We start from the raw sequence: 66610 nt of genomic DNA on the forward strand, positions 1-66610 counted from the left end.
GTCTCAGCCTATCAAGTATTTACTTATTTATTTGTGGTGCTTTGGATTGAACCTATGGTGTTCTATCTCCAAGGTACACCCCAGCCCAATTTTATTCTTTAGTCTTTTTTTTTTTTTTTTTTTTGCAGTACTGGGGATGAAACCCAAGGTCATTCTACCTCCAGTTGACAACTCCAGCCCTACTTTTTATTCTTTATTTTGAAACAGGGTCTCACCGAGTTCCAAAGGGCCTCAGTAAGTAGCTGGGGCTGTCTGCAAACCAGGATCCTCCTGTCTCCGTCTCCCAAATGCTGGGATTACAACTGTGCACCACCACACCCAGCTTAATTCTTTATTCTGAAACAGGGTCTCACTAAATTGCAGAGGGCCTCACTAAGTAGCTGAGACTGACCGAGAACCTGGGTCCTCCTGTCTCAGCCTTCCAAGTACTGGGATTACAAGTGTGCGCCACCACACCCAGCAACAGATGGACTCTTAAAATGCTTTTTGGTTTTTTTAATTTGTCTTTAATTTTTGTTTTTTGTTTGGTTTGGTGCTGGAGATTGATCCCAGGGGCATTCTATCTCTGAGCTATATCCCCAGCCCTGTTTTTTTGTTCTTTATTTTGAAACAGGGTCTCACTAAATTGGGGAGGGCCTCACTAAGTAGCTGAGGCTGGCCGCAAACCTGTGATCTTCCTGTCTCAGCCTCCCAAGTACTGAGATTATAAGCATGTACCGCCACGCCCGGCTTCTTTTTATATTTTTATTTATTTTATTTATTTATTTATTTATTTTATTTTGGTGGTACTGGGGGTGGAACCCAAAGGCTTTCTACCTCCGGGCTATACTCCCAGACCTTTTTTATATTTTATTTGGAAACAGGATCTCACTAAGTTACTGAGAGCCTCACTAAGTAGCTGAGGCTGGCTTTGAACCTGTGCGATCCTCCTGTCTCAGCCTCCCAAGCGCGGGGATTACAAGCATGCACCACCACGCCCGGCTCTTTTTATATTTTTAATTGTGTCCTGAGTTACTGTCTTTAGATTTGTTTAACATCAAATACAGAATTCACTCTGCTTCTACTGGGCATTTATCCAATTTGGGGGAAATTCCGGCATTAGTGAAGAGCAGGGACACAAATAAATGACACTGCTCTGGCTCAGTTGGCCTCCGGTCAGAGCTGAGTCCCATTTTTAGTCAGTCCTAAACCTCTCTTGAAAAGTCGCCTCCTGCTCTTAGCTAAACCATTAAAGCGCTCTCAGTGTTAACTTACACCGCCCAACTGGGGTTCGCTGCTCTGTGGGCATGGCACACATAGCTTCATGACAGGGATAGGTTCTGGAAAATACATCCTCAGGTGGATTTGTCACTGTGCAAACACCGCAGAGCATACTTACTTAATATATATAAACTGAGAAAGTTATAGTGTCACTAGGCAATAAAGATCTTATGGGACCACTGTCATATTTACATTCCATTTGCCAACTGAAATATTGCTGTGCAGACCTTCGGAGTCTAACTCTTGAAAAATCTTTTTATGAGACTCAGGATTTTCAAGCTGAAACCAAAAGACTCTTTCCGCAGTTCTAGTTTTATCCTTTTTTCCACTGAGTGTTCTCTTGGCTATCTTGAGCTCCTGCCCCTAAATTCTGGGAGGCACTCACATTCCCTGGGAATAAAGGGAAGAGAGACACAGGAATCCTGAGCCCAAAGCAGAGGAAAAAAAAAAGTAGGTGTTTTTGTGGTTCTGCTTCCTTCAAGTCACACACACACACACACACACACACACACACACACACACACCGAGCCTCTGAGCTCTGATCTTGAGAATGGACACAAGCTGTAGGCCATGGCTGTATCAGGACTTTCTGATACAGCTACTGGCAGAACTGCCAGGAATAATGGAGCTGTAGAGAAATGGACCTGAGAACTGGGGAGCGTTATTAAGAACTATGCCAAACACAGGGGGGCAGTGTGTCTCCACCCGCGAGACTGGAATGTCTAGGACCAACAAGTAGAGAGGTTAGTTGAGGACAGCAAATCCCCTCTCCACAACTGCCAGCAGAGAATCTTTCCTTCTACCTAACTCAGATTTCTTGTGCAGAGACGTACAGTCACCACCCGCTTCACACAAGCAGCTCTGTAATATGTATATGTCATATTGTCATACACACACACACACACACACACACACACACACACACACACACGTACACAACTGCAATTTGCTCCCATTTCTCAAGATTACCCTGCTAAGTGTCATCTGCTTTGGTCTTGGCACTGGGGATTGGATCCAGGGTGTTCTGCCTCTGAGCTCCAGCCCCAGCTAGCACGTCATAGGTACAAGCAGATAAGCAGGTGCCACCTCCTTGCCTGCCATGATGCTGATGCTGGCTGTGCTTCTCTACCTCCCCTCCTGTTTCGCTGAGGAGCTAGCTGACCTCAGTGAAGCCAACCAGCCTGTTCCTTTAGCGGCACTTCAGCACTCCTTTCTGCGTGCCCTGAGTTTAGTTATCCAACACCCCTCCTGTAGCTAGTTTTATATTCCTATTGATGGCCCAATACCTCTGTCTGGCTTCTTGGCTTCCCCCCCCCCGCCCCCGTTGGGGATTGAACCCAGGGGCATTCTACCTTTGAGATCCCCAGTCCTATTGTATTGTTGAAGCAAGTTCAGAGGTCTTCACTATGGCTATGAACCTGTGATCCTCTCGTCTCAGCCTCCCAAGTACTGGGAAGTGTGTGCATCACACCTGGTCCTGTCTGGCTTCTAACCCAGATCGGCCATGGGGTGTGTGTGTGTGTGTGTGTGTGTGTGTGTGTGTGTGTGTGTGGTGTAGTGTATGTTTTACTGAGGACTGAACCCAGAGGCATTTAACTTCCAAATTATACCCCCAACCCTATTTTTTATTTTGAAACAGGGTCTCACTAAGTTGCAGAGGGCCTCACTAAATAGCTGAGGCTGGCCACAAACCTGGAATTCTCCTGTCTCAGCCTCCCAAAAACTTGGATTACAAGTGTGGGCCACCACACTAGGCCACAATTTTATTTATTTATTTATTTGATACTGGAAATTGAAACCAGGGGCATCCTACCTCCCAACTATACTGCCGGTCCTTTCTAATTTTTATTTTGAAACAGGGTCTGGCTAAGTTGCTTAGGATCTAAGTTGCTGAGACTGGCCTCAAAACTATGATCCTTCAGTCTCAGCCTCCCAAGTACTGGGATTACAGGTGTGTGCCAGCAGGGCTGGCTTACCACATTTAAAACAGACTCAGGCTGGGGGTTTAGCCAGAGGTAAAACTCTTGTCTAGCGTGTACAAGGCCATGGGTTCAATCCCAAACACTCAAACAAAGGACATACCACGTTCTCACTTGTGTATCACTGTCAGCACTACACGTTTAGTAGTCCTCAGCTCGGTTTCATTGAGGAAATTGTATAATTGCCCAAGAGGTTCCTATAAAGCAAACTTGTAATGACCTTGTAATATTCCACCCAACAATTTAATGAGGCTCTCAGCAATTTGGCCAGACTTTGTTTCAAAATAAAAATAGAGCCAGGCATGGTGGTATACTCCTGTAATTCCAGTACTTGAGAGTCTGAAACGGGAGGCTTGTAATGTTCAAAACCAGCCTCAGCAATTCAATGGGGCTCTCAGAGACTTAAGTTTCCAAATAAAAAATAAAATCAAGCCAGGCGTGGTGGTGCACGCTTGTAATCCCAGCATTCGGGAGACTGAGACCGGAGGAGCACGGTTTGCAGACAGCCTCAGCTACTTAGTGAGGCCCTCCGCAACTCAGTGAGATCCTGTTTCAAAATAAAGAATAAAAAATAGGGCTGGGTGTGTAGCTCTGAGGTAGAATGCCCCTGGGTTCCATCCCCAGTACTGCAAAATAAGTAAGTAAGTAAGTAAGTAAATAAATAAATAAATAAATAAATAAATAAATAAATAAATCTGAGAGTGTAGCTTGGAGGTAGAATACTCCTGTTACTACAAAAATAAAATAAATATAAAAAATAAAATAGGGCTGGGGTGTATCTCAGAAGTAGAATTTCCCTGGGTTCACTCCCCAGTGCCAAAAAAAAAAAAAAAAAGTCTTTAAAGCCAGGCATGGTGGCACACACCTGTAAATCCTAGTACATGGGAGGCTGAGACAGAAGCATCACAGGTTTGAGGCTAGCCTGAGCAATTTTTTTTTTTTTTTTTTTTTTTTTTTTGCGGGTCTGGGGATGGAACCCAAGGGCATTCGACCTCTGAGCTACACCTCCTACCCTATTTTTTAGTCTTTATTTTGAATACCGGGTCTCAGTGAGTTGCAGAGGGCCTCACTAAGTAACTGAGGCTGTCTGCGAACCGCGATCCTCTGGTCTCAGCCTCCCAAATGCTGGGATTATAAGCGTGCGCCACCACGCCCGGCCTAGCCTCAGCAATTTAGCAAGAGTCTCAGCAACTTAACAAGACCCAGTTTCAAAACTTAAAATCAAAAAAAGAAGAATGTGAGGGTGTGGTTCAAAGGTAGAATGTAGATTACCCTGGGTTCAATCTCTAGTACCACACAAGCACAAAGTCGCGAAATGGGCGGCCCAGGCCGTGTGTTAGCTTCACGAGTCCTGTTCTACTGACTGCACTGAAGCATCTAAAATGGACTCCCGGGGGCTCCAGGGAGGATCCTGCAGGGAGGTGCACTGTCACGCTTCCCGGGCATTTCAGTCAGCCTCTTTCACTTCCTTCTCAAAGATCATGACGTTGGTGGCATCTCTGAAATTCTGCGGCTCTTCTCAATGACCCGTAACTGACAAGGAAGTCTCCTGGGATCTAAATGGCTCCTTTATCCTAAACTTAAAAATACTGCATGATGGTGCACGCTTGTAACCTCAGTACTTGGGAGGCTGAGACAGGAGGATTGCAGGTTACAGTCTCAGTGAGTAGTGAGGCTATCATCAACTCAGCGCGACCCTGTTTCAAAACAAAAATAAAACAGAACTGAGGGCGTAGCTCAGAGGTAGAATACCCCTGGGTTCAATCCCCAGTGCTATAAAATAAAACATAAAAAACAAAAGCTGGCTTCCGTGTGGGCCTATCTTATGAAGTGCTTATGCTACACATGTCCTCTCCTGTACCTGAGAGCTGGACAAAGGGCAGGAAAGGGGGATGAGGTAGGCAGTCAGACCAGGGAAACGGTTCTCAGATTTCTCTAGTTTATTGTCACAGCAGGTTGAGGGAGACGGGGCCACCCTCTGTACACAACACAGTGTGCGGTCAGGGCCCAGCGTAGCCCTTCCCGCCCTTTGCCATGCCCAGGCAGCCTGGCGCACACATGGCTCCCACCCCCTAGGCACACACCGACAGCTAAACGTTAGTGCAGCCTAACGGCCCAGGCCCTCGCTCCCACCTTCCCACCACACTCCTTACACCTGGACGTCCTATCTCAGCCTGAGGACCACTAACCCACCAGCAAGCCTTCCCGACGCACATCCACCTAGGCCCATTCCCTTCAGGGGCCTGGAGAGTTCATGAGAAGCCAATCCGCTACGGCGACAGAGCCCCAGCCACACATGCCCTGGCCTTGCAAATACGGGCAAGTAGGGAGAGTCTGACAGAGGAACCCTGACGACCACGGCCTCTTACCCTTGGTCTACAGACGTCTACAGACACCCGGGTCAGATGGGGAGAGGGCACACGCCTTCTCCTCCTTCACCAAAGTGGGAGAGGGGCTGATTTAGGGGTCTGGGTCCCTAAGAGATATTAGGTCATCTCTCCCAGGAGCTGGGGGAATCACAGGTTAAAGGTCAAGGTTAGGGTAGCAATCAAAGATCAAGGTCACCCACCTCCCATGTGATCTGCCCATTTTCCTCGCACACCTCCCAGGTTAGTGCGGTGGGAGGTGTGGGTGGGGTCCCACACCAGGCACTGAGGCGCACTCAGCAGGAGACCTCCATGGTGTGCCCAGGGGGCCCTGAGGGCAGAGTCCCCGACTCGCTGCTCTGGGACAGGGTACGGGAGCGGGACCGGTTGCCATCGAAGGATGCTGCGCTGGTCAGAGAGGCTGTGCGAGACCGGGACAGGCGAGTCATGCATGACGAGGCCACTGTGAAGACAGAAGGATGAGCAGGCAGTCACAGAGGAGTGGGGAAGGGAGGCGGCGACTCCGTTCTAACCGGGCCAGTGAGGCGATAGGCTGATGGGCAGCCGGTGGCCCCAGCCCTCCGTGCCCTCCCTCCCCTGCTCAGGATAGCCTCTCCCATACTCACTGTAGCCCATGCCCTGCAGGAAGTACTTGATGGCCTCAGTCAGCTTGCCTGGCTGTGCGCGTAGGATGGAGGGGAGACAGGAAAGTTACAAGCCTTGGCAGGCGGGAATGGTGGGAGTTCAGAGACACTGACCCCTCTGCCATTTCCCCACCCTGTGACTGCAGGGTGCTCACCTGAGTCAGCTGGGGCTGACCTCCAGAGTCAGCCATCTGCTCGGGAGAGGCCACCCAGAAAAAAGGATATATACAAATCAGATGACCCGTGCCAAGAGGCCTCTCTCCCTAGCTTCCTCTCTCCAGCCCCTTTAGTTTTCTTCATTCACTCCCCTTGCTCCCCTGCAGAAGGGCCATGAAGGCTTACAAGCTGAATTTGTTTATTTTTGGCATTAGGATTGAACCCGGGGACACTTCACTTCTGAGCTACAATCCTCGGCCCTTTTTGTTTTGTTTTATTTTTTTTTAATTTATTATTATTATTTGGTGGTACTGGGGTTCCTGGAAGCCCTTCTACCTCCAGGCTACACTCCCAGACCTATTTTCTTTATATTTTTTATTTGGAAACAGGGTCTCTTAAGCCAGTATGGCTGGCTTCGAACCTGCAAGATACTCCGGTCTCTGCCTCCCAAGCTTGGGGATTACAAGCGTGTGCCACCACGCCCGGCTCTTTGTTTTGTATTTTGAAACAGGGTTTTACTAAGTAACTGAGGGTCTCATCAAATTGCTGAGGCTGGCCGTAATCCTACAAGCCTCTCCTGGGCACTGAGATTACAGGCCTACACCACCACGCCTACCCTAGTTTAGACGCTGAATTTAGAGAGGCTAAGTGACTCCTGATGGGGGACAGAAGCCAGGCTGGCTGTGGAGTAGGGTTACTGACCTTGAGGAAAGAGGTCTGGGTGGGGTCCAGTTTTGAGTTACATTCCACCTGGAGTAAATAGGAGGCTGAATAAATGAGGTTACACTCTCTCTAGCCCCTCCCCTTCAAGGGATCCTGACCTCAGTACCTTTATCAACTCCCTACCCAGTGCATGCGTGTGTGTGTGTGTGTGTGTGTGTGTGTGTGTGTGTGTGTGTGTGTGGTGGGGGGGTAACTGGGGGTGGAACCCAAGGGCTTTCTACCCCCAGGCTACACTCCCAGACCTATTTTATATTTTATTTGGAAACAGGGTCTCACTGAGTTGCTGAGAGCCTCGAACCTGCAGCAATCCTCCTGTCTCAACCTCTCAAGTACTGGGATTACAAGTGTGTAACACCATGGCTGGATTTTTTTTTTTCTTTCAGTATTGGGGATGGAGACTGAACCCAGGGGCATTATACCTCTCAGCTATACTCCCAGCCCTTTTTTTTATTTTTGAATCGCAGTCTTGCTAGGTTGCTGAGAGTCTCACAACTTGTTGAGGCTGACTCAAACCTGCAATCTTCCCGTCTCAGCCTCCCAAGTATTGGAATTACAGGCGTGCACCACCAGGCCTGGCTGCAATCAAATTCTTAATGCCCCAAAGTTAGTCTCCCTGTCCCAAACAGAGTTTGCCCCTGGCCAAGATAAACCTTCTGACCACCGCCCTCAGACCCCAACTCTTCCTCACCACCCCCAAATTCCCTACTCACCACTGCATCTTCATGGGGTGCTTGGTCTCCTACCACCAGCATCACGGGGCACCTAGGGGCACAGTGTTGGGGAGACACTGTGAGCCCAACACGCCTTCACCCGCCTCTTCCTAGAGCCACAGCAGGGAAAGCGTGTGGACCCAGAGAGAAGCAGCCTCTCCTCCCTCCGGCCCCAGGAGGGTGCAAAGGGGAAGACCTGAGGGGAGCCAGCAGCTAGGGGAAGAGGCGACAGGGGAGTATCCTGGCAAATACTCCTCCTTTAAGGGACAGAGCCCCTAGGGAGGACCCAGGGAGGGGCACAGCCTTATCCCTCACGGTCTTACTTCAGGGTGACGTCACCACCACGTTCAAAGTTCAGGTCTCTGCGGCTAGAGAGGGATTCAAAGAATAGGAATTTTAAGCAGGCAGTGCTATCTATCCATCCAGACATAAGCTCCCCCCACCCCGTAAGGAAGCCACCTTCCTCCTTCATGATCAAATACTGATGATTAAAAGTAGAAACTGAAAGAGAAGGTGGCAGGCAGATGCCAAGCAAAACTGCTAGTCATTTGTGCCTGGCATCCCTGGTCAGAGGGTGGCAAGGAGGGAGGCCTGGCAGGCCTGTCCATGTCTCGCATCCCGGAATCCAAAGACCCCAGGGAGGTAAAGAGGAGAAGGGACAGGCCTTGCAGTCCTCCCGTGGGCCTGTCCTGAGCTTCCCGGCTGCGCACAAGCCCTGCCCCCAACCCGCCCGCGCCGTGGGCCTCCCAGGCCTGTCTCCGCTGCGCCCACCCACTTGTTGTAGCTGTTCCAGTACAGTTCGATGTTCTCCAGGTTGGGTGCATGTGTAATGATATTTCTATACTTTTGTATCAACTCAGAATTTCCAGACAGCTCTTCCTGAAGGCAAGAAGGAGATAAATTAGGGTTGGAAAGAGAAGCCCACAACTACTACGTTGAGAAGAGGCAAGTCCTCTTCCCTTCCAGCCAAGGAAGTCACCCCAAGAATTCAAGTGCCCGCAGATCCCCTCTGCTCCCTCCGTCTCCCATGACCACTTACCTGGCTGAAAAGATGTCCGAGGATCATCTCCGGGATGGAAGAGGTGAGGCCTGTTAACTATGAGGAAACGGCGGGTGAGCGGATTCAGGACTGTATGGGAGAAGAGCCAAGGGAACGAACGACACAGCTCACTCTCCTCCCAGGCCCTCTCCCTGGAGAGCCCGTTCAGCCACACTGCCGCTGCCTGACTGGACCCAGCCAGGGGAGGCCCCGCCCCAGACCTCAGGACACAGGCCCTCCAAACCTTGTGGGCTGCCCAATCCATCCAACCCTTGGCGTTGGGATCAATGTTGATGAGAACAAGACCTTCAACTGTGTCCGGGTGGGTGAGCTGAAGGGCAGCGGAATGAAGGAAATCAGGAACAGGACGCGGCCTTAACTCTCCCAGGCAATGCTCTACGCGCTCTGGGGCTCCCACAGGGCTGGATGCCAGGCCCCAGCCCCTCTTCCTGCTAATCAGTTAAAGGCCCTCCTCTGCCCCCAGCTGGAAGTTTGTGTTTCTTACAGCATATCTGGACAGGATGTAGGCTCCAGCTCCAACACCAACTCCAATTATTGTAGAGAAACTGTAAAAGACGAATGTATGTCTCAGGAGCCCTGGGGTTCAAAGCCTGTCACAGTCTGATCTCCTCAAACTCCTCACCCTCCTTCCTCAGGCCACAGGCACAAAGGAGGATCGCAAGAGAATCAGGAAGCTACAGGTGGCACCAGGGCTGGCACTGGAAGCCAGCGCAGATCTGTGAGGCAGCCCAGCCTCCTCATGGAGTGCTAACGTCTTAAAGTGAACCGCCTTCGTCTACCAGCCTACCAACCAGACGCTCTTTCCCTCTGTTCTCAACCCTCAGGTGCTCGTTCAACTTGTTCTGCTTCCTATGCGTAGAGTAAAACTTAAAGTAAAATGTGAAAACAAGCGGAGCATGGTGACGCACATTAGTCATCCCAGTACTCGGAGGCTGAGACAGAAGGCTCACTGGTTCGCAGACAGCCTCAGCTACTTAGTGAAGCCCTCTGCAATTGAGTGAGACCTTGTTTCAAAATAAAGAATAAAAAATAGGGCTAGGGATGTAACTAAGAGGTAGAATGTCCCTGGGCTCAAACCCCAGTATTATAGGGGGAAAAATATAAAAACAGACATAACTTTGGTGGATAACAGGGAGAATGGAGGGAAAAGAGGCAAGGAGGTGCCCAGAGCTGCCAAGAGCAATGGTGTTCAGAAAAACCCAAGCCACGAAGAGAACCCAGCAGTCAGTACCTGCCTTTGCATACTGAGAAGCCAAGTGTGGCCTTCTCCCACTCCTTACACAGAGCTCCCAGCTCACCCAGTGTGTGGAGGAGGGAGGAATGGGAGGGGAAAGACAGGTCTATCTGGTTCTTGGGGGATTAGATCACCCCCACCTCTTCCTCTCCAGCTCCCAGATCTGAGAAGCCCCTCCTCAGCCTGAGGCAGGCCAAGCACAGACCCTTCCTCTCCATTAACTGAGGATCCTCTGCTGACCCTAGTCAAATTCCAAAGCCAGGAAGAGGAAGGATAAACTGAGTCCGGAGACCAAAACGAGCCCAGGAACACAAATGGAAACAGGTGTTCTAAGAGCCCCTAGAGAGAGAGCTTTGATTTGGAGGGATCTCCAGGCCTCTCACTTTAAGTACTGCAGGATGCAAGGAATCATGTCTGCAAGCTGGTCCAGAGATGGGTACTGGTATCTGGGGAAGAGAGGGACATGAAGGAAGATATCGCCCATCTCAGGGTGCCCGCCTTGCCCTCTCCAGAATCCCCGCCGCCTCCCCTTGCTCCACCCTGTCCACTCTTCCCCATGCCTGCCCTGTGTCTTTGCAGTCTGGTGAAGGGGTAAGGGGCAAGTTCTCACCCCAAAGGGAACACAGGAGCCCCCTCTTCCATTCCAGGAGCATCTACGTGAACCCGCACAAAGTTCTGAATGATTTCCTGCATGTCCCCGAACCGAAACAGTGGCTGGAAGCAAGACTTATCTAAAGAGAACCCACATCACCCCAACAACAGAATCAGATGGGAACGTGTCCGCCTCAGAACCCACCTGCTTGCTCTGATGCCCCGAGCAGACCAGAGAGAACTTCTCCTCCACTGGCCACTGGCTTCCTCCTGCCCACACTGACCCTCCCTCCAGCCTCTTCCCACAAAGGGAAGGCACAAAGGTGCTTACAGTTGAGTCCCACGTCGTGGTAGGTGAATATTGCTGGGCGTTTGGGTTTGGGGGTGCCGTAGACAGTAAACGTGACAGAGCCATACGGCGTCTCCACAGAGTGAGTCTGCAGGAACACAGTGGCCATCAGGAGTTAGACAGAGAGGAAAAGGAAATGGAGACGCACAGCATCGGGTTCGGGGGACAGACAGGAACAAGAACAAAGAATTAAAAACAGGATCAGCGAGGATTTAGGACATGACATGACAGCTGAAGACTGGGTTTGAAGGTGGAAAAGAATGAAAAATTGGTGGGCATCAAGGAGCTGTGAGAAGGAAAGGGCAGGGCGAGATGGGGAAGGGAAAGGAAGTAAAAGAGGACCAAGAGCCAGGCAGGGGCCTCTCCATGCTGGGGAAGGAAGTGCCCCTCCTCCGCCCTGGGACTGCACCCTGTTACCTGTCCCTGGTCCAGGAGGATTCGGGCAGCTAACTCAGCCTCCTGGAGAGAGACACACACAGACAAACACACAGCCACAGTCACAGATGGAGAGACAGACAGACAGAAAGGTAGGTAAAATGACAGTGACCAAAAACAGGAAGAGATTGACACACAAAAAAGAAGACAGAGAAGGATGAAGGTTAGTGCAGTGACAAGACGGGGTTCTGGACCCCCAATTACAGTGCATGGGATGACAGGCGGTGGAGGTGGAGGTGGAGAAGGAGGGGTGTGCATAGAATGAGAGCCACGGGCCTGGCAAGCCAGGAGGCAAGGGGGGTGTTCAGAGAGCTGGACTGGGGGAGGGGAGCCAGGGGTCTCCAGCAACCTTGGCCATCTCCGGTGTCTGTCCTGGCAACAGGGGCTTCTCCTCTGTGATCTGCACCTCCTGTAGCTCCGCCATGGTAGCCTGGCAGGGTGAGGGAACAAGGCAGGTGGTTGCCTCCTCAGCCTGGCATCTCCTCCAGCACCTACCTGGCCCCCTCCCAGCACAGGGCAATACAAAGCGCAGAGGGACCGGGGAGTAGAAGGCCACTCCAGCACCTTGGAGGACCCTTCCTGGTCCAGCGGAACTGGACTGGGAGGAGGAAGGCTGCAGAAGAGGAATCAGTACTTTTTTCAGTCTGCCCACCCCACTGCTGCCCCTCAACACCAGCACCTCCGGACCCCCTCCCTCCTCGATCCTGGACGGAAATACCAGTTGAGCAGCAATGTGGTTCTGGTTTCCCCGGCTATATTTAGGGAACACCCCACACTCCCAGTTGGTTAGAGGGTGAAACTCGTGGCTCGGTGACTGGGTACTCTAAAGGTACAAAGGGACAGGGTTATGAGAGTTCACCATTGACTATGTCCTTCAACTAAAGCCCAAGGTCAGCAGCTCAGAGGAAAGGGGCTAAAAATGACCAGAGCAGCGTCTGATTGCAGGGAGGACACATGACAGGAAGACCTGAGTATCCAACCCAACCAATGCCTCCTTGGTCCCAACAGTCAAGACTCTCTTCTCCTGACTACCATTAAATGTGCACACATTCTACATGAGAGGGGCCGCAAGCAAAGCAGGCAGCCCGGGGCGGACCTGCGAGGGAAGGGGCCTGCTGCCTGGGGGTGGGGTCACTTACTGGGCTCCTATTGGCTGGACGCGGTGGGATTAGGGGTCGGGGTTCTCACTCCTCCTGACTCTGGGGTCTGAGAAAACACAGCAGCGAGGTGAACGACATTGAAGATAGATCCTGGGTCTTTCAGGGATAGAAAGCCCCAGCCAAGACTCAGACTCCTAGGGTCACTAACCCTCCCCAATCTCTACCCCTGAGTCCAGAGAACGCGTCCTCTCTAGGCTCCGATCGATAGGGCTGGAGGGGCCTGCGGGCCAGCACAGAGCAGGTATCAGCCCTGGCTGGGCTGGGGGTGGCGAGCGAGAAGTGCTGATGTGGCGGACAGAGTGTCAGAACCTCTGGATTCTAGCTGTAGCTGGACCACTGCCAGGGAGACCCTGGCCCAGTAGGCTACCACTCGGTTTCCTTTCTGCAAATTAAAAGGGGGTCCAGGGGACAGCTTAACCGACAGCTCTCGATTAAGAGGAGGGGAGGAGAGCATGACGGTTCCCTGCAAACACAGAAGCCCCCGGCCTTCCCTCCCCGGTTCCACGGGGCCCGACACAGGGGAGGGGCGCGGCGTTCCCGGAGCCCCCGCCTCCCCGACGGCCGGCGAGGGGCGTGGGGGTTTCTGGACGGCGGGGCCCGCACCGGAGCCTGTCCCGACGCCCGGGCCGCCGTCCGCGCGAGGCCCCAGCCGGGGGTGGGCGCCGAGGCCCGGGGGGGGGGGCTGCAGCCGCAGCACCCCGCGCCGCCCCCACCTGCCGCCGCGCTCGCCGCCACCTCCGCTCGCCCGGGACGCGCCCGCCCGCCCGCGAGCCCCGGGACGGCCGGGGGGCGAGCCCGGGCCCCCCCCCGCGGCCTGGGCGGCGGGCCGGGGGCGTCGAGGCCCGGGCCCCCTACCTCCGCGCCGCCGCTCCCAACGCCGCCGCGGCCGCTCGGGGAGAAGCCGAACAACAAGGCGGGGGCGGGGCGAGCGGGGGCCGCTATAAATAGCGCGCGGCGAGGGGGGGCCGCGGGGCTCCGGGTCAGGGCCCGCCCGGGGGCGCGGGAGGGGCCGGGACCCCCAGCGCGGCCCGGGTAAACAGGCGCGGGGCGGGGCCGCCCTCGGGGGCGGAGTGGGGCTGGGGGAGGACGCGGTGTCCCGGGCTGGGACCCAGGAGACCCTGTGGCTGCGGCACTGACCCCTCCCAGGCCGGCCCAGAAAAGAGGGCGAGACCAGTTCAGACCGGCCGGACCGCGGCGCCGGGAGAGGGTGCCCGGCGGACGGCGGCGCCTCTCCGCGCCCGGAGGGGCTCGTTACCCTAAACTTTCACCACTCGTCACCCTAAACTTTCACTGTGCCCCTCGGAGAAAGGCCCCCTGGAACAGGATAACTGGCGTGGCTGAGACAATTCAAACTTGTCTTAGGCAAAAAGAACCTGATTAAATTTCTCCCCACCTGCCCCCCTTCCACCTCCCCTGCCAGGATCATCCCCACCCCATCCCCCTTCAGCCCGGTTCCTGAGTTGCCATTTCGGGGGCTGGGCACCAGGCCACTTGGGAACAATGGCCAATGGAACTCGAGCTGCCAACTGCAACACCAGCAGACTGCCCCCCCAAGACCCCCAAATTGCCTTCCCCCTCCTGCCTGGGAACCACCCCACCACCACCACCCGCAGCCCCCTCCCATCCAAGGAACATCAATGCCCCTTTCATCCCCACTTGGCAGGTCTATTGGAAAGGAGGAGCGGCCAGGAGGGAGGAGGGGACCCAGAATAGAACTGGTTAGGCTCAAGCCCAGCCTTCAACACCCCCAAATCTAAGGGGCCCCTGTGTCCCTCAGCCTGGAGACCCAAGTTTTCCTCTGCTCCCTTTCCCCATTCCATAACTTTTTCTCTAGGAATTTGCACAGAAGCTGGGCACCCTCACTCCCTGCCTAGACCCTGCATCTCTCCGGATGCTGGTGTAACACACCCCTAGACAAGGCTGAGCCTGCTGGAATTGGGGTCATAGCTATAGATGCAAAGGACAGGGAGAGAGATCCCAGGAGCACTGGTAGAACTTGGGGTGGCGATGGGGGCTAAAGTGAGAACTTTTCCCTGAGGGGTTTCGTGGATTTGTCTAAAGTGGAATTACTTGGAGTGGGGGAGGGAAAGACTTGAAGGTTCCAGTGTCTAAATTCGTCTCTGGGTCAGGATGACTCAGAGGAACATGATAAGGGGCCCGGCCTGGGCAGGGCAGGGGCTTGGGCAGGGCAGAAGGTGGGAAATTTCCACTCAGGCCTGTTTGCTAGGCCTGGGGGTCCCCACAGCCTGCTGCAGACAGAAGTAAGGTAGGTTGGTTCTACCTTAGAATAGGGTTCTTTCCTGTCAGGACAGCTTGGAGACAGAACTGGGTATAAGTGTCCCAACAAGGTTGATCTCTCTCTCTATGTCCTTCCTCTGGGCCAGAAGCAGCTTCAAACTGTACCTTTAACTAAGCAAGAATTTTAAGCACCTGCTGTGCACAAACCCCTGAGTGGATGGAATTAGAAGTGTAAAGTCTGAGACCCAATGTGGGTGGCACATGTCACCAGGGACACTGGGGTCAATCCCTAACACACACACACACACACACACACACACACACACACACACACACACATCCAGTGACCCCTCAGAAATCCTCACCTGGGAGCAGTGTGTGTGTGTGTGTGTGTGTGTGTGTGTGTGTGTGTGTGTAGTACTAGGAATTGAACCCAGGGACATTCTACCTCTGAGCTCCACTCCCAGCTCTTTTTAATTTTTTTCTTTTGAAACACTGGCTAGGTTGCTAAGATCCTGAGTTGCTGAAGCTGGTCTCCAACCTGCAATCCTCCTGTCTTAGCCTCCCATGTACTGGGATTTCAGGCATGCACCACCTTGCCCAGCTCACGCTATTATCTTAGTTTCATTCAGAGGACAGAAAGGGCTTTGTTTCTAGGGTGAACCACCTAGATGAGAAATACAAGCATGGGATATACAAATGGGAGAAGGGGCATCCTATTCTGGCAGAGAAAGCAGGAGGGAGAGGCAGAAACACACAAGTTACTTTGAAGAATTGAAGAGTGGCTCCTGTGTACAAGGCACTTCTCATATGTGGTCTCCGGTGGTGTAAGGATTGTTGTCCCTGCTCACTGAGGCCCAGGGCCACCCAGCTAGTATATGACATACCTAGAGTTTAAAGCCTGTGTAGCAGCCGGGCGCGGTGGCGCACGCTTGTAATCCCCGTGCTTGGGAGGCTGAGACAGGAGGATCGCACAGGTTCGAAACCAGCCTCAGCTACTTAGTGAGGCTCTCAGCAACTCAGTGAGACCCTGTTTCCAAATAAAGTATAAAAAAGGTCTGAGAGTATAGGCTGGAGGTAGAAAAGCCCCTGGGTTCCACTACCAGGACCACAAAAATAAATAAATAAATAAACAAATAAATAAACAAATAAATAAATAAATACTATGTAGCTCAAATGTAGAATGCCCCTGGGTTCTATCCCTAGACCCGCAAAAAAAAAAAAAAAAAAAAAAAAAATTAAAACAATAAAAACCCTCACACAGGCACATTTGACTCCAGGAACTGTGCTCTCTCTCCTTCTAGGAAGCCTCCCAAGTGTGTTTCAGGCCATGTGAGATACACAGTCTCACAATGTGAGAAGTGGATGAGTGTGAATAATGTGAGATGGATGATGCTTGATAAGAGAGATTGGAGACAGAAGCATCCCGGGTTCATGGCCAGCCTCAGGAACTTAGCCGGGCCTCTGCAACTCTGTAAGACCCTGTTTCAAAAATAAAAATTAAAGTAGGACTAGGGGTGTAGCTCAGAGGTAGAATACCCCTGGGTTCAGTCCTTAGTACACAGAGAGAGACAGACAGACAGACAGAGAGAGATATTAGTCAGGGCTAAGTATGCAGGTCCTTGAAATAGTCTTTAAAAGACCTTAAAATAGTCATGAACCATCCCATATTCTTCCCCCCCCCCCCCACTGGGGATTGAACCTAGGAGAATTTACCTCTGAGCTACATTCTCAGCCCTATTTTTGTGTGTGTGTGGGTGGGTGAGTGGGTGGGTGCTGGGGATGGAACCCAGGGCATTCTATCTCTGAGTTACATCTCCAGCTCTATTTTTTATTCTTTATTTTGAAACAGAGTCTCACTAAGTTGCAAAGGGCCTCACTAAATAGCTGAGGCTGTCAGTGAACCAAGATCCTCCTGTTTCAGCCTCCCAAATGCTGGGATTACAAACTTGCACCATCTTACTCTTTTTTTTTTTTTTTTTTTTTTTTTTTTTGGTGGTGGTACTGGGGATGGAACCCTTCTACCTCCGGGCTACACTCCCAGACCTATTTTATATTTTATTTGGAAACAGAGTCTCTTAAACCAGCAAGGCTGGCTTCGAACCTGCACGATCCTCCTGTCTCTTCCTCCCTAGTGCGGGAATTTTAATCATGCACCACCACACCCGGCCTTTATTTTTTTCATTTTTAAAACAGAGTCTCGCTCAGTTGCAGAGACCTCACTGAGGTGCTGAGATGAGACTCACAACAAGCCTGTGATTCTCTTGTCTCAGCCTCCTAAATACTGGGATTACAGGCATATTGCACCACCTCACCCAGTTAGAAAGAGGTCATTTAGAAGTTAGGTTAAACTGGGTGTGGTAGTGCACACTTGTAATCCCAGTACTTGGGAGGCTAAAACAGGAGGATTGCAGGTTTGTGGCCAGCCTCAGCTACTTAGTGAGACCCTTTGAACTTAGTTAGACCTTGTTTCAAAATAAAAGAATAAGCCGGGCATAGTGGCGTACGCTTGTAATCCCAGTACTTGGGAGGCTGAGACAGGAGGATTATGCAGGTTTGAAGGCAGCCTCAGCTACTTATTGAGGCTCTCAGCAACTTAATGAGACCCTGTTTCCAAATAAAATATAAAATAGGTCTGGGAGTATAGCCCTAAGGTAGAAAGCCTCTGGGTTCCATCCCCAGGACCACAAAATAGATAGATAGATAGATAGATAGATAGATAGATAGATAGATAATAGATAAATAGATATAAAAAGACAAAGCCGGGCATGGTGGCACATCCTTATAATCCCAGCATTCGGGAGGCTGAGATCAGAGGATCCCAGTTCGCGGACAGCCTCAGCTACTTAGGGCCTGAATAAGGTGGAAGTAATAGGAATGGATTTCTAGGGGGGAAAAAATGGGTACTGGGGATGGAAGCCAGGGGCATTCTACCTCTGAGCTGTACCCTCAGCCCTATTTTTTATTCTTTATTTTGAAGGAGGGTCTCACTGAGTTGCAAAGGCCTCACTAAATAGCTGAGGCTGTCCTCAAGCTGTGATCCTCCTGAGATCACAAGTGTGCGCCACTACACCCAGCCACCCAGCTCGGATTTATAGAATTTTAAAGACACACATTTATAGGAGTTGGTGGCCAGTTACATGGGAAGGGGAAGGAAGTCAGTCTATTTATTCTGTTTTATTTACTTATTTTGTGGTATTGGGGGTGGAACCCAGGGGCTTTTCTACCTCCAGGCTATACTCCCAGACCTATTTTATACTTTATTTGGAAACAGGGTCTCAATTAGTTGCTGAGAGCCTCACTATGTAGCTGAGGCTGGCTTCAAACCCATGCAATCCTCCTGTCTGAGCGTCCAAAGCGCTGGGATTAAAGCGTGCGCCACCACGCCGCTTATTTATTCTGTTTTAGAATCCCTGAAGATCATTCATCTTATAGAGTTTTGTGCCAGAGAAAAGACCAAAGAGAGAAATCCCTAAGAGACATTTTATACCTATACAGAAACTTATTGGAAGATCACCAGTCTGAAACTCATCCCCCACACATACACTGTGACCCTTTTTTACCCTGACCTGCCCAAATCTGTTACATCCAAACATCTTTCCTTGTTTGGTCCAACATCAGAAGCTTCTCAAAGTTCCAGCTGAGGTGGATCTGCCAAAGCCAGTGGGGTTCTCATGCTGCCTCCTACACCGAGCCTGGAGACCAGAGGGGGCCATGTCAGACCAAAGTCAAACGTCCCAGCTGCTGTGGCCTGATGTTTGTGTTCCCTGAAACTCACGTGGTAAAGAGCTTATCTCCCAAAATGATAATAGGAGGTGGGGCCTCGGGATTCATGGGATTCGTGCCCGTATAACAGACCCAAGGAGCCCTTTTGCCCCTTCACCCCACCATGTGAAGATGCAGGAAGAAGAAACCATCTAAGAAATAGAAAGCAGTCCTTTCCAGCCCTGAATCTGCTGACACCTTGAACTTACACCTCCCAGAAGCCTCCCGAAATAAGTTGCTTTTGTCTGTAAACCCTGGAGTTCATGATATTTTGTTACAGCAGCCAGAACGGACCAAGACATCTTGCCCAGGCTCTCCTCAGCTCTCTTTATGGGACAGAGCAGGAGGCAATATGACCAGGCCCCTCAGGAGTGGGAAAGTGGACTAAAATGGGGAGACTTTGGTCATGAGAAGAGGGTAGACTGGCAACTTGCTCAATTCAGCATTTGAGGTAGAGGAAACGAAGGCCCCTCCTCCAAAGGCTAGGGGCAGCGGAGCCCGAAGTGATGTCACAGGACAGCACTGAGGTCACAGAGGCCTTGCTCCCGAGCCGCTTCCCAGCCAGCCCTCCCTCACACCTGCACACACACACCCCTGGGAAAGGTCAGGGCACCCCCCAGGCACTCCTAGGTACACCAGAGCGAGCGATGGGGAGGGGGCTACTCAGTAGTCAGGGTGCCTAGTGCTGGGAGGGGCAACAGCTGTGGCTGGAGCAGGCGGGTGGGTATGGGGAGGGAGGGAAGAGGGGAGTCGTTCCTGGGGCCAGTGATCTGATCAGCACCCCCTCCTCACTCCCCCTCAGTCCTCTTCCCCTCCCCCCTCCCACACCCCAAGCTCTCTCCCCACCTCCACCTCCCCATGGCATCAGAAGCGGAGAAAACCTTCCAGCGATTTGCTGTCTTCGGAGACTCCTCAAGCAACGGCACCGAAATAAACAACAAGAACTTCTCCAAGCTGTGCAAAGACTGTGGCATCATCGATGGCAAGACGGTCACCTCCACGGACGTAGACATCGTGTTCAGCAAAGTGAAGTAAGAGCCAGAGGTGGGGTGGCGGTCCAGGAGGAAGGGACACCTGCAGTGGGCCTACCCAGCACCTAGCCTGGCCTGTGCTGCAGACAGTCGTAGTAGCCCAGAAGAGGCCAAGGCCGGGTAGGGGCAGGTTGGCCCTGGGAAGGTAATGGGTTCGCACTCCAAAATCTCTGGATTTCGATCTCACTGACCAGGGCCAAGAACGCCCGAACCATCACATTCTCACAGTTCCAAGAAGCAATGAAGGAGCTGGGCCAGAAGCGGTTCAGGGGGAAGAGCCCAGATGAAGCCCTGGAGAGCATTAGCAAACTCATAGAGGGCAAAGACCCAGCCACCGCTGGTGTTACTGTGAGTGACTCCGTCCCTAGCCCTCGACTCTGCTTCCTTAAGTCCCTGCTGCTCGGGTCTCCCCTCTCTTCCTCCAATGTCCCAAACCTGCCAGTGGTACAAGCATAAGAACCTGGGCAGAAATCCTGTGAGGTCCTGCTAGGCCTGGAACAGACCTTAGAGACTACAGAGTCATTTCAGAGGTGAGGAAGCCACGGCCCAGAGCCAGAGAGATAAGCAGCTTGCCTCACATGGCAAGGTCATTTCAACGGTAGAATTAGACTCATTCCTGAGTCTCTAGTACCTGAGCCAGGCATCTAAGGCTCAGTGGCTTTTGGGGAACGTTAACATAGAGGACTTGGTACCTGATCCCTGTCCTCCTGCTCCTATGCAAGGTTTAAGCTCTAACCTCCTATCTGTCACCCACCCTTAATTATCCCCTTTGTGAAAAGCTCTTTCTACTCTGCACATTGGGTCTGAGGCTGAGGTCTCCTGTGGCAGCTGACCAGAATAATGCTTCTCCCCACATGCTGCACACACTCCTGCCTCACAAGGGGCCACAGCTCACGCCCTGCCTGCATCTGGGCCCCAGGAAGCAGCACCGTTTCAGAGGCGGGGCAGTTGCTGAGTGCTCCACCAAGGAGCCAAGGCCACTTGCGGGGAAGGAAGAGGGCTCTCACCCAACCTCTGGCTTGCAGAAAGCAACGACTGTGGGTGGAGTGAGCCGCCTCACAGACACCAGCAAGTACACCGGCACCCACAAGGAGCGCTTCGACGAGAGCGGCAAGGGCAAGGGCATCGCCGGCCGGGAGCAGGTGACCGACAACTCGGGCTACGTGAGCGGCTACAAGGGTGCCGGCACCTACGACAAGAAGGGTTCCAAGTAGAGGGCCTCATGGTGGCCTGCGAGCCCCTGGGTCCCTTCCACACCAGGGGGCCTGAGAAACAATAAACATCAGTGTGTGCAGCAGCTACTGTGTTCGGTGTGATGAGGGGGAGGGACAGACTGGTCCAAGGGAGGGGGGGGGGAGAGGAGGCCTGAGGAGGCGCACACTTTACCCAGCTTAACCTCATGCCTGCCAGCCTTCGGTGAGCAGCCCCCTCAGCGACTGCTGCTGAGGACTGAGGAATAGATCTGGAGATGAGCCAGGTGTGGAGGCTGATATCAGGTGATCAACATCACCGATAGCACTCCTGCCTCACAAAAGGGAGCAGCGATTCCTGATCTGACGTGCCATCACCTGTCACCTGTTTGACCCCTTCTTGCTTCTCTGAGCTTCCTCATCTGTTGCAGTCCAAATCTTGTTGGGAGAAATAGAAGCCAAGTATGGCAGCCTAACTCCTATTACAAATTTGTTCTAGAGCTGGAGGAAGGGAGAATTCATTTTCAGCACCCAGCCCAGAACTGAATTTTACCCACCTCATCTCCATCATAGTACCCATAAAACAGGAGGTCTTTATATATGTATATATTATCTGTTTATTTTTTATGATTCTTGGGATTGAACTCAAGGCCTTGTGCATAATAGAACAGTGCTCTGTCGTTGAGCTACATCCCCAATGAAGCCCCTCCCCCCCCCCCCCCCCCCCCGCAGTACTGACGATTGAGCCCAAAGGCAATCTACCAAGCTGGGTGTGGTGGTATGTGCTTGCAATTCCAGCACTTGGGAGGCTGAGACAGGAGGATCACAGGTTCACAGCCAGCCTCAGCTACTTAGGCCCTCCACAACTTAATGATACCCTGTTTCAAAATTAAAAAAAAATAATAATAATAGAGCTGGCCAGGCGTGGTGGCGCACGCTTGTAATCCCCGCGCTTGGGAGACTGAGACAGGAGGATTGCACAGGTTTGAAGCCAGCCTCAGCTACTTAATGAGGCACTCAGCAACTTAGTGAGACCCTGTTTCCAAATAAAGTATAAAATAGGTCTGGGAGTGTAGCCCGGAGGTGGAAAAGCCCCTGGGTTCCACCCCCAGTAACACACACACACACACACACAAAAAATAGAGCTGGGCATGGTGGCACACGCCTGTAATTTCATTACTTGAGAGGCTAAGACAGGAGGATTGCAGTTGACAGACAGCCTCAGCTAAGTCTTAGGCCCTGTTTCAAAATAAAGAATATAAAAATGGGACTGGGGTTGTAGCTTTGAGGTAGAATGCCCCTGGGTTCCAGTACCGAAAAAAAAAATGGAGCTGGGGGTGGAGTTCAGAGGTAGAATGCCTCTAGGTTCAATTCCCAGTACTGCAAAGAAGAAGAAGGAGAAGATTCTACTTCCGAGCTACACCCCAGCCCTATTTTTTTTTTAAATAGGGTCTAAGTTGCTGAGGCTAGCCTCAAACCTGCAATCCTCCTGTCTCTAGGCTCAAACCTGCAATCCTCCTATCTCAGCCTCCCAAGTAATAGAATTACAGGCATGTGCCACCATCCCAGCTCAGAGGGCCTTTTTGACTGCCAAGAGTAATCCAGGAAGATGGCCAGAGGTGGGTGGCCTCCGGGACACTGAGAGTAGGAAAAAGGAATTAAATCAGAACTGAGTCAGATGTGTTTTTAACTTTTTATTTTGAAGTGATTTTAAAGGATTACAGAATCACAACAAGTTGCAAAACCTAAAACAGAGAGGCCTATGTAATCTTCACCCAGGTTTCCCCAGTGGTTCTAAACTAGAATGCAGTTTTGAGACTTCACACGGCTGGAGCTGGGCTGGAGCTGGGCCGACTCATCTACTTGTCAGCAGCAGAGCCTGGAGTTTGGGCAGTGTCGGGAGGAGCTACTGGGGGCGGGGAGGGAGATGTAGGAGGCTTGGGAAGGATGGGTGAGACGACTTGAAATTCCAGTGGGCCAAGCTAGGCGTGATTGTCCAGGCTTGTAATCCCCGCACTTGGGAGGCTGAGACAGGAAGATTGCACAGGTTCCAAGCCAGCCTCAGCTACTTAGTGAGGTTCTCAGCAACTGAGCGAGACCCTGTTTCCAAGTAAAGTATAAAATAGGTCTGGGAGTATAGCCTAGAGGTAGAAAAGCCCCTGAGTTCCACCCCCAGTACCACACACACACACACACACACACACACACACACACACACATCCAGTGGGCCAAGATGAGGGGAGTGAAGGAAGAGGTTGGTAAGAGAGGTGACTAGCAGGTTGGGAGTGTTGGGGAAATAACCCTGGGCCCCATGGTGGAAGGAGCAAAGAGAGGACAGGCTGGAAATCAAGTGACTTCAGAGAGATGAGCGAGCCGGAGACTGAGTCAGGCTGCCCGAGGTGGCTTCTCCTTCTCTCTCAAACCTGGATCGTGATAGATGTGTAAGGTCAGAGGAACAAGACAGGGTCTCCTGGGTGATGGTTAGGCCATAATGTCAAATCAGGTTGAGGCTAAAGTGTGTCTAAGGGTCTCAGGGAGGTTCTATAGCTGCAGATTCCCACCGTGTGTGGTTGTGATGGAGTTAGAGGGGAAATGGGGAAGACTGAGACAAGAAGCACGGGTCGGGGGAGGCTGGAGCTGAGTGCCCGTTGCCATGGCGTGAGCTGGGACCCTGGGCCTCCATCCAGGAGTCGAGACCTGGCCCAGTGGAGGCGCGGGCACTGCCAGCTGGACACAGTCAGCTTCTTGGGTGGGTTCTACAGTCGCCGGGAGAGGGAGAGTGGTGTGGTGGGGGTGGTGAGGAAGTGGTAAACAAGTTGGAGAGAGCCTAAAGACAGTGCAACTCTGCCTAGGCATCAAAGCTTCAGACATTTTCCTACCTGCCTGGTCTCTTGGGAGGTTGGGAAGGCTTAGTACAGCAGTCAGAGTTGGGGAACAGGAACAAGCTCCCCCGCTGGCCTGGGGACGGAGGGGCGGCTTGAGAATTACCTTCCCTAGTGGACGCCAATGATCCCTATGGGGTAGGCCGCAAACTTGGCGGAGCAGAGCAGGTAGAGCCTCTGGTTGGTCTGGGAGCTCCAGTAGCGGCAGCTGGTGGGCGGCTGCTGGCGGTTCAGTCTGCAGATGGTGAGCGGGAAGGTGCTGTCGGTGAGGGTGCAGTACTCGTTGTAATTCTCACAGAAGCCCTCACTCCGCTGGCACAACTTCCGGATGCTGCGCCAGGGGGCGTGCACCACGTAATGTACACTTGGGCAATACCATTCCTGCATTTTGCCCCGCACATAGGCCATAAGACCGTTACAGTAGCCGAAGAAATGCCTGGGGTAGTCGACCTTGGGATAGTCGATGTTCATGCTGCGGAAGTTCTGGATGGCGATCTGCAGCTTGATGTCCGTGACCAGAGTTGGCCCCAGGATGAGGCGGAGGATCAGGAGCCAGACCACAGCTGGCTTCATTCCTCCTGCTGGCAGAATAAAGGTGGTTGGAGGCAGGGTGGGCCCAAAGTGACTAGATACTCCTTCCCAGAGCCTCCAATATGCCCAACCTTCTGAATGTGCCTTCTCTACCCTTAAAGAGCCGACTCAAAGGACACTCAGCCAACATCCTTGTGACCCAGAGAGAGAAGGCACTCGCCTAAGGCCGCCCGGCTGATGAGCCATCTGCAGCCACCACTGCCCTTCCTCCGGTCCACCATCTCAGTCTTACCTGGTCTGTGAGCTGAGACACTTGCAGAAGAGAGCTCCAGCTGCTCCTTGCTGGGAGATGCTTCCCAGTTCTCCCTGGCCCCAGCACTGCTTCTGGTAAAGAACAAATGTAGGAGGAATAGAAGGAACTGGGAGAAGGGATAGCTGGGCTGGGAGCCTCGCAGCTACAAGGACAGTCAGACACCGAAGACAGCTGGGATGCTGTCTTGCCTGAGGGATGCTTCTTGCCTGAAGCCAAGGACAGCCTAGAGGTGAGAGGAAGCTAAAAGGGTTTCCAGGTAGAGGCCAGACTGGGAGGAGTGTCCCCTGGGTTTGAGGAGTTCCTGTGCTGAGGGGGTTGGATGGGTGGGAGGAACGAGACATTGCTGTCTGGTCGCCTCTTCTCTGCTGTTCTCAGGACACTTAGTTCCAGCCTGCTTGCCAGAAATCTCCAGGTTCTCAGGCTTTCTTTGATATTTGCTCTGCCCCAGGCCCTGCTTTCGCAGCAAGGTGAGAGGGAAAGAGCTGTCTTGTTCCTGAGGCACAAAGTGCTGCTTATTCCTGACCCTCGGAGAACAGAGGGTCCAGTGCAATCTCATCCTGCTCACAGAGGGGCCTCCCAGGGTCAGGCTGAAAATCAAGGACCCCCACAAGGACTCCCTGTGGTCCCCATCACCAGCCAACACCCCACCTGCACCTGTGACTCAGGCCCTGTCTGTCAGGGGGCTCCTGGGAATCTGTACATACTGACTCCAGAGCATCAGACTCGCACATTGGACCCAAGAACATAAGCTGCACCTGGGGACCTGTGGACCCCCAAGTCTAGACTGATCAGATTCCACGACTGGTTGATCTTTGGGTGGTTTGTCATCCTGGGAAAGGAGCCAGGTGCCCAATTCTCTCTTTCACCAAATGTCTGCCCATCATCAGGGCCAAAGAGCCAGCTCCCCGGAGCCCGCCGGCCCAAGTCCTTCACCTCCAGCCTTGTCTCTCTGCAGGGTGTTGTCCCTCTTAGGAGAGCCTTTTCACCTTGGCCAGCAGGAGTCGGGTCAGAAGGCAGAACGGGTCAGAAGGAAGAACGCTGAGGGCTCCAGGACATGCTGTGCAGCTGAGGGCACGGGGGCCGAGAGACATTGGTCTGTCTATGGCTTCTCATCCATAGACTGCCTGCCTTTATTTTTGGCACTGGGGATTGAGCCCAAGGCATTCCACCTCTAAGCTACAACCCCAGCCGTATTTTATATTTTATTTTGAAATGAGGTCTTGCTAAGTTGCTGACAGCCTCAGTAAGTAGCTGAGGCTGACTGTGAACCTGTTACCCTCCTGTCTCAGCCTCCCAAGTACTGGGATTACAGGAGCGTGTCACACGTTCAGCCACCTGGCTCTTTCTGGACAGCACAACTAGAGTCCAAAACTGGGTCCATCCTCCTCACAACTTACCTGTCCTCCTGTGCCACCTGTCCCCGTTTCCTCAGTGACCTGTACAAGATGCCTGAGAGTGACCCTCAGCTCCTCGGTCTCCCTAACACACCCACTGGGAATCAGGACCGCGTGGGGCTGAGGTCAAGCTTCTGAGTGAAACTGACCAGCAACTGAACCCTGGCTCTGCTGCTCACACCAACCCAGGTTCACGTGGCACCCCCATTTCTTTGTCAGTTTGTGGGGATACTATTTGAGACCTCAAGGCAGTATGCGTGTTCATGTTCAAGAGCTCTGGGGTAGGACTGCCACATGGGGAGGACTCCATGAGCATGAGCCCATCAGTCACGCGAGCTGGTACTGTGCGCGCGTGTGTGCGAGTGCGTGTGGGGGGTGCTTTTGTGGTACTGAGGATCAAACCCAGTGACACTCTACCACCATGTGACATTCCCAGCGCTCCCTCCTTTTTCATTCTTTTTGTTTCTTTCTTTCTTTCCTTTTCTTTTTTCTTTTTTTGTTGTTCTCAGGATTGAACCCCTGGGCATTCTACCTTCAAGCCACACCCTCAACCCCGTTTTGTTTTGTTTGTTTGTTTGTTTTGGTGGTACTGGGGTTCCAGGAAACCCTTCTTCCTCCAGGCTACACTCCCAGACCTATTTTATACTTTTTTATTTCGAAACAGGGTCTCTTAAACCAGCACGGCTGGCTTCGAACCTGCGTGATCCCGGTCTCCGCCTTCCAAGCGCTGGGATTACAAGCATGCGCCACCACGCCCAGCTTTTTTTTTTTTTTTTTGAAACAGGGTCTCACTAAATTGCTAGGCTTGAACCTGTAACCTTCCTGTCTCAGTGTCCCAAATACTGGGATTACTGGTGTACACCACTGTGCCCAGCTTCCAGACCTTCTTTAAAAAGTTATTTTAAATTTTATTTGAAGACAGTCTCACTAAGCTGCCCAGGCTGGCCTCCAATTTGCAAACTTCCTGCCTCAGCTTCCTGAGTGGCTGGTTTTACAGGTATACCTGGTGGCTCTAAAATTCTTATCTAAACCGGGTGTGGTGGCGCAAGGGTTTGTAATCTCAGTACTTGGGAGACTGAGACAGGATGATCCAGGTTGATGGCCAGCCTCAGCTACTTAGTGAGGTCCTTTGCAACTCAGTGAGACCCTGTTTCAAAATAAAGAATAAAAATTAGGCTGGGGGTGTAGCTCAGAGGTAGAATGCCCCTGGGTTCAATCCCTGGTGCTGCGAGAAAAAAAAAAAAAATCTCATATAAAACTTTCCTTAAACCTGTCCCTACCATTCCTACTTTGTCCTCTGCACAGACTCTCCTCTCTCCTGGACACCACACACGAGAGGTTCAATTGAAATATATCTTTCAGCCGGGCGTGGTGGCTCACGCTCGTAATCCCCACGCTTGGGAGATGGAGACAGGAGGATCACGCAGGTTTGAAGCCAGCCGCGCTGGCTTGGAGACCCTGTTTCCAAATAGAAATATAAAATATAGGTGTCTGTGAGTGTAGCCCGGAGGTAGAAGGGTTTCCAGGAAACCCAGTGCCACCAAAAAAAAAAAAAAAAAAAAAAAATCTTTCATACAACCACCAGAGTAAAAATAGAATCTCTTAGCCAGATTCAGTGGCACATGACTGTACTTGGGAGGCTGAGATAGGAGGACCACAGGTTCAAGACCAGCCTCAGCAACTTAGGGAGACCCTGTTTACAAATAGAAAACAAAACAGGCCTGAGGGTGTAGCTCATAGATAAAATGCCCCTGAGTTCAACGCCCCAGTGCCAAAATTAAATAAATAAATGGCTCTTCTTTTGTCTGGTGCTCGCAGGAGCCCCTCCGCGCCCCCTCCCCCTCGCTGCTTTTCCTCCTCCCACCCACTTGATTCTTCAGAACTACTTCATAGGAACACTCAGCCCTGATGTCCCCTTTTAGAAGCCTCTGCTGGGAAAATCTCCCCAGGGGATCGTGCACACCCAAGCACCCACATAGGCAGGTGGCCCGGGGATCCTTGAGGCTGCTCAACTAGTGCGAGCCCAGGCGGGTGGCGCCCGCGCCTGACTCACTCGGAGTCTTTGCTCTGAGGAAGTAACCGCAACGCTGCAGCCCCAGCTCTGAATTATGCCACCTCTTCCCTCGTCCCTCAGGCTGCGGCTTCCCTGGGAAGAGAAAGGGGCTTTTCCTGCCTCTCCGACTTCCCTTTCTCCATCCCCATGCGCCCATCACCCCGCTTCACTCTCTCCACCCACCACCCTGGCCTGTGCACACGGGGTTCTAGAAAGGGCACATCACAGAGGAAAGAGGTCAGGACTTAATACTGGGTGGCCCACCGAGCTTCCAGTCCTGGTCTGTGAGACGGGCTAATTCCTTCCATGCCTCAGAAGGGTGCAAGAATGTAAAAGCAGCCACAAAATACCTTTTTTTTTTTTTTTTTTTTTGGTACTGGGACTGGAACCCAGGGGCATTCTACCTCCGTGTTACTCCCCCAGCCCTATTTTTTTTAATTATTTTGAAACAGGGCTCGCTGAGTTGCTGAGGACCTGTGATCCTCCTGTCTCAACCACCCAAATACTGGGATTACAAGCGCATGTCACCATGCCCAGCTATGAAAGTACCTTTTAATCATTAAACGACATATAAACCAGTCATAGTGGCACATGCCTGTAATCCCAGTACTTAGGCGGCTGAGACAGAAGGGCCACTAATCAAGGCCAGTGAATAGTAACTTAGCAAGCCCCTGTTTTAAAAATAAAAAAATAGCCAGGCGTGGTGGCGCACGCTTGTAATCCCCGCACTTGGGAGGTTGAGACAGGAGGATCACGTAGGTTTGAAGCCAGCCTCAGCTACTCAGTGAGGCTTCCAGCAACTTAGTGAGACCCTGTTTCCAAATAAAATATAAAAAAGGTCTGGGAGTATAGCCTGGAGGTAAAAGGCTCCTGGATTCCATCCCCAGTATCACCAAAAATAAATAAATAAAAAATAAAAATAAATAAATAAAAAATAAAATAGGGCTGGGGGTGTAGCTCAGAAGTAGAATGGCCCACGGTTCAATCCCCCTCTCCCCCCCATCACACGGATATAGATACATAGATATCTCCAAACACAGGTCTCCTGGATTCCACACCAATTCACTTTTGACATTCTCAATGCCTCATTTATTCCCTAAACACGCCTAACGACAGCACTTACCACCCCAAACTCTGCTCTGCTGGACTTGCCCTTTCTAACTCCCAGCTTAGAATTCATCTCCATGAAGCTTTTAGTGATTACTTTGAGGCTTTTTTATTTTTTTATTTGTTATTTTATTTATTTATTTATTTATTTATTTATTTATTTTTTGGTGGTGGTGGTACTGGGGGTGGAACCCAGAGGCTTTCTACCACCGGGCTATACTCCCAGACCCATTTTCTATTTTATTTGGAAACAGGGTCTCACCAAGTTGCTGAGAGCCTCACCAAGTAGCTGAGGCTGGCTTCGAACCCACGCGATCCTCCTGTCTCAGCCTCCCAAGCGCGGGGATTACAAGCGTGCACCACCACGCCCAGCTTGAGGCTTTTTTAAAAGTAATTATCAGATATTATCTGAAAAGCACTCCGACAAACATTGTCAATTATATCTATAATTCAGTGAGAAAGGCGCACACACAGGGCTGGGAAAGTGCCAGGCAGAGATAAGTCAAAGGGCCTTCATGTTTCCCGTGGGGTCCCGGTGGCCTGGTCTCTAAACACTGCCCTAGAGGTGCTGACCCATGGAATGGCGTCATCCATCCTGACCCTTCCCCGTGGTTTTGTGTGCTCACTACACCTAAGTGCGTGGGATTGTTACCCCATACCACTGGATTTTACATACACAGGAACTGTCCTAAAGCTGAAGAAGTCTTGTTCTGGGAGGACAGCAGCTTGCTGGGGTGGCATGTCTAGCTCAGTGATCTTCGCCCAGGGGCATCTGAGAGGCTGAAGACGTTTTTGGTTGTCATACCTGGGAGTTGCTACTGGCAGGTAGCCAAGGATATTGACAAACCACCCTGCATGGACACAGAACAGTCCCCATGACAAGGAACTGTCAAAACCTAGATGTAAATAATGCTGAAATTAAGAAGCTCTTGTCTGGTCGGGTATGGTGGAGCACACCCATAATCACAGTTCTTGGGAGGCTAAGACGGGAGGATTGCAGGTTCGAGCCTCAGCAACTTAGTGAGACTCTGTTTCAAAATAAAAAATAGAATATGGGCGTGGTTGTGTATGTTTGTAATCCCAGCACTGGAGAAGCTGAGATAGGAGGATCACGGTTCACAAACAGCCTCAGCTACTTAGCAAGGCCCTTCGCAACTCAGTGAGACCCTGTTTCAAAAAATAAAAGGAGAGCCAGGTGTGGTGGTGCAGCTTGTAATACCAGCATTCAGGAGGCTGAGACAGGAGGATTGCACAGGTTCGAAGCGAGCCTCAGCTACTTAGTGAGGCCCTCTGCAATTCAGTGAGACCCTGTTTCAATATAAAGAATAAAAAATAGGGCTGGGGGTGTCTCTCGGAGGTAGAGTGCCCCTGGGTCCTATTCCCAGTACTACAAAAAAAAAAAAAAAAAAAAAAAAGACTAAGAAATAGGACTGGGGGTGTAGCTCAGAGGTGCAATGCCCCTGGGCTCCACCCCCAGTACTGCAAACAAACAAACAAACAAATAATATATTAAAAATAGGGCTGGGGATGTAACTCAGAGGTAGAATGCTGCTGGGTTCAATCCCTAGTATTGCAAAAAAAAAAAAAAAAAAAGAAAAGAAAAGAAAAAAAAAAGCTCTTATCTAATGAGATAATCAAATTTCAAAACAAAAGCAGACTTAAATGCATAATTTTTACATAATTTACATGTTTTTTAAATTTTTGCTTTTGCTTTAGTGGTACTGAGGAATGAGCCCAGAGGCATTCTACCTCTGAGCTATACTCCTGTTTATTTAGTTATTTATTTTTGTAGTATAAAAATAAATAAAACCCCCAGCCCTGTTTTTGTTCTTCTTTATTTTGAAACAGGATCTTGATAGGTTGATGAGAGTCTTACTACTTGCCTCTTGCCACTGAGGCCGTCCTTGATCCTGCAAGCATTACAGGCATTTACCACCATGCATAGCTTATTTTTTATTTTTTTATTTTTACTTTTTGTGGTACTGGGGATGGAATCCAGGGGCATTGTACCTCTGAGCTACACTCCAGCCCTTTTGTTTTATTCTTTAGTTTGTAACAGGGTCTCACTCAATTGCAAGGCTGTCCTCGAACCATGATCCTCCTGTCTCAGCCTCCCGAATGCTGGGATTACAAGCATGTGCCCCCATTCCTGGCTTATTTTTTATTTTTGAAACAGGGAGGGTCTCACTAAGTTACTGAGGCTCGCCGTGAACCTGTGATCCTCCTATCTCAGCCTCCCAAGTACTAAATTTACAAGCGTGTGCCACTACACCTGGCAGAAGCTGGCTTTGAATCTGCAAACTTCCTGTCTTAGCCACCCAAGTACTAAGGTTACAGGTGTGGGTCATTGTACACGGTGTACCTTACGTATTTAAAAGAATTGGCAGCCTGGCATGGAGGCACACACCTGAAATCTCAGCTACTAGAGAGACCCAGATAGGAGGATCACAAGTTCAAGACCAGCCTATGAATCTTAGCAGTGAGACTCCATCTCAAAATAAAAAATTTGCCGGGCGTGGTGGCGCACGCTTGTAATCCCCGCGCTTGGGAGGCAAAGACAGGAGGATCACGCAGGTTCGAAGCCAGCCACGCTACCTTAAGAGACCCTGTTTCAAAATAAAAAAATATAAAATAGGTCTGGGAGTGTAGCCTGAAGGTAGAAGGGTTTCCAAGAACCCCAGTACAACTAAATAAATAAATAAATAAATAAGAGTTGGGGATGTAAGTCAGTGGTAGAGCATGCCTAGGTTCAATCCTAAGTGCCATAAATAAAATAAATATTTGACAAACTTGCAAATATATATGTATAAATCCGGGTGTGGTGGCGCACACTTGTAATCCTTGCACTTGGGAGGTTGAGACAGGAGGATCACGTAGGTTTGAAGCCAGCCTCAGCTACTTAGTGAGGCTCTCAGCAACTTAGTGAGACCCTGTTTCCAAATAAAATATAAAATAGGTCTGGGAGTATAGCCCGGAGGTAGAAAGCCTCTGGGTTCCACCCCCAGTACCACCAAAAATAATAATAATAAATAAAAAATAAATAAAACAAAAACAAAAATTAAAAAATATATATGTGTATGTATATATGTTCAACATATAAATCATGTTATATATATAATGTGTATATATGTGTGTGTGTGTGTGTGTGTGTGTGTGTGTGTGTGTGTGTGTAAATTTCTTTTGTAATACAGGGGTTTGAACCCAGGGGCACTCTACCTCTGAGCCACAGCCCAGCCCTATTTTTTATTCTTTACTTGGAAACAGGGTCTCACTAAGTTGAGGAGGGCCTCACTAAGTAGCTGAGGCTGGCTGCGAACCTGCGATCCTCCTGTCTCAGCCTCCCAAGTACAGAAGAGACTGCAAGCGTGCACCACCACACCTAGCTGCAAATATATTTTTTATATTTTGATTATAATAGTGCTAATTCTTCCACCAGCAAAAGGCATGCTGGTAGATGGTTCACCACTGGCACAATAACACTAAGGTCTTTTCCTGTAAACATGAGCCTCTACATGTAATCATGCACTCTCTCCATCCTCTCTTCACTGGCTTGCTGACCATGTGGCTAGGGTAACAGGTGCAGGGGTGATTCCCTGCGATTGGGAGGAGCTCTACTCTTGCCTTGAGTACACTCATCATGATGCCAGGGCCCTTATGTTTGCCCCATCCAACTCAAAGTTGCTCAGACACCATGCTGGGTCAGTTTCTGGGATGTTCTTGAACCTGAAGGCTAGCTTCAGCCCTCTCGGCTTTTTTTTTTTTTTTTTTTTTTTTGGTGGTACTGGGGTTCCTGGAAACCCTTCTACCTCCGGACTACACTCCCAGACCTATTTTTATACTTTTTTATTTGGAAACAGGGTCTCCTAAGCCAGCGCGCGCGGCTGGCTTTGAACCTGCACGATCCTCCTGTCTCCTCCTCCCAAGCGCGGGGATTACAAGCGTGCGCCACCACGCCCAACGTCCCTCTCAGCATTCTTGTCAACCCCAGGGCTGGACTTCAGGAGCTGCAGGCTCAGTTCCTCCATCTGCGCCCCAGCTCTTTGGCCTGGTGAGATCATTCCAGAGCAGAGTAGACGTCCCATAGCTTAGAATCTGAATCAGTTAGGGCCCCGTACATGCAGGAGCTCCCGCATCCTTGGGGGCGCAAAAAAAGAGTAGCAGGTGGTTCTAGTCTTCTGGGAATTACATCTAATTTGAGCTGGGTGTGGTGGCCCTTGCCTGTAATCCCAGTACTTGGCAGGCTGAGACAGGAAGATCACTGGTTCGAGAACAGCTTCAGTAACTTAGTAAGACTCTCAGCAATCTAGTGAGACCCTGCTTCAAAACAAAAAGATAAAAAGGCGGGGGTATAGCTCAGAGGTAGAAAAACCCTGGGATCAATCTCTAGTGTGCCTCTCTCTCTCTCACACACACACACACACACGTATGTGCCAGCACACTGGCTTTCTTATTTATTTATTTTTGGGGGGTGGGACTGGGAGTGGAACCCAGGGGCTTTCTACCTCTGGGCTATACTCCCAGACCTATTTTATATTTTATTTGGAAACAGGGTCTAAGTTGCTGAGAGCCTCACTAAGTAGCTGAGGCTGGCTTCGAACCTGCGCCATCCTCCTGTCTCAGCGTCCCAAGCGCTGGGATTACAAGCGTGTGCCACCACGCCTGGCTTTTCTTTTTTTTTTTTTTTTCTTTTTTTTTTTTTTTCTTATTGGTACTAGAGATGGAACCCAGAGGCATTCTACCTCTGAGTTATACCTCCAGCCCTATTTTATTCTTTTATTTTGAAACAGAATCTCACTAGGTTTCAGAGGGCTTCACTAAATTGCTGAGGCTGGCCTCCAACCTGCTATCCTCTACTCTCAAGCTCCCAAGTACTGGGATTTCAAGCATGCATCACCATGCCTGGCTTCTTGTTGTTGTTGTTGTTGTTGTTGTTGTTGTTATGTTTTGTTTTGTTTTGAAACAGGGTCTCACTAAGTTGCTGAGGCTGGTCTCAAATCTGCAATCCTCCTGTCTCAGCCTCCCAAGTACTGGGGTTACAGGCCTGTGCCACCACACCCAGCTCCAGCTCTTTTTCCTGGGGAAGAGACTGGTTGTCCCGGGGCCTTGAGACAGGTCTCTTGTAGTAGTCAAGAGTTAAGTGGTCATAAAGAGGATTATGAAAAGTATGTCTGAGAAAAGGGAGAAAAGCAGTCTGACCGTGGGAGGCACTAAGTGGGAGAAAAGTCAGAGATAAAGTTAGAAAGACGGGCTGCCAGGTCTCGGCAGCGTGAGTGTGAGGCCGAGGAAGTTGCTGTGTTCATACCCGGGGACAGGGGAGCCCGCCAGGGCTTGAGACTGCGCCTCCTGGAGATGCCTCGCAGCCCGCCGGGGCCTCTCCCCTGCATCCTGGCCCATCTACAGGCTCAGGTCCCGGAGCCAAAGACTCAGCCTTCAGTCGCTGCTGCCTCTTCCAAATCCACAGCTGTTCCAGGAAAGGTCATGGGAATTCAAAGACCCAAATGGAGTCCCACATCTGACCCCAGCTTGCTATATGTCTCGCTTTCCCCAAATACCCAAATACCAAAAAATGAGCCTCTTACCCTTATTCACCCAAGCGTCAACAAAATTAGTATAACAGATCTTGGGTCTGCTCCTACATAGGGGGGAAATCTCTCTCTCTCTCTCTCTCTCTCCCCATTGGTATCCAGAGGCTGTTTGGAACTCCGGAAGAGAGAGAGAGAGGCTCTGAAGGGTGGGCCCCTGTCCAGGCCCGGCCCTCCCATCCCCCTCCCGGGGCTGGAGGAAGCAGCAGCTGTTGTCCTGTGGGGAGCACAGGCAGAGGTCCACCTGGCACTGCTGTGATTTTCACAGCACCCACCCCAAGTGTCACACACAGCAGCCCGGGAGAGGTGGGGCCGCAGCCGTGACTGCGCCGCAGGGGCTGCTCCTTCCCTCCGTCTTCTCTTCTGCCATCTCCCCCGCCCCCCCCCACCGTGGCACTGGGGGCTGAATCCACGGACATTCTCCCTCAGAGCTACACCCCCAGCACTGTTTTATTTTGAAACAGGATCTCACTAAAGTTGCTGAGAGCCAGGCATGGTGGTGCACTCTTGTAATCCCAGTACTTGGGAGGCTGAGACAGAAGGATCGCAGGTTCGCTGCCAGCCTCAGCTACTTAGTGAGACCCTGTTTCAAAATAAAAAATAAAAAATAGGCTTGGGGGTGTAGCTCGGAGGTAGAAAGCCCTGAGTTCAATGTCCAGCACTGCCATAAACAGAAGTTGCTGAAAGCCTGGCTAGGTGGCTGCGGGTTCCCTCAAACCTGTGATCCTCCTGTCTCAGCCTCCCAAGTACTGGGATTACAGGGGGTGCGCCACCACGCCCACCAGCTCCCCACATTTCTTTCTTCTGTTCTCCCTTTCTAAGTTTCCCTTCTCGCTCTGCAAGACTCTCCCACCAGCCTGATGGCCGACTCCTTTCATTCTCCCTAATTTCGTCCCTTTTCCTCCACCTTTACTTTTGCCCATAGATTCAGGGCAGGTAAATAGCAAAATTACCCTACCAAGTGCAAACGGAAGCAGATCGTGCCGTCTGGGTGGCTGAGGTAAATAAACAAAACCATCTTCCTTATTTAAACAACTGAGGCCAAGCGAAGGTTTCCGCCTGAACTGTACCGAGTAGGGTCCACAGCTCGACTTCAGTCTTGGGGCGCAAACGCACACCTCCATCCCCGGCTCCCTTTGACCAGAGACAGTGGGGCCTCGTTTACTTATCTGCACCCAGTTCTAAGGCAGCTCCTGGAGGGCCCAGCGTAATGGCGTTGACGAGCAAAGTAGGATAATTATAATGACAGGGGAACGCAAGAGCAGAGGGCAGCTCGACCGTGGTTTGGAAACCTCTCACTCCGGGACAATGGGAAGTGGGAGGCGGCGGGCGCGGAATGCAGATGGCCCGGCCCGCCGCCCTCGCTCGGCTGCGCAGGCTCCACCCGCGGCCCCAAAACGCGCACTCTATCCCCAAGCACGTGGGCCTCCACGGCGGCAGGGGTGGCAGCGCTCAAGTTCAGCCTGCAAACACTCGGGCACCTTAACAAAGAACGACCCGAGACAGGCCCGCGAACTTTCCCTTGATTCTCCTCTGCCATCTAGTGGCGACTCCATCTCCACAACTACTGTTTCTTCCCGGAGCCCTCGGCCCTCACCCACAAGCTACGCTTGCCATCTACTAACGCCATGTCCCCTGACCTCAAAAAAACAAAACAACCCCCCCCAAAGACCACCACTATCCTCTCTTGAAATCCTACCGTGTGTGTGTGTGTGTGTGTGTGTGTGTGTGTGTTACCGGGGATGGAACCCAGGGGCATTCTACCTCTGAGCTATACCCTCAGCCCTAATTATTTTTCTTTTTTATGTATTTATGTATATATTTATTTATTGCGGTACTGAGGATTGAACCCAGGGCCATTCTACCTCCGAGCTACACCCCCAGCCCTATTTTTTATTTTTTTATTTGGGGGGGGGGTGCTGGGGGTGAAACCCAAGGGCTTTCCTACCTCCTGGTTATACTCCCAGACCTATTTTTTAATATTTTATTTGGAAACAGGGTCTCACTAAGTTTCTGAGAGCCTCACTAAGTAGCTGGCTGGCTTTGAACCCGTGTGATCCTCCTGTCTCAGCCTCCCAAGCATTGGGATTATAAGCGTGGGCCACCACATCTGGCTATGATTATTTTGAAACAGGATCTCACTGAGTTGCAAAGGGCCTCACCAAGTAGCTGAGGCTGTCCCCGAACCGCGGTCCTCCTGTCTCAGCCTCCTGAATGCTGGGATTACAAGCATTTGCCACCACATCCAGCTTTAGTCTTTATTTTGAAACAGGGTCTCACCACATTGTGGAGGGCCCCCAAGGTGCTGAGGCTGGGATTATAAGTGTTTGCCACCACAGCAAGCTACCATCTATTTATTTACAGGTGAACTATTCTTTTTATTTTTTAATTATCTTTTGTGGTACTAGGGGTTAAACCCAGGGCATTTTACCTCTGAGCTAACCCCAGGCCTATTTTATTTTTTATTTTGAAATGGGGTCTTGCTAAGTTGCTGAAAGCCTCACTAAGTTGCTGAGGCTGGCTGTGTTCAGCCAGCTTGCTCTTTCTGGACAGCACAACTAGAGTCCAAAACTGAGTCCATCCTCCTCACAACTTACCTGTCCTCCTGTCGCCTGTCCCCGTTTCCTCAGTGACCTGTACAAGATGCCTGAGAGTGACCCTCAGCTCCTCGGTCTCCCTAACACACCCACTGGGAATCAGGACCGCGTGGGGCTGAGGTCAAGCTTCTGAGTGAAACTGACCAGCAACTGAACCCTGGCTCTGCTGCTCACACCAACCCAGGTTCACGTGGCACCCCCATTTCTTTGTCAGTTTGTGGGGATACTATTTGAGACCTCAAGGCAGTATGCGTGTTCATGTTCAAGAGCTCTGGGGTAGGACTGCCACATGGGGAGGACTCCATGAGCATGAGCCCATCAGTCACGCGAGCTGGTATCGTGCACTCTTGTGTGCCTGTGTGTGTGTGTGGGGGGGTGCTTTTGTGGTACTGAGGATCAAATCCAGTGACACTCTACCACCATGTGACATCCCAAGCTCCCCATTTTCCTTTCTTTCTTCCTTTCTTTCTTTCTTTCTTTCTTTTTTTCTGGTGTGTGTGTGTGTGTGTGTGTGTGTGTGTGTGTGTGTGTGAATTGGGATTGAACCCAGGGCATTCTACCTCTGAGCTACAATGCCAGCCCTATTTTATTCTTTCTATCTCCAATTTATATCCCCAGTCTCTTATCTTTTCTTATCTTTTTTATCTATTCTGAAACAGGGTCCAATCCCGGTACTCTGGAGACTAAGACAGAAAGATCACAGGCTCAAGGCCAGACTCAGAAACTTAGCAAGACTGTCTCAAAATGAAAAAGGCTGGGAAGGCCGGGAGTGGTGGCGCACGCTTGTAATCCCCGCGCTTGGGAGGCAGAGACAGGAGGATCGCGCTGGTTCGAAGCCAGCCTCTCTGGCTTAAGAGACCCTGTTTCCAAATAAAAATATAAAATAGGTCTGGAAGTGTAGCCCGGAGGTAGAAGGGCTTCCAGGAACTCCAGTACCACAAAAGAAAGAAAGAAAGAAAGAAAGAAAGAAAGAAAGAAAGAAAGAAAGAAAGAAAGAAAGAAAGAAAGAAAGAGAGAGAGAAAGAAAAGGGCTGGGAGTGTAGCTCTGAGGTAGAGTGCCCCTGGGTTCAATCCCCAGTACAAGAAAAAAAGAAAGAAGGGAGAGAGGGAGGGAAGGAAGGAAGGAGGGAGGGAAGGGAGAGAGAGAATGGGAGGAAAGGAGAAAAAGGAAGGAAGGAAGGGAGAGAGAGAGAGAGAGAGAGAGAGAGAGAGAGAGAGAGAGAGAGAGAGAGAGAGAGAAACATGTTCTCACTAAGGCTGGTCTCAAATCTGCAATCTTCTTTCTTAGTCTCCCAAGCACTGGGATTTCAGGCCTGTGTCACTGCAACCACCAAGTGTTGTAACCTTCAATAAAATATGGAAGGAAAGAGTGACAGTCAGAGGCGTTGGCAACCTTCTGCCGTAGAGCCAGGCGCCCTGCTCGGCACCTGGAGCTGGAGGTGAACCATCATCTCAGAGGGGCTGAGCTGGCGAGGGTGGTGCTGGGCACTGGCTGTGATGACTCATCCGCCGCCCTTGCCGCCCCCAGCTCCTCCAAAAGCCAAGAGTATACCTGGACCACAGGAAACCATACAAACGAAACTGCTCGGCTATTCTGTCTACCCTCAGGCCAGAGAAAGAGCAATCCTTAACCCCACCCGGATTGGCTCTTCTCCAAATCAGGACCCGGAGGAGAAGATGACAATGAGAATTCATTTGGGTTGACACTGGGGTCAGGTGTTTTATTAAAGAGTTATTAAAACCATGTGGCCGGGGGCCAAATACCGTGTAGTCTTTGGGTGCGCATTGGAGCTTCCCCAGGGCTGACTGAGCAGGTCCTCTAGCTCCATAGGCATCTGCTTATTCAGGATACGTACGTGAAGAGGCACGGACCTGGTTCATTTCCTCATATAAAGCCTGCTTCCCAACTGGAGAAGCACAACCCAGGCCGGCCCTGAAGAAGTTAGGCCCTCAGAGCTGGACACGGCCTCCACCCCCTGAGCAGGAGTCACAGCGCGAGGACTGAGACTGCGGGAGCCTCTACGTAGGTGAGGAGTGGGGTAGAGGAGTGAGCTGGTTCTGAGCAGGGAAGCCGTCAGAGGGATGGGTCCTTCAGGGGACCTGAGGATCCACGGGGGCGGGACGGTGAAGACATGAATGGAAAAAGCGGGGACGCAGGGAGAGGAGGATGGGGCTGTGGAGAGGATGGACACAGCATAGAGACCAGGGGACACAGGGAGGAGGGGATCTAAGGAGCGGAAACAGCAGAGAGTAAGAGGCAACAGGGACAGAGTGATGGGAGACAGGGATTCAAGGCCCTGGGGTCACAGTAGGTATGGACACAGAGGGAGAGGGAAAGCGGGACAGTGAAGAAGGAAGGAGACGGTAGGGTGGGGGTGGCAGAAGGAGCAGGTATGGAAAGGCAGTCTCTAACCAAACACCTCTGCTGTCTGTCCCTGACAACACCAGCCTGTCATTCCAACGCTTTCCCAAAAAGAGATGTCAATGGCCAGGACCGGGCGCTGCCCCCTGCTGCTGCTCCTACTGCTGGGACTGTGGGCAGCCCACATCCCCGTCAGTGCCAAGCCCAAGAACATGACCCTGTGCCAGTGGTTTCAAGCCCAGCATGTGCAGCCCCAACCAGAGGCATGCGGCCCCGCTATGGACCGCCTCAACAAGCACACAAAACACTGCAAGTCCTTCAACACCTTCCTGCACGAGCCCTTCTCCAACGTGGCCGCCACCTGCCAGACCCCCACCATAGCCTGCAAGAACGGCCAGAAGAATTGCCACCAGAGCCCGGGGCCTGTGTCCCTGACCACATGCAAGCTCACCTCAGGAAAGTTTCCGAACTGCAAGTACCAAGAGAAGAGTCACAATGCACCTTACGTGGTGGCCTGCGACCCTCCCCAGAAACAGGACGTCCAGACATTCCCCCTGGTGCCCGTGCACTTGGACAAATGAGGAGGGAGAAGAGAAGTAGGCAGGTAGGGAAGAGGACTTGGTAGAAAAACTTAATTTCCTGAGGGGCAACTAATTAACTAAGTATTAATTAGTTAATACTAATTAACTTCCAAGGCTCCTAAAAAGAAACCAGCTCTTCCAAGGTTCAGAGATAAGAATGACCAAAGCTTCACAAAATCATCTGTTTACTAATCAACAAACCCAGAAGACATCCCTGGAGCAAGTCTGATACCTCTACTGAAAGGAGACCCCTCAAAGGACATGCAAATACCCTATGCAAATTTTAAGAACTGCCTCCCAGACTCCAAGTAACAGAGGACTTAGAGAGATATATAAACCCCTAGACCAGTCACCAGGACAGTTACCCACTCTGAGAACCCTCCCCTTTGGGGAGCTTTTCTCTCTCTCACAGGTTGTGTTAGCTTTGAGAGAAGGTGGGGTGCAATTGAAGGCACTTGGCCCGGGATACACTCGGGTAGTGACCTGAAGGCCTCTGCTGGACATCAAGGCCGACCAGGGCCCCTAGAGGTGACCTGCGCTTCTTTTCTGGCAGATCGCGTGGACTTTGGGAGAAAGCAGCTTGCAACTGAAGGCATTTGGCTTGGGCTACCCTCAAGTATTGTCCTGAAGGCAGCTGCTGGGCACCAGAGTCCCAACAGCCCTTAGGGGTATTCTGCCACTTTTCCCTATTCCCTGCTGTTTCCAATAAACTTCTTGCTCCCCTTTCTGCCATCTGTGGGTGTCATTCTTTGCTCGTCGCAGACAAGAATCCAGTAAGGAAACGCCGTGTTTCTTCTCAAGAAACCCTGTTTCACAAAGTCCTGTGAACTTGGGGTTCTCAGACTTCCTTAGTCTTGGGCTGAGCCTTAATGCCCTTTCCAGGCCCCTGCACCCTTCTTGCTCCTCCTCCACCAGTGCCTTCTCCTGCCATATCACTTAGGCGCTCTCCAGTCAGGACCCTTGGAAGAGGCTGGGGGGGCTGAGCCTGACACTTGGTGGGCTGTGCTCAAGGAGCCGGCCTTCCATCCCACACAAGTCCCCCAGCAGAGGGGCCGAGCAAACTCAGGGGCTCGGGCTCCCTGGCGTATGCCTTTGAGCATCTCTCCCCCATCTTACAAGTGACACAAGTGGAGGAAATAAATGGAGAAGGGGTATATGGAACAAATTTATATAAACAGTGCTGTTTCCATTCCTAAGTGAGAAGCCTTCCCAGCTCTCATGCAGAGGTGACCTGTGTGGGGACAGGTGGCCAGAAGGAAAGAAGACAAACGTGTCATATTGATACAGCATTCTGTGCTCTTCACACTACACCCACGCGAATCCTCAAACCCAGTGAGATAGACTTGATGAGATTACCTGCCTTCTTTATGGATGAGGAAATTGAGATTTCAGACGGCTTAAGCAGTTAAAGATCTGGTCTCCAGGGTTAGCAGCGGAACCTGGACCTGAAAATCGGCATCCTTAATCTACATCCAGTTGTGCAAGAAGGCAGACCACTGTGAGGACCAGAGAAGTAGGCGAGAGTTCACCCTGAAGGAGCCTGAGAACTCTGCAGCCATTCCCGTGTGGCTGCCAGTAAGGTCACTACTCCCCAGCCACGAGATGTTTATGAGGTGCCTGGGGATCTTAATTCATTCTCTCTCCCGGTCTCTAGCTGCCCCTCCCCCCTCTCCAGCCCACAGGTCTTCCCACCCTAGCCCTGGGACTGGTCTGGCTGGATCGCCTTGGCCTGAAGGCCTAGGGTTAGGGGAGTGTCCCAGCTTCATCCCCTGTGTGCAGCTCTGATAGATCAGATTTCCCTTGACCTTAAGGGACTTCCGTGGCCCAGAGCCGCTTGTCACAAAGAGACTGGTGGAGCTGCCAGAGCTTCCTTCCTTGTGATAAGGATCTCCCCTGCCTCAGTGCCTCCCTGGCGCTCTGCCCAGGCCTGTGGCTGAGCTGTGGAAATGCCATCCCTCTGCCTCTGTGGCTGCAGAGAGGCTTCTCCCTCCAGTGAGCAGAGCTGGAGAGGCTGAGTCCCTCCCACATCACCTGCAGCCCTGGCCCTTGGCAGCCCCTCTGCCTCCTCCATCTCAGTCCCAAAGGAAGTCCCACACCCACCCTACTTCTGGACTTCAGCCTCTGCTTGGGGTTCTCCTCTGCTGACTCCTCCCCGCTGCTGAAGCTCCTGCACCCAAATGGGAGTTGGATAAGCATGAAACTGAGAGAATCAGGTGTAAATCCTGCCCCAGTTGTGTCTGGCTACGTGACCTTGAACAAATGACTAAACTTCAGCCCAATATTTGGGAACGCAGGTTCGAGGACAGCCTCAGAAAATAGTGAGACTCTCTGCAACCTAGTGAGACCCTGTCTCAAAATAAAAATAAAATAGGGATAGGGGTACAGTTCAAAAGTAGAATGCCCCTGGGCTCAATCTCCAGTACCACCAAAAAAACAAAAAACAAACAAACAAAAAACCCAGCCAGGTATGGTGGCACATACTTATAATCGCAGTACTTGGGAGGCTGAGACAGGAGGATCACAGGTTTGCAGCTAGCCTCAGCTACTTAGTGAGGCCTTCTGCAGCTAGTTAGAACCTGTTTCAAAATAAAGAATAAAAATAGGGCTGGGGTGTAGCTCAGAGGTAGAATGCCCCTGGGTTCAATCCCCAGTGCCACAAACAAAACAAAACCTCAGCCAGGCATGCATGGTGGTGCATGCTTGTAATCCTAGTACTTGGGAGGCTGAAGCAGAATGATCACAAGTTTGAAACCAGCCCTAGAGGTAGAATGCCCTTTGGTTCAATTCCCAGTACCACAAAAACAAAACAAAACAAAAACTCTCCGTGGGTTTGTTCTATAAAGCAAAATGGGAATAATCCTATATACTTGTATTATTTATTAAACTGTTATAGCTTGCATGTGAAAAGTGTAACATTGAAATTGAGCGGGGGTTGCGAAGTAGGTAAATACCAGCCTAGTTATCAAAAGCTGCTTTAATCAGACCGGCACCTCGGGTGAGGTCTGCCAACCGTGGGGGAAAGGACCCATGAGCCATCGGTCAGCAGAGTCGGGCAGGGGAGCAGAAGTACCCCGATATTGAAAGCAGGGGGGTGTTTAGGGTGGGGCTAGCAGTGTGGGAATGCGGATTCTCTCACGACTTACAGAGTCTCGTGATGCCTGGAGTCCATCTCGCAGTGTTTGGAGTCTCATGACACCTGGGATCTCACGACATCTCCGTTCTGGCTTCCGAATTTCCGACTCCTGTCTCCGCTGCAGGGTCTCATGGGGGAAGGGAGGAACCCGACCTATCAAAAAATACATAAAGTTCTTCCTAAGTTTTCTAGCTAAAAAAATACTTTCTCTTATTATTTGTATCACCTGTCAAGTAATTTTCCTATTTTTTTACTATAGAAAAATTTTAATAATTTAATGTTTTTACAACCATTAATATTATATTTTTTCTTATAATAATAAATATGCACTCTACTTCCACTGACTGATAGAACTTTAATGCTTTTTAAAAGTGCACAGCCTGAAGCCGGGCGTGGTGGCGCACCCTTGTAATCCCCGCACTTGGGAGGCTGAGACAGGAGAATCGCGCAGGTTCGAAGCCAGCCTCAACTACTGAGTGAGGCTCTCAGCAACTTTAGTGAGACCCTGTTTTCAAATAAAATATAAGAATGGGAGAACCTTGGCTCATTTCATCTCATTTCCCTATGCTTCTGTACAAATGGACAAAATATCCCAAAGTATGCAAAGATTTCAGATCCTCATTTTATTAATTTATTTTGGCTACTGGGATTGAGCCCAGGGGCATTCCACCTCCAAACTACACCCTCTACCCCAACCCTTTTTATTTTGAAACAGGGTCTTACTAAATTGCACAAAATCTCTCCACGTTGCTGAGGCTGTCCTTGAACCTGCAATGCTCCTGTTTCAGCCTCTCACATACTGGGATTACAGATGAGCGCCACTGCGCCCAGCAGATTCTCATTTTAAAGTCCTCCTCAGAGCCAGGCGTGGTGGCGCACGCTTGTAATCCCAGCATTCAGGAGGCTGAGACCAGAGGATCGCGGTTCACGGACAGCCTCAGCTACTTAGTGAGGCCCTCTGCAACTCAGTGAGACCTGGTTTCAAAATAAAGAATAAAAAATAGGGCAGGGGGTGTAGCTCAGAGGTCAAATGTCCCTGGGTTCCATCCCCAGACCCGCAAAAATAAAATAAATAAATAAATAAATATAAAATAAAATAAAAAGAAAGCAGGCGTGGTGGCACATGCTTGTAATCCTAGTACTTGGGAGGCTGAGACAAGAGGATCACAGGTTCACAGTCAGCCTCAGCTACTTAGTGAGGCCTTGTTTCAAAATAAAGAATAAAAAAAATAGGAGCCAGGCCTGGTGGCGCACGCTTGCAATCGCAGCATTCGGGAGGCTGAGACAGTAGGATCTGGGTTTGCAGACAGCCTCAGCTACTTGTGAGGCCCTCTGCAACTTAGTGAGACCCTGTTTCAAAATAAACAATAAAAAATAGGGCTAGGGATATAGCATATTCTACCAGAGGTAGAATGCCCCTGGTTTCCATCCCCAATACTAAAATAAATAAATAAAGTAATAAAATAGGGCTGGGGTGTAGCTCAGAGGTAGAATGCCCCTGGGTTCAAACCCCAGTACCCCTCACACCCACACATAATGTGAGAGACACGTATAGCACTGAGCCCGTGGCTGGCACGCAGGACCTCTGAGAGGCGCTGGCACTGACATTTATACGTGCTGTCCAAGTGGTCAAACCTGTGATAAGTCAGTGCAGCTGGCAAGAATAAAGGATTGACACACAGGCAGCCAAACTCCTCCTCTTCCTCTCGCCAAAAGCCTCCTAGCCAGGAGTAAAGGCTCAAGGTCAGACACAAAGGACAATATGCAGGGATTATTCTAGGCAAAATAATTTGCAGGGATGGGAGGGTGCATTTGATTGGAGAGGGGAAAACTGCTATCAAAAATTTATGTTAAACTGGGCATAGTGGCGCACTCTTGTAATCCCAGCATTTGGGAGGCTGAGACAGGAGGATCACAGTTCATGGACAGCCTCAGCTACTTAGAGAGGCCCTTTGCAACTCAGTGAGACCCTGCTTCAAAATAAAGAATAAAAAAGGGCTGGGGTGTAGCTTGAAGGTAGTAATGCCCCTGGGTTCCATTCCAAATACTGCTAAATAAATAAATAAATAAATAAATACATAAATAAATAAAAATAGCCAGGCACAGTGGCGCACACTTTTACTTCTAGCAGGACAGTCTCAGCTACTTGGCAAGACACTTCGGAACTCAGTGAGACCCTGTTTCAAAAAATTTTAAAAAGGACTAAAAAAAATAGGGCTGGGGGTGTAGCTCAGAGGTAAAATGCCCCTGGGTTCCATCCTCAGTACTGCAATAAATAAATAAATGGACTAAAAATAGGGCTGGGGGTGTAGCTTGGAGGTACAATGCCTCTGGATTCCATCCCTGGTACTGAAAAAAAATAATAAATAAAAAAAATTAAAAAAAAATATATATATATAGCGGTTTCACTGAGTTACATACACAGACTGGCCTCAAACCTGTGATCCTCCTGTTTCAGCCTCCCAGGTACTGGGACTAAGGACATGGGCCACCACACTTAGCAAGAACTCAGATTTTTTTTTTTTTTTTTTTTTTTAGCCAGTCCAGTGATGGTTACAAACTAGCACTAGCACTCTAATGGAGGGTGGCAAATGGATCTGCAGACACTTTCCAAGGTGAAATTCATCATGCATAGACTGGGAGATGGATCTGCAAATGGGCAGACTCTGGGATTTCAGACAAAAACACATTCATCCAAAAGTGTTCAGTGCCCAGAATCCTGACCTGTTTGAGCTCCCGCCTCACTGAATACTCCCACTGTATTGGTCAGAGGAGGAAAACAGCACTCAAGACCTGACTCACTCATCCAGCTGATCCCTGGCCATGCCACTGGCTGATGGAGACATAACTAAGGAGGTACAGCAAGATAAAGGCCTTCCCCTGCTCTCCACAGCCCCAGAGCCCTGGGTGCTGGCGTCCAGATGCGCCTGAGACACCCTGCGGCGCTTTGTCTTTGGTAAGAGTCCCCATCCTTTACCTTCAAGGTTGGCACGTAAGCAGTTGGGTTTCCATGGTCAGGTAGAGCCTGCAAGCAGTGCCGCCAGGCTTTCCCCTGAGCTGCTAGTACTGGCAGGGGATAATTTACCCAAAGCAGCACTCCAAAAACATAAGCTTTCTCTGCAGGCTCCACCTTTCACTTAACTAATATATTTAAAAAAAAAAAAAACATGTGTTAGAGCCAGGCATGGTGACCCACGCTTGTAATCCCAGCATTCGGGAGGCTGAGACCGGAGGATCGCAGTTCGCGGACAGCCTCAGCTACTTAGGGAGGCCCTCTGCAACTCAGTGAGACCCGGTTTCAAAATAAAGTATTAAAAAAAAAAATAGGGCAGGGGGTGTAGCTCGGAGGTCGAATGCCCCTGGGTTCCATTCCCAGACCCGCAAAAATAAAATAAGTAAATAAATAAACAAATAAACGTGTTAAACCAGGGTGTGGTAGCACACGCTTGTAATCCCAGTGCTTGGGAGGCTGAGACAGGAGAAACGTACAGGTTTGAAGCCAGCCTCAGCTACTTAGTGAGGCTCTCAGCAACTTAGTGAGACCCTGTTTCCAAATAAAGCAAAAAATAGGTCTGGGAGTAAAACCCCTGGGTTCCACCACCAGTACCACAAAAAATAAAAAATAAAAAACCATGTGTAAGCCGGGTGTGGTGGTGCACACTTGTAATCCCAGCATTCAGGAGGCTGAGACCTGAGTATCACAGTTCACAAACAGCCTCAGCTACTTAATGAGGCCCTCTGCAACTTAGTGAGACCCTGTAACTTAGTGAGACCCTGTTTAAAAATGAAGAATAAAAAATAGGGCAAAGGGTGTAGCTCGGAGGTCGAATGCCCCTAGGTTCCATCCCCAGACCTACAAAAAAATAAATAAATAATTAAAAAATAAAAAACTATGTGTAACCGGGCACAGTGGCACACACACCTCTAATCCCAGAACTTGGGAGTCTGAGACAGGAGGATTGCAGGTTCAAGACCAGCCTCGGAAACTTAGCAAGACCCTGTTTCAAAAATAAAATAAAATAAAATAAAATAAAATAGGGCCAGGGCTATAGTTTAGAGACATTCTACCTCCAAGCTACCCTTCGAGCCCTTCTTATTTTATATTTTAAAAAGGCTCTTGCTAATTTGCTGAGGGTCTTACTAAATTGCTGAGACTGGCCGCGAACTTGTGATCCTCCTATTTTAGCTTCCAAAGTACCGGGATCCCGGAGTCAAAGACCACGTCCTCTTCCTCATGAGGACAAATCCGAGTCCAGAACAAAGGAAGACAGTCCAGCCACTGAGGCAAGATGGTGGTGGGAGTGAGCACCCTGAGAAGAACCAAGAGTCACACAGTCATGAGAAATGGACCTAGCGGGACGGGGTCAGCCACCTGCAAGAGTCAGAGGCCTCCCAGGGGTGTGGCAGCTGGCTTCCACCTGCCCTCAGGGACCCAGCCTATAAATGGGGTTCAAGGTTCTTACGTGGGCCTTGGACTCAGGGGCCACTCTTAGAGAAAAATCTCTCTGTAAATTTATTTTAACTTCTGGAAGCTTCGGAAGAACCTCCTACCTCAATCTCAGACGAACCTCACTTCCCTGGGCCCATTGTTGACTCTTTGATGGTTGATCTCGGGTCCCAGGCAAGCCGACCAGATGCTGGACAACTCAGCCCTGTTGTCTCCAGCGCGGCTCAGGGGCAGCCGTGGCCCTGCGGCCTCCTCGGCCTTCTGGCTTCTCTCTTGGCTTGTCCTGCCTCAGCTGGCCTCTATCCGGTTTCCTAGACTTTCATACTGCTGGGATTATTGTCATCTTTTCTGTTTTCTCTTTTACAGAGATATTATACATACTCACCAAGTAACTAGGGAAGTAAATACAGCTTCAGACTCTTCTCTCTCTCTCTCTCTCTCTCCCCCTCCCTCTCCTCTTCTCTCTCTCTCTCTCTCTCTCTCCCTCCCTCCCTCTCTCTCTCTCTCCCTCTCTCTCCTCTTCTCTTCCCTTCTCTCTCTCTCTCTCTCTCTCCCTCCCTCTCTCTCTCTCCCTCTCTCTCTCCCTCCCTCTCTCTCTCTCCTCTTCTCTTCCCTTCTCTCTCTCCCCCTCCCTCTCCTCTCTCTCTCTCTCTCTCTCTCTCTCTCTCTCTCTCTCTCTCTCTCTCGTGCTGGAGATTGAATCCAGGGGCATTCTACCTCTGAGCTACACCTGCAGCCCTGGTTCTTTACTCTTTATTTGGAAACAGGGTCTCACTAAGTAGCCGAGGCTGTCTGTGAACCTGTGATCCTCCTGTCCCAGCCTCCCAAGTCCTGGGGTTATAAGTGTGCACCACTACGTGGCTGCCTCATTTCATTTATTTATGCGCATGTTTACTTATTCATCTATTTATTTATATTTGGTATTGAGGACTGAACCCAGGGGCATGCTACTTCTGAGCTACAACCCCAGCCTTTATGTTGATTGATTGAATGATGCTGGGGATGGAACCCAGGGGCATTCGACCTCCGAGCTACACCCCCAGCCCGATTTTTTATTCTTTATTTTGAAACAGGGTCTCACTAATTTGCAAAGTGCCTCACTAAGTAGCTGATGCTGTCTGTGAACCTGTGATCCTCCTGTCTCAGCCTCCCAAGTCCTGGGATTATAAGTGTGCGCCACCAAGGCCAGTTTATCCCCAGCCTTTTTAATTTTTTATTCTGAAACAGGGTCTCACTAAGTTGCTGAAAGTCTCACTACATTTCAAAGTTGACAAACCTACCATCTTCCTATCTCAGCCTCCCAAGAACTAAGATTATAGACATGTGCCTCCATGCCTGGCCTCTGGCCTTCAGCCTATTTTTATTTATTTTTTTTTATTTTTTATTTTTTGGTACCAGAGATGGAACCCAGGGGCATTCTACCTCCGAGCTACACCCTCGCCCTATTTTCTATTCTTTATTTTTGAAACAGGGTCTCACTGAGTTGCAAAGGGCCTCACTAAGTAGCTGAGGCTGTCCTCAAACTGATTCTCCTATCTCACCTCCAAAATGCTGGGACTGCAAGCGTGCACCACCAGGCCCGGCTTTCAGCCTCATTTATGAATTCACTTTACAATCAGTGTTTCTCAGCCAGAGAATAAGGATGAGGACAATTGGCACAGAAATCTCTATGAAGAATATTCCTTAGTCACCCATCGTGGCCTCAGTCAGTCCACCATGGACGTATGGACTATTTGGCAGAAATTTAGCTGAATGTCTTCTATGCTGTGTCCAGAAAAATCAAACCATCAGAGGCCATTTGCCTTCTAAAAATAACACTTTAGTGTTTAGTTCAGCTTTTCACTGTGTGACTAAGTCTTCTAGCGTGCGTGCGTGCACATGTCAGGATTGGATCCAAGGGCATTCAACCTCTGAGCTACACTCGCAGCCCTTTCTAATTTGAAACAGGGTCATGCTGAGCATGATGGTGAACACCTGTAATTCCACTAGTTGGGAGGCCGAGACGAAGGTTAACAGATTCTAGGATAACCTCAGTTACTTAGTGAGGCCCTCCCCAATTTAGTGAGACCTTGTTTCAAATAAAAAATAAAAAGGGCTGGGGATATCGCTTGGTGCCTACAAACAGCAGCATCAGCAACAGAGCTGGCTTCTCACACTCTGTCAAAAGAGTTTCCTCTGGCCGGGCGTGGGGGCGCACGCTTGTAATCCCTGCGCTTGGGAGGCAGAGACAGGAGGATCGCGCAGGTTCGAAGCCAGCTGCACTGGCTTGAGAGACCCTGTTTCCAAAAAAAAAAAAAATAGGTCTGGGAGTGTAGCCCATATGTAGAAGGGCTTCCAGGAACCCCAGTACCAGAAGAAGAAGAAGAAGAAGAAGAAGAAGAAGAAGAAGAAGAAGAAGAAGAAGAAGAAGAGGAGGAGGAGGAGGAGGAGGAGGAGGAGGAGGAGGAGGAGGAGGAGGAGGAGGAGGAGGAGGAGGAGGAGGAGGAGGAGGAGGAGGAAGAGTTTCCTCTGACGCCAGGCATGGTAGCACACACTTGTAATCCCAGCATTTGGGAGGCTGAGACAGGAGGATCGTGGTTTGCAGACAGCCTCAGCTACTTAGTGAGGCCCTTTGCAATTCAGTGAGACCCTGTATCAAAATAAAGACTAAAAAAATAGGGCTGGGGCTGTAGCTCAAAGGTAGAATGCCCCTGGGTTTCATCCCCATACTGCAAAAAATCAAATCAAATCAAATAAATAAATTAATTAAATAAATGAAAAAGAAGTTTCCTTCCGCATACACCATTATTATAACTAGATCCCACGACTGCCCTCAACCAGGGCAATGAGGAACCAGGAATCAGTTCCAGCCCTAAACTGAAAATCAGAAAATGCACGCACAGCCACCACACATGATGCCCCAGCAGTGGCGAGGGCCCTGCTTTCTGGGGGGTAAGCATAAAGAACCCTACTTGGGGGCTTATGTAGTTCAAAGCTTAAGTTCATAGTGGGTGTGATGGCACAAGTCTATGATCTCAGTACTTCTGAGGCTGAGGCAGGGGGACAGCAAATTCAAGGCCAGCCCCAGCAATTCAGTGAGACTCTGAGCAGCTTCGTGAAAATCTTTATCAAAATTAAAAATAAATAAAATAAGCCAGACGTGGTGGCACGTGCTCCTAATCCCAGTACTTGAGAGACTGAGACAGGAGGATCGCAGGTTTGCGGCCACCCTCAGCTACTTGAGGCCCTCTGCAACTTAGTGAGACCCTGTTTCAAAATAAAGAATAAAAAATAGGGCTGGAGGTGTAGTTTGGAGGTAGAATATCCCTGGGTTCAATCCCCAATACTGCAAATAAAATAAAATAAAATAAAATAAAATAAAATAAAATAAATATAGAAACAGGCCTTGGGGTGTGGCTCAGAGGTAGAATGCCCCAGGGTTCAACCCCCAGTGCTGAAAAAGACTAAACTCATGTCTGCTGTGCCTCAGGCCAGTAGACCAGACGGAGTTCTCTGGCACACACCCCTCCTGGGGTTTTCTGAAAAACGAAAAACAACAAATTATCTTAGGGGAGAGAGTTGCTGACTCTCCATTTCCCTTCTTTTAAACCATCTTGGCATCTTCCTCAGGCCTCTTCTGAGCTGCTAGCACTTTGGTGTGTTTTTTCTTGTTTTATAACGTTTCCGAGAGAAAGAGGGGCATTTTAGAAATTATTCAATTGCAACTCTTAGTGTTTCAAATGATAAGGCTGAGAGGCCCTGGCTTGCAGGCTGAGGTCAGCACAGGGTTCCTGTGAGCTGCCGTGCACCACCAGCTCTCTGGGGAAAGGGAGAAACAGAAGCAGAATTGAAGACAAGTCATCTGGGAGACAAAAGCAAGTCCAGACGATTAGAAGAAAATGTTGATAGAATAATTTGCATTTAGCCGGGCATGGCTACGTTGCAGGCTTGTAATCCCAGTACTTGGGAGGCTGAGACAGGAGGATCAAAGGTTTGTAGCCAGCCTCAGCTACTTAGTGAGGCTCTCCACAACCTCGTGAGACCCTGTTTCAAAATAAATTGTAAAAGCCAGGCGTGGTAGCACACGCTTGTAATCCTTGCGCTTGGGAGGCTGAGACAGGAGGATCACACAGGTTCAAAGTCAGCCTTGGCTACTTAGTGAGGTTCTCAGCAACTTAGTGAGACCCTGTTTCCAAATAAAGTATAAAATAGGTCTGGGAGTATAGCCCGGAGGTAGAAAGCCTCTGGGTTCCACCCCTAGTACCACAAATAATAATAATAATAATAATAATAATAATAATAATAATAATGCAAAATAAATTGTTAAAAAAAATAGGGCTGGGGGTGTAGCTCAGAGGTAAAATGCCTCTGGGTTCAATCCCCTGGAGAGAGAGAGAGAGAAAGAGAGAGAGAGAGAGAGAGAGAGAGAGAGAGAGAGAGAGAGAAGAAGAAGAAGAAGAAGAAGGAGGAGGAGGAGGAGGAGGAGGAGGAGGAGGAGGAGGAGGAGGAGGAAGAGTTTGCATTTAAACTGGGTGTGGTGGCGCATGCTTGTAATCTTAGTAAGTGGGAAGCTGAGACAGGAGAATTGCAGGTTTGAGACCGGGCTTCAGCAATTTAGCAAGTTTCTCAGCAACCTAGCAAGACTCTGTTTCAAAACAAAAAGTAAAAAGGGCTGGGAGTGTAGCTCAGAGTTAGAGAGGCCCAAGTTTTAATTCTTCAGTTTCACAAAAAAAAAAAAAAGAAAGAAAGAAATTTAAATCTAGGGATATAGCTCAGTGATAAAGCACCCTGGGTTTAATCCCCAATACAGCCAAAAGAAATATACTTAATAAGGCACAATGGCAGATGCCTGCAGTTCCAGTATTCAGAAGGCTGAAGCAGGAGAATCATTTGAGAACAGCCTGGGCAGCATAGTGAGACTGTCTTTAAAGCAAAACAAAACAAAAAAGAATGTACCTCTGACTGGTGAAAGAAAGAAGACTGGGTGAACTCTGCACTCCAGCTTTGGTATTCTATGATGCCGGGTCCAAGTCCATTCCATGTCTGACCCAACACTGTGCATCTGATTAGTGAGAATCAGGACTAGAAATTAGGGCTCTTTTTTGGTGTGTGTGGTACTGGGGGTGGAACCTAGAGGCTTTCTACCTCCAGGCTATACTCCCAGACCTATTTTATATTTTATTTGGAAACAGGGTCTCACTAAGTTGCTGAGAGCCTCACTAAGTAGCTGAGGCTGGCTTCGAACCCATGCGATCCTCCTGTCTCAGCCTCCCAAGCACAGGGATTACACAAGTGCGCCACCACGCCCGGCTTGAAATTAGGGCTCTTAAGGTCTGCTTCAGTATGCTTACCACTTCTTTCTTTCTTCTTTTCTTTTTCTTTTTTTTTTTTTCTTCTAATACTGGGGTTGAGCCCCAAATCATTCTACCTCCTACCTATACCCAAAGCCTTTTTTTTAGTTCTGTTGTTTGTTTGCAGGTTGCTAAAAGTCTATTATATTGCTGAAACCAAGAGTAACTTTAAAACTACTTCTGAGCCAGGTGCACACCTGTAATTCCAGTATTTGAGAGGCTGAGACAGGAGGATCGCAGGTTTGCAGCCAGCCTCAAATACTTAGTGAGGCCCTCCACAGTTAAGTGAGACCCTGTTTCAAAATAAAAAAATAGAAAGCCGAGCATGGTGGTGCACTCCTGTAACCCCAGCATTTGGGAGGCTGAGACAGGAGGATCCCCGTTCGCGGCCAGTCTCAGCTACTTAGTGAGGCCCTCTGCAATTCAGTAAGACCCTGTTTCAAAATAAAGAATAAAAAAAAAAAAAATTGGACTAGGGGTGTAGCTTGAAGGTAGAATGCCCCTAGATTTAATCCCCAGCACTACATACACACACACATACCCCTATTTCGGTAATTCTCTCAGCACCCTGGATATAATTTATGTAGGTCTGAGAACTTAAGATATTTAAATCAATTGAGCCTAGCCGGGCGTGGTGGTGCGCGCTTGTAATCCCAGCATTCGGGAGGCTGAGACCGGAGGATCGCGGTTTGCAGACAGCCTCAGCTACTCAGTGAGGCCCTCTGCAACTTAGTGAGACCTAGTTTCAATATAAAGAATAAAAAATAGGGCAGGGGATGTAGCTCGGAGGTCAAATGCCCCTGAGTTCCATCCCTAGACCCGAAAAAAAGGAAAGGAATCATTTTCATGTCAGTCCTCTCTCCTCTCCTCTCTCCTCTCCCTCCCTCTCTCTCTCTCTCTCTCTCTCTCTCTCTCTCTCTCTCTCTCTCTCTCTCTCTCTCTCCCTCTCTCAGATTGAACCTAGGGGCATTCTATCTCTAAGCTACACCCCTAGCCCTTATTTTATTGGTACTGGGGATCGAACCCAGGGGCATTCTCCCTCTGAGCTACACCCCCAGCCCTATTTTTTTATTCTCTATTTTGAAACAGGGTCTCACTAAGTTGCAGAGGGCCTCACTAAGTAGCTGAAGCTAGTTTTGAACCTGTGATCCTCCTGTCTCAGCCTCCCAAGTACTGGGATTACAAGTGTGCGCCACCACTCTTAGCTCCAGTTTACTATTTTAACATTGCATCTTGATTCATTTCAAGGAAAGTTTTTGTTTGTTTTCTGGTACTGGGGATTGATCCCAGAGGCACTGTACCTCCAGGTTACACTCCCAGCCCAATTTTATTTCTTATTTGCAAACAGGATCTCACTAGGTTACTGAGAGACTCACTAAACTTGAGGCTGGCTTCCAACCTGCGATGCTCTGGTTTCAGCCTCCAAAGTACTGGGGTTACAAGCATGAAGGAAAGTTTTTACGTTGTAATCTGGCATTGGCTGGAAGCATTCATGTCAAAATAAAATCCGTAAGAATTGGCTCTGAAATGAGACTGCGTTTGACTCTGGGTGGTGCTGCCAGGATAGGCGTGAACTGAGTGTGAACGGTGGAGTCAGGGAACTGGCTCTGCGGCTGGCTCACCACTGTGAGGCTCTCGGCACCATTCAACTCCTTCCACGTGGGCATTGCTTCCTCGTGTGTAAAATAAGTGTGATTTTTTTTTTCTTTTGTGGTACTATGGATGGAACCCAGGGGAATTCTACCTCTGAGCTACACCCCCAGGCCCCCCCCTTTAATCTATTCTTTGTTTTGAAAAAGGTTCTAGGTTGCAGAGGACCTCACTAAGTAGCTGGTGCTGGCCATGAATTCTGACCCTCCTGTCTCAGCCTCCCAAATACTGTGATTACAAGCGTGTGCCACCACGTCTGGCTTTATTTTTTATTTTGAAACAGGCTCTCGCTAAGTTACAGAGGGCCTCACTAGGACTTCCGGGAAGATGGCGACAGAGTCAAACGGGGATTACGAGCCCCGCTAACAACCAATCTCTATTACCACAAAATCAGCACCTTTCATAGCCAGAAAACACCATCAGCAGAGAAACAAAAAATGTAATTTTAAAGGACAGAAAAAAGAGGGCTGGAAAAACGAGACAGAAACCAGACCGCAGTGCTGCAGCCGGAGCCGTGGCGTGAAGCGGCGGGCGCCATTTTGCCTTGCAGCACCAGGCTCCAGAGAAGAAGGTAACTCATAACAGAGCTCAGAAACCAGAGAGGAGATACGCCGGCCTCACGCCCGAGAACGCGGCAGCAGCGCCTTACTGCTGGCGGCAGCAGCGAGTTCACCGGACGGCACCAGACCAACGCACGCAACAGCCCACCAAACTCCAGAGAGGAGTGGCGGACAGCGAGCCGAGGTGAGCCACTGCAGAACAGCTGGGCGGGATTCCACAGATTTCTCGGCGGCGCACGGAGCAGCTAAAGCTCCCAGGGGCTGGGCTCAGCACACCCTGCAGGGACTCAGAGTGGAGTTCAAAAACAGAAAAGAAATAGGCCAGCCTCACGGCCGAGGGCGTGGCAGCGGCACCATATTGCTACAGGCGGCAGCAGCAGCAAATTCACCGAGTCCACTACAGCTCCATCTGCGCACTCAACAGTGAGTCAAATTGGGGCCCCTAGAGGAGAAATCCCAGTACTGCACTCCCAGGGACTTGACCCAGTGGGGGAGTGGTGGTGGCAGAGATATTACACCATAAGAGAACGCCCAACATGGCACCCCCCATGGTCTAAAACAGCCTCGATTGACTCCCTGGGTCTGAGACTCTGTGATACAACCCAGTAAAGGAGTAGTGGGGACTGAGATACCACAGACTCGAGATCCAGAGCACCTTAAGTGAAGTCGTAGTGACCCAGGGAAGAACACAGAGAAGGCACAAACTTCCGAAATCATGGGAAAGAGGAATAACAATGGAGCAATGAATGTCCACAACCCCACAACATCAGAACCTGATAAAACAGAAATTCAGAGATTTATAGAAGATCAAATCAGGAAAATAACAGTAGAAATAATAGAGGTGTTTCGAAAGGAATTCAGAGAGAGCCAAAGAGAGATAAAGGATGCAATTAATGAAGTAAAGGCCTCAATTCAAGGTACAAACAACCGATTAGACCACATGGAGAATAGAATCTCGCTCCTAGAAGATGATCATTCAAAAAATGAACGCATAGTTTCTAATCTAGAAAAAAAAATCCAACAGCAGGAATCTGACATTGAAGAAATATGGGCCCATTTTAAGAGAGCTAACCTAAGAATAATTGGAATAGAGGAGAGAAAAGAAGGTGAAACCAAAGGGATTAACAATCTTTTCAAGGAAATAATAGCAGAAAATTTTCCAAACATAGAGCAAGAGGTTGATACACAGGTACAGGAAACTTATAGAACCCCCGTTAGAGAGGATCAGAGAAGAGGATCCCCACGCCACGTAATTGTCAAAATGACCAATGTGGAAGCCAAGCAGAGAATCTTAAAGGCAACAAAAGCAAAGGGCCAAGTGACATTCAGAGGCAAACCAATTAGAATCACTCCAGACTTCCCAAACCAAGTCATGAGAGCCAGAAGGGCTTGGAGTAACATATTCCAAACTATGAAAGAAAACAACTTCCAGCCAAAAATTTCCTACCCAGCAAAACTTTCTATCAAATTAGATGGGGAAATAAGAAGCTTCCACGACAAACAAAAACTGAAGGAATTTATGTCTTCAAAACCAGTGCTAGAGAAAATACTCAAAGAGATTAACTACAAAGAAGAAATAGGTAACACACACCAGAACCAGAGCAATAAGATTTTCCATCCAACAGACAACTAAGATTGGTTATCTGTGGAGATTCATTATTTATGTTAGTCTTTTACCTATCTCTAAATTGTATCATTTGCTTTTATTGTTGCTAATTTTAGGATTTCTAGTTGGAATATTAATATACCTTCAGATATTGCATTTGGAAATATTTTATCCCATTCTATCAGTAACTTTTAACTCTGTTTACATTATCTTTGGATATACAATATTTTTTTATTTTTTAGGGAGTTTGTATACTCTTCTGTTGCCTGTGCCATTGAAATCATATCCAAGAAATCAATGCCAATTTCAATGTTGTGAGGTTTTATGACCTAGATTTTCTTCTAAAAGTTTATAGCCTTAAGATTTATATTTAGGTCTTTTATATATTTTGAGTTAATATTTGTATATGGTGTTAGGTAAGGGTCTGATTTTATTCTTTTTCATGTAATTATTATTTTTCAACAATATTTAGTTAAAAGATTATTATTTCCTCCACCAAATGTTCGTGGAAACCTTGTCAAAAATAACTTGACAATATATGGAAGAATTTATCTCTAAGCTTTTATTTAACTCCAATAGTTTATATATCTACCTTTAGAACAGTACTACACTGTTTCAATTATTGTAGCTTTATATGGTTTGAAATCAGAAAATATACATCTTCTAGCTTTGTTCTTCTTCGAGATTGTTTTGGGTATCTAGAGTCCATATTCCATACCAGGATATATTTTTTCTGAAAAATAAATAAACAAATGTATGATAGCTTCACCTAAAAAAAAAGAAAAGAAAAGAAAAAAAATATTCTCTGGTAAGAAAGAAAGCAAAAAGAAATATTGAACTGTTATCTTTTAGTCATCAAAAGCTTGGTATCAGACAAATGAAACTGTTTTGTGAGATTATCATCCTTAATATTGGATAAATTGCTATAAAACTAGATGTCAACCACTAAGCCAAGCATGGGAAGGAGGGATGGGGAGGGACGGGGTGGGGATCGGGTAGGGGCTAACTGGGCGATGTGTGCATGTATGTCTACAAAAGTATTTTCTTTATACCATTATTATGTATGAATACATTGCACCAATAAAAAAATAAAAAATTAAAATTAAAAAAAATTAAAAAAAAAAAAAAAAAAAAAAAAAAAAACAGAGGGCCTCACTAAGTAGCTGAGGCTGGCTGCAAACCTGCGGTCCTCCTGTCTCAGCCTCCCAAGTACTGGGATTACAAGTGTGTGCCGCTATGCCTGGTTTATTTATTTTTTTGTGTTTTACTAGGGATTAAACCCAGTAGCATTCTACCTCTTAGCTATACCCCCAGTCCTATATTATTCTTTATTTTGAAACAGGGCACTAAGTAGGTGAGGCTGGGCACAAATTTGTGATCCTCCTGTCTCAGCCTCCCAAGTACTGGGATTACAAGTGTGTGCCGCTATGCGTGTCTCAACTATCCTTTTTGTTGTTTTTGTTACTGGAGGTTGAGCCCAGTAGCATTCTACCTCTGAGCTACACTCCAGCCCCTACTTTTATATTTGTTTTTAAGGGAGTTCTTTTTTTTTTTTTTTTTTTTGTCTTTTTGGAACTGCGAATAGAACCCAGGACGCAGCACCTGCAAAGCAGGCACTTTGCCACTGAGCTATATCCCGGTTCCTTATATTTGTTTTTGAAACAAGGTCTCACAGCCGGGCGTGGTGGCGCACGCTTGTAATCCCCGCGCTTGGGAGGCCGAGACAGGAGGATCGCGCAGGTTCGAAGCCAGCCGCTCTGGCGTAAGAGACCCTGTTTCCAAAAATAAAAAAAAGTATAAAATAGGTCTGGGAGTGTAGCCCGGAGGTAGAAGGGCTTCCAGGAACCCCAGTACCACATAAATAAATAAATAATTTTTTAAAAAAGGATATGAAATAAGGTCTCGGTTGGTGAAAGTCTCACTAGTTTCTGAGGCTGTCCTCGAGCATGCAATTCTCCTGTCTCAGCCTCCCAAGTACTGAGATTACAAATGTGTGCCACCATGCCCGGCTTTCAACTATTCTTTTTAACAAAACACCTAGCACTTAGCTGAGTGAGATGTTCGCTAAGTGGTAGCTAGTAGTATCTGCTCCTATTACTGTCCTGCCTCCCTGTGCTGACCCAAACCTTGAATAATGTGGTGTGTACTATCCTGGCTGCCTTGGTTAAAGTAGCTAATATTACACTTCACGCCATAAGATTTCCAGGCATTTTAACATTCATTCCACCCTATGGAATACATAAAATCTAGATTCCTCATTCAACTTTTTTTTTTTTTTTTTGGTACAGAGAATGGAACCCAGGGGCATTCTACCTTCAAGCTACAACCCCAGCTCTATTTTTTATTCTTTATTCTGAAACAGGGTCTCACTGAGTTGCAAAGGGCCTCACTAAGTAGCTGAGGCTGTCAGTAAACCGCGATCCTCCTGTCTCAGCCTCCCAGGGGGGGCGGGGGGGGGGATAACAAGCGTGCACCACCATGCCGTGGTGCCCAGCCTCAACCTTTTTTTTTTTTTTTTTTTTTTTTGTGTGTGTGTGTGTGTGTGTGTGTGTGTGTGTGTGTGGTACTGGGGATGGAACCCAGGGGCATTCTACCTCCGAGCTACACCCCCAGCCCTATTTTTTATTCTTTACTTTTGAAACAGGGTCTCACTAAGTTGCAGAAGGACAGCTGAAGCTGTCTGCAAGCCGAGTTGGGGTCCTCTGGTCTCAGTCTCCAGAATGCTGGGATTACAAGCCTGCGCCACCATGCCTGGCTCTCAACATCATTTTTGTAGAAATGGATCTAAAATATTTTTAGAGCCAGGCATAGTTTCACACACCTGGAATCCCAGTATTTGGAAGGCTTAGATAGAAGAATCACATATTGGAGGCCGGCATCCAATCTGTGAGACTCTGTTTCAAAATAAAAAGGGCTGGTTTATAATCTTGTGATTCACAGACAGCCTCCGCTACTTAGTGAGGCCCACAACTCAGTGAGACCCTGTCTCAAACTAAAGAATAAAAAATAAGGTTGGGGGTGTAGCTCAGAGATAGAATATCCCTGGGTTCAATCTCCATTAACATACACACAAAATAAATAAACAACAACAACAACAACTATATATATATATATATATATATATATATATATATATATATATTAGAGTCAGGTGTGGTGGCACACGCTTGTAATCCCAGCATTTGGGAGGCTGAGACAGGAGGATCGCGGTTCACAGACAGCCTCAGCTACTTAGTGAAGCCTTTTGCAACACAGTGAGACCTGGCTTCAAAATAATAAAAAATAAGTCTGGGGGTGTAGCTCAGAGGTAGAAAGCCCCTGGGTTCCATCCTCAGTACCACAAAACAAGAAAGGAATGAAGGAAGAAAGAAATAGGAAGGAAGGAAGGAAGGAAGGAAGGAAGGAAGGAAGGAAGGAAGGAAGGACAGGCAAACTGGGAGTGGTGGCACACACTTGTAATCCCAGGACTTGGGAAGCTTAGACAGGAGGATTGCAAGTTCTCGGCCAACCTCAGCTACTTAGTGAGGCCTTCAGAACTTAGTGAGACTGTTTCAAAATTAAGAATAGCCAGGCATGGTGGCGCATGCTTGTAATCCCAGCATTTGGGAGGCTGAGACAGGACGATTCAGATTCACCAACAGCCTCTGCTACTTAGTGAGGCCCTTTGCAACTCAGTGAGACCCTGTTTCAAAATAAAGTATAAAAAATAGGCTGAGGGTATAGCTTGGAGGTAGAACTCCCCAGGGTTCCACCCCCAGTACTGCAAAAAATAAAAAAAATTAAGAATAAGCCAGGTGTGGTGGTACATGCTTGTAATCCCCGTGCTTGGGAGGCGGAGACAGGAGGATCACGCAGGTTCAAAGCCAGCTGCGCTGGCTTAAGAGACCCTGTTTCCAAAATAAAATAGGTCTGGGAGTGTAGCCCGGAGGTAGAAGGCCTTCCAGGAACCCCAGTACCACCAAAAAAAAAAAAAAAGTTACTTTAAAAAAGTAAAGAATAAAAAATAGAGCTGGAGGTATTGTAGCTCAGAGGTAGAATGTCCCTGGGTTCCATCCCCAGTACCGCAAAAAACAATAATAATAAATAAATACCAACATACAATATATAACACACTCCCGTACATATATGTATAAACAAGAACACATACTCACACATGTGCATGTATATGTACAACACACACACAGCAGTAAGGCACGAGGTGGGTGTGGTGGCACATGCCTGTAATCCCAGTTTGTGTGAGGCTGAGAGCGAAGGATCACATTTAATATGGTTTAAATTGTACTGAGAGCTCTTTTTCTTATTCAACTAAAGTTTGTTGAATAGAAAAATTACAACTAATAGGCGGCTTGGTGAAGCTTTAACAAGTCTTTATTACAAAATCAAAAGGAAATAGAGAAGGAAAAAGCAGCATGCTGACTGCATGATGGACAGCCCGAAAATGGAACTCTGGCCCCTTTTCAGGACCCCAGCCTTTACATAGATTTTGTATTGGTATCTTTCTCATCAGCGTTACCAAGGCAATGGGCTAGTTACTTATTCCTTAGGCAGGTGGTGCCTCTTTGTCTCTGGACAGTGCATTCACTAAGTGCAGGATCAGGAATCTACCTGGCCCGCGGCTCTATTGGGCAGCTTCGGTTGCCCGTCAACTATGGATGCTTCAAGGCACGGCACGAAGCTTACCTTTCCTACACCCAGGCCGGGTCACAGAGGAGAGGAGTAAACAGAGGCACTGATTGCCTCTATATAGTTTTAGACTAAAGGCTTCAATTGACTCTGAGGCTTTTACTATTGGTTAATCATTAGAAAGAAGGGTAAAGAGAGAGGGGCACTCTGCATTGTAACAGCCGCCGCCTCTCCCTGCCTGAGTGCCTGCGTAGCACCCAGGCCCTGACTACTTTTTTCATTTCGGAAATCAGTACCAAAGCAATTTTCCTATGCCAGCACAACAGGCACAAGGACAGCCTCAGCAATTTAATGAGCCCCTCAGCAACTTAGTGAGACCCTGTTTCAAAATAAAAAATGAGCTGGGCATGGTGGCGCACGCTTGTAATCCCAGCATTCAGGAGGCTGAGACTGGAGGATCCGGTTCGTGGACAGCCTCAGCTACTTAGTGAGCCCCTCCACAATTTAGTGAGACCCTGCTTCAAAATAAAGAATAAAAAATAGGGCTGGGGGTGTAGATTGGAGGTCAAATGCCTCTGAGTTCCATCCCCAGACCCACAAAAGAATAAAAATAATTAAAAATTAAAAAATTAAAAATGAAATAGGGTGGGGGTTTAGCTCAGAAGTAGAATGCCTCTGGATTCAACCTCCTTTATCCAAAACAAAACAGCAACAACAAAAAGCAGCCAGGCACCTCCTCCCCTTTCTCCTACCATTTCTGCTTCCTGCTCACAGCTCCCTTTCCATATTTGCAAAGAGATTTTCCTATACAGACTGTGACTCAGAAGAAGGAAAGTATGTTTGCTGAAACGTGAAGTGGCAGAGAAAGCACAGATTCAGAAATTCCAACTCCCAGCCCTTCCAAGTTTTCTAGGACCCTGGCTGGCTACTCAGACTCACACCGCCCGCCAAAGCCATCCCCGCGCTCCAGGCAGCCGCTCCTCACCCTGCTCCGCCTGCTGCCACCACTGCGCTCCCACTCCTGTGTTTATGACCACGGAGATCACTTTCCTACCATGCTGGCATCCTCCCAAAGTTGTAGGCAGGCTCCCTGTCCTGTGTCTGCGCCATTTAATGATGGTGTTTCTCAGGATCTATTCTCAGCTCTCCTTCCTCTCTCTCTCTCTCCTCTCTCTCTGTACTGAAGTTTGAACCCAGAGGCATTCTATCCCAGAGCTCCTCCCCCAGCCCTTGGTATTTATATTTGTTATTATTATTCTTGGTCCTGGGATTGAACCCAGGAGCATTCTACCTACAAGCCCATGCCTGGCTTCTCAGCTCTGTTCCTCTCACATCGCACTCTCCCTCCTGACCTGACACAAGTCCCTGCTCCAGCTGCCATTCACCTGCTCCTCAGGCACACCTCCAGCCCAGAGCGCCCCGGTCCAGGCACAGAAAGCCAACTACGCATGTTCAAGGAGGCCGCCTCCGCGTCCTGCAGGCATCTCAACTCAAAACACTCAGAACTAAGGTCCTGATCCTCCTGGCTGCCACACTTGCCCCTCTTCCTGAGACTGCTGCAACGTGGCTAGGGGAAATATCGTTCTCATGAGCAACAGCTGCAGGGGCCCAAGGCCAGTAAGTCACATCACACACGATTCGAGTCTTTCCACAATGTCACGAGATTTGTTCAGCACTAGAAGGTTAAAGTCCACAGGAGCCAGGTGTGGTGGCACACACCTGTAATACCAATACTTTGGGAGGCTGAGACAGGAGGATCTCAGGTTCAAGGACAGCTCAGCAAGTAGTGAGACTCTCATCAACCTAGTGAGACCTTGTTTCAAAATAAAAATAAAGTAGGGCTGGGGGTATAGCTTAGAGATAGAATGCTCCTGGATTCAATCACCAGTGCCACAAAGAAAGAAAGAAAGAAAGAAAGAAAGAAAGAAAGAAAGAAAGAAAGAAAGAAAGAAAGAAAGAAGAAGGAAGGAAGAAAGAAAGAAAGAAAGAAAGAAAGAGAGAAAGAGAGAAAGAGAGAAAGAGAGAAAGAGAGAAAGAGCCGAGTGTGGTGGCGCACCCTTGTAATCTCAGCACTGGGAAGGCTGAGACAGGAGGATTGCACAGGTTCAAAGCCAGCCTCAGCTACTGAGTGAGGCTCTCAGCAACTTAGTGAGACCCTGTTTCCAAATAAAGTATATAAAAAAAAAAGTCTGGTAGCATAACCCAGAGGTAGAAAAGCCCCTGGGTTCCACCCCTAGTACCACAAAAAAAGAAAAAAGAAAAAAAGAAAGAAAAAGCACACAGGAGCTTACCAGTGTGCTTAATTCTCTAAATTAAGCTAGTTTTGGATGCTAGGCATCTGCTTTGCCAAAGCCAATTATCTATGAACGAGCATCAAAAAATACACATCAAAAATCGGGCGTGGTGGCTCATGCTTGTAATCCCAGCATTTGGGAGTCTGAGACAGGAGAATCACGGTTTATGGACAGCCTTGGCTACTACTTAGTGAGGCCCTGCAATTCAGGGAGGCCCTGTTTCAAAATAAAGAATAAAAAATAGGGTTGAGGGTGTAGCTCAGATGTAGAATGCCCCTGGGTTCCATCCCCAGTACCAAAAAAAATCACACTAACAATTTTTGTGTGTGTGGCGGGGGGGGGGGGGGGGGCTGGGGGTGGAACCCAGGGGCATTTGACCTCCGAGCTACACCCCCTACCATATTTTTTATCCTTTATTTTGAAACCAGATCTCACTGAGTTGCAGAGGGCCTCACTAAGTAGCTGAGGCTGTCCGCAAACTGCGATCCTCCGGTCTCAGCCTCCTGAATGCTGGGATGACAAGCGTGCGCCTCCACGCCCGGCCGCACTAGCAAATTTAACACTTAAGGTCAAAAGTAAAATCCCCTTTCATTCTTTTTTTTTTTTTTTTTTTTGGTGGTACTGGGGGTGGAACCCAGAGGCTTTCTACCTCCAGGCTATACTCCCAGACCCATTTTATATTTTATTTGGAAACAGGGTCTCACTAAGTTGCTGAGAGCCTCACTAAGTAGCTGAGGCTGGCTTCGAACCTGCGTGATCCTCCTGTCTCAGCCTCCCAAGTGCGGGGATTACAAGCGTGCGCCACCACGCCCGGCATAAAATCCCCTTTCAAAAAATAAAAATCTCCAAGCATGGTGGCACATACTTGTAATCCCAGTACTTGGGAGGCTGAGACAGAAGGATCACAGGCTCACAACCAGCTTCAACAACTTGTGAGGTCCTCTGCAACTTAGTGAGACTGTTTCAAAATAAAGAAGAAGCCATACGTGTTGGCGCACACTTGTAATCCCAGCATTTGGGAGGCTGAAACTGGAGGATCGTAGTTCACGGACAGCCTCAGCTACTAAGTGAGGCCCTCCACAACTTAGTGAGACCCTGTTTCAAAATAAAGAATAAAAAATAGGGCAGAACCAGGCGTGGTGGCGCACGCTTGTAATCCCCGCACTTGGGAGGCTGAGACAGGAGGATCAAAGCCAGCCTTAGCTACTTAGTGAGGCTCTCAGCAATGTATTGAGACCCTGTTTCCAAATAAAATATAAAATAGGTCTGGGAGTATATCCCAGAGGTAGAAAGCCTCTGGGTTCAACCCCAAGTACCACAAAAAAAAAAAAAAAAAATAGGGCAGGGGATGTGGCTCGGAGGTCAAATGCCCCTGGGTTCCATCCCCAGAGCCGCAAAAATAATAAGAATACGAATAAAAAATAAAAATTAGGGCTAGGGCGTAGCTTGGAGGTAGCCCTGAGTTCAATCCTCTGTACTGCAAAAAAATTTTAAATAAATAAATAAGCCTCGATGTGTAGCTCTGTGGTTGAATGTCCTGGGTTAAATCCTCAGTACCAAAAATAAAAAGGCACAGAAGCTAAACCCAGAGACATTCTACCTCCAAATTACATCCCCAGCCTTGGTTTTTTTGTTTTTTTGTTTTTTTGTTTTTTTGGCATTACTGGAAATGGAACCCAAGGACATTCTACCTCTAACCTATACCCTCTCCCGGCCCTATTTTTATTCTGTGTGTGTGTGTGTGTGTGTGTGTGTGTGTTACTTGGGATAGAACCCAGGGGCTTTCTACCTCTGGGCTACACTCCCAGACCTACTTTATATTTTATTTGGAAACAGGGTCTCAGTACATTGCTGAGAGCCTCACTAAGTAGCTGAGGCTGGCTTTGAACCTGTGCAATCCTCCTGTCTCAGTCTCCCAAGTAGTGGGATTACAAGCATGCACCACCACGACCTGCTCTTATTCTTTATTTTTGAAACAGGGTCTCACTAAGTTGTGAGGGCCTCAGTAAGTAGCTGAGGCTGTCTGCAAACTGTGATCCTCCTGTCTCGGCCTCCCAAATGCTAAGATTACAAGCCTACACCACCATGGCGGGCATTTCCCAGCCTTTTTAAATTTTATTATTTGGAAACTGGGTCTCACTACGTTGCCAACGGCCTCACTAAAGCACCGGGGCTGGATTTACACCTGTGATCCTCCTGTCTCAGCCTCCGAATACGGGGATTACAAGTGTGCGCCACCAACTGGGCTCTTCATTTTCTTTTTGACCAATCGCATTGGGTTCCAAGCAGGTGCCAAACATGTTACATCCTCAAAGGGGGCCATGGTTTGGAAGGAGCTAGGCAAACATACCTAACCTAGGTTAGTGTATTCGAGAGTCACTATCTTGTTTAGGAGGCAAGAATAGATAATGCATATGAAACCCTATCCAACAATAAGGCAGAAGAGAAGGATTCAAATGCATTCCGAAACCTTTTCCTCCCACTCCTCACGGGTTTCGTTCTTCCTGTTGCACATCTCGGGACTAATATTATGTCTGGAATCAGTCAGCCAACACTAGGAGGAATTCAACCATTCAGTCTGTAAGAGCTGTGGCCCCCGGAGCAGAGAAGCATGAGGAATAGAATGAATCCTTAACTAGACTAATTATATCCAAACAAGTGCTGTAGCAACCTG

General features: G+C 49.1%; 4 protein-coding genes across 11 annotated transcripts; 2 read left to right on the top strand and 2 right to left on the bottom strand.

Annotated features, from left to right (window-relative positions):
- Window positions 1-5901: 5901 nt before the first annotated feature.
- Window positions 5902-11934, bottom strand: NDRG2 (NDRG family member 2; the record flags this gene model as incomplete). 8 transcript variants are annotated; one of them, XM_080708286.1, is made up of 15 exons in its annotated part: window positions 5902-6068; window positions 6232-6283; window positions 6405-6440; window positions 7108-7155; window positions 7872-7890; window positions 8162-8206; window positions 8614-8717; window positions 8878-8934; window positions 9122-9208; window positions 9383-9443; window positions 10516-10578; window positions 10743-10863; window positions 11055-11160; window positions 11490-11531; window positions 11857-11931. In XM_080708286.1, the coding sequence occupies 15 exons, from the start codon at window positions 11929-11931 to the stop codon at window positions 5902-5904; spliced, it is 1083 nt and encodes a 360-aa protein (XP_080564412.1). The 8 variants fall into 8 exon arrangements, with proteins under 8 accessions (XP_080564412.1, XP_080564410.1, XP_080564409.1 ...); XM_080708284.1 differs by having other exon boundaries at window positions 7842-7890; XM_080708283.1 differs by having other exon boundaries at window positions 7839-7890.
- A 7585-nt stretch (window positions 11935-19519) lies between these two features.
- On the top strand, window positions 19520-20915 carry TPPP2 (tubulin polymerization promoting protein family member 2; the record flags this gene model as incomplete). Its single annotated transcript, XM_080706832.1, has 3 exons — window positions 19520-19701; window positions 19896-20049; window positions 20727-20915. Exons 1-3 carry the CDS (start codon window positions 19529-19531, stop codon window positions 20913-20915), a joined length of 516 nt encoding a protein of 171 aa, XP_080562958.1. The 5' UTR covers window positions 19520-19528.
- A 2969-nt stretch (window positions 20916-23884) lies between these two features.
- Window positions 23885-24346, bottom strand: RNASE13 (ribonuclease A family member 13 (inactive); the record flags this gene model as incomplete). The annotated part of the gene is made up of 1 exon (XM_080707080.1): window positions 23885-24346. One exon carries the CDS (start codon window positions 24344-24346, stop codon window positions 23885-23887), a length of 462 nt encoding a protein of 153 aa, XP_080563206.1.
- A 15482-nt stretch (window positions 24347-39828) lies between these two features.
- On the top strand, window positions 39829-40293 carry LOC308271258 (ribonuclease 7-like; the record flags this gene model as incomplete). The annotated part of the gene is made up of 1 exon (XM_080707488.1): window positions 39829-40293. One exon carries the CDS (start codon window positions 39829-39831, stop codon window positions 40291-40293), a length of 465 nt encoding a protein of 154 aa, XP_080563614.1.
- Between the last annotated feature and the right edge of the window lie 26317 nt (window positions 40294-66610).

The sequence above is a fragment of the Muscardinus avellanarius genome (assembly GCF_963383645.1).
Source record: "Muscardinus avellanarius genome assembly, chromosome: 12".
Taxonomy (NCBI): Eukaryota; Metazoa; Chordata; class Mammalia; order Rodentia; family Gliridae; genus Muscardinus; species Muscardinus avellanarius.